This window comes from Dipodomys spectabilis, unplaced genomic scaffold, assembly GCF_019054845.1.
Source record: "Dipodomys spectabilis isolate Male_0828 unplaced genomic scaffold, ASM1905484v1 ptg000032l, whole genome shotgun sequence".
Taxonomy (NCBI): domain Eukaryota; kingdom Metazoa; phylum Chordata; class Mammalia; order Rodentia; family Heteromyidae; genus Dipodomys; species Dipodomys spectabilis.
In genome coordinates this window covers 18,772,172-18,844,260 of record NW_024870709.1, presented here as the reverse complement: position 1 = coordinate 18,844,260, position 72,089 = coordinate 18,772,172, and the positions used below count along the sequence as shown (strand labels likewise).

Genomic DNA, 72,089 nt, shown 5'->3' with positions numbered 1-72,089 from the left:
ACCTGACTTAATACAACTCTAGAACAGGAAGGTACTCAACACATACAAGGAAAAATGATTAGCTAACTAAATACATTAGCAAAAAAATGTTTTAAAATATGTGAAATTTGTGATGGTAAATATTTGAAAACAGTATGCTGCTGATGAGGAAATCAACTACAGGCCAAAAGGTAGCTTTGGTTCATCCTTGAATTTGTCTGTCCCAGATGTTCGAAAATACTCCACTCACAGAATATCTTGCATTTAACACTGTCGTATTTTCCCCACTATTGATATTATTAAATTTTTGAAATGCTAGTTTGTTATTATTTGTATCAGATATTTATGAGTATCAACCATGAAGTCCAAATTTAACAATCATTAAAATGAAAGAACATGATTATGAACATCCTGTTCATTTCATGTTGCCTAAGCATGTCAACAATACTATTAGACTTGATGAAATTCTTATGAAATTCTTCTACTTATAATTGAAAAAAATGAGAATTATATGCATCAATTTGTAAAATAATTCTGGGGGCCTTTTATCCACCTTTCTGAAACTGTTATTGTAAGGGATGATCAAAATAAACCTTTCCTTTAATAGCATTAATCCAGTCAGGTGTTTTTAACCTACAATTTCTGGTAAATATAGGAGTAAATTAATCAGATCACTTAAGAAATGCTTTGTAATAAGCTATTAAGAATTTTTTTTTTTTTTGCCAGTCCTGGGGCTTGAACTCAGAAGTTAACTTTGGGCAAGTTAAATAAGGTGAGAATAGTGTAAGAAAGTATAGAAACTGATACGTATAAAGCACATCATTTTAAAATGCCTAGCAATACTAAGTGTTCAATGATATTTACAAAATTGAAAGAATGTTTGAGACAACAGTAATGCCTTTGTTTGATTTTTTTGTCAGTCATGGGGCTTGAACTCTGGCTTGGGCACTGTCTCTGTGCTCTTCAGCTCAAGGCTAGCGCTCTACCATTTGAGCCACAGTGCCACTTCAGGTTTTCTAGTGGTTTATTGGAAATAAGAGTCTCACACACTTTCCTGCCCAGGCTAGCTTTGAATCGTGATCCTCAGATCTCAGCATCTTAAGGAGCTAGGATTACAGGTGTGAGCCACTGGTGCCCGGCAGTAATGCATTCTTTAAAAACAACTTTCATGTCTGAAACTCTTGTTACAGCATAAACTTGTTTTGGAAATTATGGTGTACTGTATAATTGTAGGAGTCTAATGATATCCAGACTTTCTAATTGCTCTACGTCTCTGACATACTTAGATTTTTCTAGTTATCTTATTACTGTACTAAAGGTTCTACCACAAATGGAATTATACCATTATCCAACCAATGCATTAAATAATGTGCAGTGATAGCCCATATTAGGTTTGCTATGTGAGCCTAGTCACTTAATAATATTTGCCAACTTCTGTGGCTTAGTCTCTGAAAGAATCATCTATATTTGACTATTACAAGTCTTAGTTTTCTTCAGTTTAGAACACAGGTTTATATCCTGATAAACTCGTAAGTTGAAAATATATTGTCAATAATACACGCATGTACCTGATGTATCAAACATCATAGTTTGACCTATCCCACTTTAAACATACTCAGAATTTTTAATTAGCCTACAAAAATCACTGAACACAAAGTCTATTCTATAATAAAATAGTGAATATATTATATATCATATTGAATACTGTTACCAAAACTAGAATGAGGTGAGTCTGAATCACTAGTCTGAGAAGGCCAAAATTCAAAAGTTGACCTACATTTTCTACTTTGTATTGCTGTCACACAATCAACGTCCAAAAAATCCTAAGTTGCTGGGCACTGGTGGCTCACAATCTGTATAACTACCTACTCAGGAGCCTGAGATCTGAGGATCATGATTCAAAGCCAACTCCAGGCAGGAAAGTCCATGAGACTCTTATCTTCAATTAACCACCAGAAAACTGGAAGTGGTGCTGTGGCTCAAGTGGTAGAGCACTCGCCTTGAGCTGAAGAGCTCAGAAACAGCATCCAGGCCCCAGAGTTCAGGACCCACAACCAAAAATAAATAAAACAAAATAAAACCTAAGTCAAACAATCAGAAGTCACGGAATATCTTAAATATAGTTTTTAATTTGATTGTCCACCAAACCATTGCACTTTTCTTAACAAAAACATGGATATACATTGTGAATATGTTATAAAGTAAAAAAAAAAAAAGCTTAAATAAAACTAGTTTCAAATAGCTTTAGAATTTTTAGCTACTGGAAAACAAAATATCTTACAGACTTCATACTTTTTTTATTCTAGCAAGATATGTACTATTTTCCTGTAATTTTCTTTTTCTACATGTGGAAATACATATTTTACCCACATATACTTCAAAATGTACACTTGTCCATTTGAAAAATGAATTGTATGCTGCTCAATGAACATTGTGAAGAGAAAAATCAATTTCTACAATAAATTATAAATTCCTATAAAATGGTATTCGAGAAGGTACACAAACTACCATGTAATTTCAAATCATAGCAGACCTGAGAAATTAGCTAGTTCATTTTCACATTTAACAAAACAGATCATTTAGTTCAAAATAAGGTAGCAGTTCTCAGACTGGAAGCAAAATATAAGAATAATATTAGTTTTGTAATTTGAAAACAAAACCAAAGAAGCACATCTGGCAACATTTCTACAACAAACGATAGCAAGTTAGGCATGCTATTTAACTTTTATAAACCTTAATTTATCAGGGTGTTGTTGACTGAGTCACTGCGGCACATACCTGTAATTCCAGCAATCAAGAGCTAAGAGGTAGGAGGATAGTGAGTTGAAGCCAGACTGAACAACAGGAGCAAAGCATTGCTGGTTCTATTAGAGCTCACATAGCACCATCCAGAAACATCACATTGGCATTATTTATTTTTTATTTATTTTTTTTAGGTCCGGTTGTGGGGCCTGAACTCTGGGCCTGGGTGCTGTCCCTCAGCTCTTCAGCTCAAGGCTAGCGCTCTACCACTTGAATCACAGCGTCACTTCTGGCTTTTTTTCTTTTTGCTTATGTGGTGCTGAGGAATCGAATCCAGGGCCTCAGGCATGCAAGGCAAGTGCTCTACCACTGAGCCACCTTCCCAGCCCCTGGCATTATTTATTAAACAAATACTGAGCATCTAATAATATGTGAAGACATCTAAGGTTCTCAGTAAAATATATCATTAACATGTCCTTATTTTCATCTTCAATAAATACTGAATACCTAGTTTCTGCAAATAATAGAAACACAATGTACACACAATATACAATGGTATTTATCCATGAATTCAGTGTAAAATCCACTAGGAAAGATAATTAGTAATTTCCTACTTGAAATGAGGAAATATTTAATTCAACATGTATAAAATCATACAAAAAGCTTGAAATTATTCTGGACAGTACACTCAAAACTGCTAAAGAGAAAAAAAAATACTTACAGAAGAAAGTTTTTAAGATACAATATTAAGGCCTTTTTTTTTTTGCTTTGGTATGATGACAGGCAGCCAGTAAATGACAAGCTTCACAATTGAGGTTCAGTAGTCCAAAAGAGCTAAGCAAACACCTCTTACATATAAAAGTACTATAGCTATAACATGGTCCCCGAGTTTGATGTAGGCCCTCACAGTAGCCATGACAGATTGGAAGTTAAAGAGGGATCTCTAAGGTATCTGTCTCAGAGAACTGTTGGCAAAACTGAACAACATACTACTTTTCAATGATAAACATTCCAAATTTAGCTCATCCTGGGAACCAGGGAAAGAAGGTAGCATAATAGGAATCACCCAGTCTAGGAATTTACAACTTACAGAGCCAAAAGTAGTTTATATAGAATAATGTGAGAATAATTACATGTAATAGTAGTTACTTATACAGAAAATATGAGAGCTGGGAGATTAGATAAACTTAAAACTAAGTAGAATTTTTACTTAGTAAATGCCAAATCAGACAAGTCAACAGTGGGTAATATTTCTTTAAATCCTTAAATTTAAAAATTCAAATGTTACTAATTTTATACTTTAGATTCAGCATATGTCCAACCAGAGGATGAAAATCACTGAATAACTCACTCACAAAAAATAATAAAATTTACCAGAACTGTGAATTTAGAAGGTACTACCAAAATTTAGGTAATTTCACTGACAATAAATGGTTCTAGAGTTTTTTATTTTATCGTTTGTAAACATAGGATAAATATATCAACTTTAATACTGGAATTTAACTGGAAGACTTCAGTCAGGTTAGAAAATTAAAGATAAATGCATTTAGGACATTATGGCAGTTTGCAAACTTTTCCTTCCAATTCTAAACTACATGTTCTATCAAAACATTCAAATATGCCAGGTGATGGTGACTTATACCTGTTATCCCAGCTATTCAGAAGACTGAGATAAGAAGAATGCAGTTCGAAGCCAACCTTAGCAGGAAAAATTCTTATCTCCAATTAACCAACAAAAAGCCAGAAGTGGAGCTGTAGCTCATCAGGTTTGTGCAAAAATGCTAAGGGACAAAGACCAGACCCTGAGTTCAAAACCCAGTACAAGCATATAGGTACACACACACATAACACATATATGTATACACACACAACAACAAAAAACTAAAATACATCTAGTATTCTCTATTGAGATCAATTTTTTATGACTCTTTAAAAAGTCCTTTCTTCCAGATCATATAAAATTATGTACCTGAATCTTCTATCAAATACATAAAGAAGTTCACATTCTAAGACAACATAAAATCAAATAATATTTGTATTCAATCTTAAATTAGGCAAATATATTTTTGTATTTTTATACTATCATGTACTTGACTAAGCAGCTTGCAAATAATAACTGTATAATAAACTAAGCCATATATTAATAAACATGTCAAATAAGCTTGAGAACCCAGATCTAGAACTATACAATCTGCATGTGATCTGGGAGATAAAAGGCTACATATATTGCTGTGGGAGACCGGAGGAGGAGGTAGTAAAGAGACTATATAGGAATATTATATAATATATAATTATAATTATATAATATAATCTATTTTATATAATATAGATTATAATATTCCACCATTGAAATTAGCAACATAAAATCATTATGTAATCTGTTAGAATAGTTTGTATAAAGACTTTTTTCATATTTTTAATCACTTTCTCCAAAGTGTGGCCATTATTTGCCATTAAATTGATCTCATCAAAAATGAAGTAAATTTTCAATACTTTTTTATTTTTTGGGGGGAGGTCCCGTCATGGGGCCTGAACTCTGGGCCTGGGTGCTGTCCCTCAGCTCTTCAGCCCAAGGCTAGCACTCTACCACTTGAGCCACAGCGCCACTTCCGGCTTTTTTCTTTTTGCTTATGTAGTGCTGAGGAATCGAACCCAGGGCCTCAGGCATGCAAGGCAAGCGCTCTACCACTGAGCCACCTTCCCAGCCCAATTTTTCAATACTTTTATGTTCCACTTGCTAGTATTTTCAGTAGGTTCTGCTGAAATTATTTTTTTTAAGATTTAATTTCCTACCTTAGACCCTGAATACAATCCCAAAAAATTTTGTTTCAGTGTTAAAGTAGCATATCCAGATAACCATAACATTATGGTAGATTTTCAAACATGGAACATTAAAGTCTACAGGACTCAGATTTTGTATGGAGAGGTTTATGGTCTCTGAAATATTCAAACATATTTCTCTCAGGGAGAAAGAACATGGTCAACTTATTTCTCAAAAGAAATGACATATAGTAATTATCACCCTCTCTAATCCAGCTCCAGCTGGGGCATATCAATTAGTGGGTGGTCTCAGCATGTGGGAAGCCCTGAGATGAATACTAGTACATACAGAGAAGGCATCAATAGTTGTGAAAATATACACGTTAATAAATGTAATAAACGTATTATGATTTGTGTTCATTTTTATGACTTCCTTAAGGAATGAGCCATTTTCTAAAACATTACTAATGATTACTTTTTCAGAACTTACATTCTTTTCTGGTAATTTGTAATTTCTTAAATTATTTATTGCTGGCCTCAAAGCACAATCATTAGATCTCCAGTCTCCTGAGTAGTTAGGATTACAGATTACAGTTTCTGGCTGAATTCTGTAAGCATTCTTTTAGTAGAAACACATGGCCTTTTCAAAAACCAAGAATTTATTTTCCTGATGTATTATTTTATTTGTCCTTTGAAAAGTGATTTAATATAGATTTTTCTAGTTTAGTGTTAACACATAAAATATGTAATCTGGCATTTACATACTAATAAAACATTAATGTAACTATTACTTAATTTTACTTAATTAAATTTACTTACTTAAATTTTACTTAATTTTAACAAAAAAAGGGGGTTATTAGACAAGATACCCTGACAGGATGGAAAATCAGCCTAAATAAAAGTCTAGAAGATCACACAATTTGACCACCCTATTATTACACATTATATATACAGTATTGTATTCTTCTTTGCTTCCTGACAAAGACTTTCCAAATACCAGTTTGGTACAAAAGTAGAGACCTAAAGCTATGATCCCTGACATTCCCTCAAGGTCTGTATCAAGCTCTAAGCCTCACGAACAGATTTCAGTTCTTCCAGGCATCTGCCTCTTACTAAACTTTCTTCATATATTTCCCTTAATATTTGTTTTTAGGTATACATAGGGCTATCAATAATATCCTATTGACCTTGAGTCTTTAAGTCATTACAAATGAGTTCTATGGGTGAGAAGTCTAAATTTCTGTGCATCTAATTAAAACAAAACAACAAAACCACAAACAAAATATTCTGGGCTGGGAAGATGGCTCAGTGGTAGAGTGCTTGCCTTGCATGCATGAGGCCCTGGGTTCGATTCCTCAGCACCACATAAGCAAAAAGAAAAAAGCCGGAAGTGGCACTGTGGCTCAAGTGGTAGAGCACTAGCCTTGAGCTGAAGAGCTGACGAACAGCGCCCAGGCCCAGAGTTCAGGCCCCACGACCGGACCCAAAAAAAAAAAAATATTCTTTTTAGTAAGCTGTTTTTGCTTATTTATTTAACATGAGGATGTGCGCTTCACCTGAAACAGAGTAGCCTCAAATCCATAGTCTATTGAGAAGACCTAATATGTTGATTAAAACTACCTGTAGAAACTTCAGAATTGTGCAGGTTGTACATAAATTCAAAAACTCAATAATGAAGATAGCTGAAGCAAATTCCTGTCAACTCTGAGCAGTGGTAGTACTAGCTCTGCAGTACTTTACATTAACAGCACAAAGAAAAGAACGGATTTTAACTTTATCTTTTACTTAGGGTATTTATTTTTCTATTTTGTTTTATAATTGTACTGAAACTCTAATAAAGATAAAACTCAAGTTTTCAAAAGCTATGCAAAGCTATATGATAAATTCATGTGACTCATCTACCCTATGAAAGTAATGGAATTATGAAAAATGCATGTTCCTCTTTTGCTTCTTTTAACTATATTGACAGTTGAACCCAAAGCTTCAATTTCTTGGAAGATACTACTTCAGCCAGAAACCCAGGACATTTTCTTGCTCTAGTTATTTAGTCCAGTGTCATGATTTTATCAAAAGACAACAGTTTCAGAGTGCAATCTTCCTACCTCTGACTCCTATACAGCTGGGATTACAGATAGGCATCAATATGACCAGTGTGCCAGATGCCAAATACGGCACAGAACCAAGATCCTCCTGTTACTACCAGGTTAACTGGGGTTATAGTTGTGAGCCACTATGACAAGTTAACTGCTCTCTTCTTATATCCATTTGTATTATATTGATAGTATAAATAGCAATAATAAATTTGCTTTGATTAAATACCTATAAATTTACTCCCAAACAAGAAAAAAAAATTTTTTTTTTTTGGCTGCAGTTGTGGGGCTTGAACTCTGGGCGCTGTCCTTGTGCTCTTCAGCTCAAGGTGAGCATTCTACCACTTGAGCTACAGTACCACTTCCTGTTTTCTAGTGGTTTATTGGAGATAGTCTCACGGACTTTCCTGCTCGGGTTGGCTTTGAACCGTCATTCTCAGATCTCAGCCTCCTGAGTAGCCAGGATTACAAGCATGAGCCACCAGCGCCCAGGCAAACAAGAAAACTCTTAATTAAATCTAAACCATGCAGTATTCTCACACACAAAAATGAATTTCCCTCCTTTATTAAGTTCTTATTTTAGGTTATACCCTCAAAACAAGGTATGTCATTGGAAAAAAAAAGTATGACTATTTTCTTCTGCTTCCAATATCTATCCTAGGTGATCAGAAGCAAAATTAAAAATAAAAACTTAATATGTACAATATATCATCACATTGAATTTTTGGTCAAAAGGTTCTTTTATAAACTAAAATTCCTAATTAAATCCAGGACAAGCAAACAGATGCTGGTGGCAGGAAATAAACTTCAAAGCAACTATGTCATTAATCTGGCAACTCAATTTTTTATCTAAAACCTAATAACACAAATAAAAGGTGAAAAAGTTCAAAAAAGATTTATGTTAGGATGTGGAGTATATGTACAGAGAAAATATGTGTATGTTAAATTTGGATTTGGGTTTTACGTTGTTTTTTGAATAGGAGAATAATCAATGCCAAATCTATCAAGGGAAAAATAAAACTAAAAATTGCGCACACCTTTAAATTATCAATAGTGTATTCCCTTTTTCTGGTGTTACAATAAATTCTCTTATAAAGCTATTAGCTAAAATGTAGGTAAGACTAAGTTCTGTCTTGGGAGCAGTATTTATTATTGCCAAAATGTTAAAGATTATAACAGACACTTTTTTGGACCAAAGCAGGTAACTGAAAAATGTTTTCCAAATATTTACAGAGGTAGTAAATTTTTCTCCCCTTGTGAAGTTTTGTACTTAACAATGTAAACAGAATTTTCTAAAATGAAAATACTGGGTTTACATCAAACATCTCTAAACTATTTTTAAGTTATTTTATCTTTTAAACAGTATCATGAGATGCATTTGTAAAATGACCTGTAAGATTTTAACACTGTCAATTGTTTGCTATATGGAAGTTATAGATAATATTCACTAAATAAAATGAAAATATTACCTGATTTGTAAGGCACACAGTTAGCTACAACATCTAAAGTGGGATTTATTAGGTAAACTGCAATTAAGTTCTCAAAACATTTGTGTAACTCAGTTAGAAATGGGCAAGTATTCATATAACATGGCAGTACAGAAAGGCATTTAACTGTCATTCCTTACATCTGAAATCACGAAATTACTGATGCAGCACTTGGAAGAGGTTCTGTAGAGATTTACTAAGCTGACATACAGTGCTCAGTGTTTTACAGGGTTAGGCAAACTCAATTCTCTTTTGCTCACTAATGACTCATTTCCACCACCCAAAGACTGGTCTCCAGTCCCACTTTCCAAAGGCTGCCTTATATTAACTCTTCCTTCATTGTTACCACACAAAGAAATAACATTATAAAAGGCCTCCAGATCACTCTGTTCAAATGTAACTGCTGGTTTCAGTACTGTTCCAGGAGCAATGGAACTTTCCCCAACAATTCTCAGGTTGATAAATTTGATTTTCCAAGTATTCTCCACAAAAGGGCACCGGATGAGTCCAAAAATTTGTTCAAAAATTCCCAGACAACTGTTTCCTCGGTGAACAGTCCCTGCAACTCCCACCATAACTAACCCATGGGGTGAAGAAGCACACTTCAGTCCATGGGAATCTAGGTTGGGATTGAGAAAAAGGAATTCTTCTTTTACTAGTGACAGCAAACGAAGGCTCACAAGTTCTGCTCCATGGTAGTCTATCACATTTTGTTCTGAGGTATTATAATGAAACCTAAGCTTTACATCATGCCAGAAGTGCTGTGGCCCCCATTCATCTTGAGGTGGTCCCAGAAAAGGATTCTGAGAATTAAGAAGTTCAAAAAACCATTGACAGAATTCTTCTCCAAGGCGGCGAAAATCGACTTTCTCAGCTTTTTTATCTTCTTTTCCCTGCTGATTAAAAACAAACAAAAAATAAAGCTAAGGCTTAACTAAAATCTACTTTTCTGTCTACCTGCTACATGTCAAGTTTCTAATGTACAGATTCCAGAAAAGGGAATCAGAATACCTGCGAACTCAAATCACTGAACAGGCATAGGAAAATGTTTTACAAAGTAAGGAAAATCATTTTAGTTTAGAATTTTTCAAGTTATGTAGCTTGAAGTTCAGCTATATAAGTTTAACTTGCTCCTGGGTGCAAGAAATGATTGGCAAGCTTTACTGGGGGACAGACCTGCGGGGCTGCTCCAGGCAGGAATGGAGGCAGCAGCCATGGACAGGTATGGGCTGAATTTAAACAAAATTTAAGGGGGCAGTCACGTGGGTCACATTACATGGACTGTAATTACATGGAATTTGCGGGTAGAGTCATATTCCGACAAGGAGTGTAATGAGACTGTTGGAACTGGGGCGGGAATTTGTATATCACACCAGGAAAGCAATACAGCATCAGGGAAATCGAAATTTAACAGATTCCTGTAAACAGGGACACAGGGCAGGAACTTAATTTGAAAGCTAACTCAGACCTGTTACTGGGTATGTGAAATGATGTCCTCAAGTTCCAGTTATTCAGGAGGCTAAAGTATCAAGTTCACTTAAGCCCAAAATAAACTAGTAGGTAAACTCTTTTTCTTTTTCTCCTATTGTCCAAACCCAGAGCTTTGCATGTGCTACTGCTATCATTGAGCAGTCTTGAGTCTCTTCAACATTTTTTCCCTGATATAGAATATCACTATTTAGCCCAGGCTGGCCTGAAAACTCCCAATTTTCCAGCCTAGCTTTCCAAGGTATATATTTCCAGATATATATTTCAACCAAAGTTGAAATATACTCTCTTAAAAAGCAATTATAAAACAGTAAGAAAGGATTCATTGGTGTAAGTTTCTCTTGTGATTTCAAAATCACACACATTCTACCTGTTAAAATTTTCAAACATTGTATTTCAAGCACACTGAGTTAAATTACATGCCAAAAAAGTTGATAGAATTTTTACCTTCCCTAAAATAGATTGAAATAAGCATCAATTCATTTTCTATGACTGGGATAGATTTTATGCTCTCATTTCTTTTTTTTCAAGGAGAATGTCTATATAAAACCATACCTAATAGCGATCTGAGTATTATGGAACACGTATCACATTTAGATAATAAGAGCTTATGTTTACTGAGGACTTCATATTGAATATATCAATGCATTGCACTTAAGCACACTTCCTATGTTCACAATGAGCCTATGACACAGAAGCTAAACCCACAGCCTGCATGCACACAAAAATCTACCTCTAAGCTATACCCCCTTAGCCCTATAACAGTCATTTTACAAAGGAAATAAGGCTCAGAAAGGTCAAATCATTATTTGCCAAAGTTCACCTAGTATAGACATTAACTTGAAATAACATCCTTATGGTTTCAAAGTCAATTCTCTTTTTAGCATAATAATTTTTTAAAAGCCTTAGAAGATCCTTTCTAATGTGAAAGCAAAGTAATTACCTAGAGTCCAAGCAATTTCAAGAGGTGGGGAGGAGTAAGTGTATGGGGGGAGGACTTTACAACAGCTTTCTGTTAAAAGTGAAGAAAACTGTTATATAACAATATGAAATGATCCAAACAATGTGCCAATGGCTAATACCTGTAATCCTACCTACTCAAGAAGCTAGTTCAAAGCTAGCCCAGGAAGAAATAGCCAAGAGTTTCCATCTCTAATTAATCACCAAAAGGTTGGATTGGGTGACTGGCTCAAGTGGTAAGAGTACCAACCAAAAAAGATGAGTAAGCATGAGGCCCTCAATTCAAAGCATAATACTGGCATAAATAAATGATTTTATAGTTTAATCTCTAAAAATCCAAGTCTTCATTTGATAATGGAAAAAAAATCTTTCTTGAATATTCTGGTGCCCTGGATCTTGTATATACATTTTCTGATTTGGGGAAGGGAAGGAAGGAAAATAACAAAATGCTGAAACAAGGATACAGGTTGACCCATCATAACAATGAGACGTACAAGATACTATGTTGAAAATGAACCTTACTCATGTAACTTATGTAACCCCTCTGTACAGTATCTTTACAATGAAAACATTAAAACAATTTTACACATCACTAAATGTCAGAAATCTTTTGTCTGTTATTGGTCTTTCTTTAGGATACAAAGGATGTAAAATAACAACTTGAAAATACGTATTTTTGAACCACATACACTCAGATCTATATTATTTGCAGTTTCAGACAGATCAAAGGTTCAGAATATAACTACAAAATCAAATTTACCTGTTGAAAGAGTTGAACATCCTCGGTCTTTGTAGCTAACTCTGGTGCTTCCTTCAGTTTCAGCTGTGACTGCCTTTTCCAGTAATCCTTTGCATGCTGAATAAGATTGTGTTTTTCAGTGGTTGGGGGTATAATAAGCCCCTGTGTTGCCAAGTACTTAAAAATGACTTCTCGATGGACTTTTCTACGCTTCAGAAGTTCTTCTACACTTTGGCTATATACTAATATTGCATGAATAGCATCTAAGAAGAAAATTACAATGATTAATTCAACATCATGAGGCACTTAAAAAATTTGTCAAGTATCAGCCCACGTTCTACTGAACAGCATTTAAGCTTGTCTTCGTTATTTAAAAGCAGGAAGTGGATTGTCAGATTTTCCATTATGCTCTTACTTGTTACTTGAAAAAAATTCTTTTTCTTGCACTTCTACTAAATAGTAAAATTCTAGCACATTCTTTTAAATGAATTATTTGAAAGTATGAACAAAAAATTATATTTTCTAAGACCAAAAGGTCTAAACTCATACATCCCTAAGAATCATAGAATTATAGCACTGCCATTCCAATCTCTTTATTTAACATATAAGAAAAATGAGGATACATGAGGTATGAACAATTAATTTCTAGGAAGCGACAAAAAATAAGATATTTTTCACTTTTAAAAGAATGAAAAAAAAAGCATTCAAGTATTATAGCAGTTGCCTGTTAAGCTAAAGTCCCGAATTCAAACTCTATCCTGGCACATAAAGCAAATGCAGATAAAACACAAATCAAACATTTCTGATGATGTCTACAAAAATGGCAGTGAAAGTACTGCTTTAAAAGTACTCCTAGAGATTTGAAGATAAGGTCATTACTAGTATCTTTGAGGCTCCCACTTCACCGAGTGCTCGTTTTTTCACCTATCTCACAGAGCAGCTACTATTCTAGACTTATATTTCTTATACTGTGTAGAATAAGTATGTATCCTTAAAAATATGTATGACACTTTGAAAATGTTTTATAGACAGGTGCTAGTGGCTCTTGCTTGTAATCCTAGCTACTCTGGAGGCTGACTTCTGAGTATCAGAGTTCAAAGCCAGCTCAGGCAGAAAAGCCTAGAGACTCTTATCTTCAATTAATTAATTATCTTCAATTAATTAAATGATGGTAGTAGAGCTGGGTTTCAGGTAGTAAGTAGCATGCTAGTCTTGAGCAAAAAAAAATGTTCAGGGATAGCAACCAGGCTGTGAGTTTGAGCCCCAGGACTGGCACCAAGAAAAACAAATGATATATAAATTCTACCCATTTATGTGTATACACAGTCTTCTGTAATTAGCTTTTGTTTGAGACTAAAGTATTGGATATATGTAGCTCTAGTTAATTCATTTTCAGTGATACTATAGTTATAGAACTATAGAATTCCAAGGTACCTACTTATTTAAAGACTTATTATTGCTAGTTAGAACAGTCTCATATGTATTTCCCAGTACACAAAGGAATCAGTAAGAGAAGCATCCCTTAAGAGCTTATGAGTAATGCAGAATTTTGTGCCTTCTCCAAAACTAGTCATTCAGAATATTTTTTTAAATAAAATCCCGTTGAGGTTTGCATATGCAAAGATTCCCACAGGTTCAGTTAGTTAGCTGTGGTCCTCCAACTGTAAATGCTACTAGAAACAGAAAGATGGTGACTAATGGGAGAAGTAGGTCATTGGAAACGTGTTCCTTCCAGCTTTAAAACTTATTCTTATGCTCCCACTGATTCCCATCATAAGGAGAAAACACCTTCTCCCTGAGCTTCTGCAGTCATGATAGTCTGCCCCAGCATCAAGACTGAACCCTCAGAAACCATAAGATAAAATCAGGCTTTCTTTTTCTAAGTTGTTCTCTTAGGCATTTCAGTCATAGCAAAGCAAAACTAACACAATTGTCTAGCCCTAGTCTACCATTATACGTAAGATCTGTCACTATAGGAGGTAATGTCAAGCTTGTTTTTCAGTTTGGTAGCTCTAATTTATATCCCATCCATTAGTTGTCAAAAAAGTTATGTGATGGTGTCAGGCGGGCGTCAGTGGCTCACGCCTTATAATCCTAGCTATTTAGAAGGCTGAGATCTGAGGACAGAGGTTCAAAGCCAGCCTGGTCAGGAAGCTCCATGAGACTTTGATCTCCCAAAAAACCCACTGGGAAAACCAGAAGTGGCATTGTGGCTCAAGTAGTAAAGTGCTAGCTTAGAGCTGAAGAGCTGAGGACAACACTCAGACCCAGAGTTCAAGCCCCCGAACCGACAAAAAAAAAAGAGCTATGTGATGGCCAACATGTGAACTTTTTCTTGGTACCAAGAAAAAGACACCTAGTATTTTGGTTTGTACTTCATTGCTTTTGAAAGAGGTTTTGTTTTTATATGCCTATTTTTTTTTTCTGAGAAATCGTCCCTTAAATTTTTTAAACAAATTGTTATTGGGAAATATTTTTCTCTTTATTTGCTTATTCACTTCTACTTAAATCCAGCATTTTAGCAGGGCACCAATGGCTCACACCTGTAATCCTAGCTACTCAGGACACAGAGATCTGAAGATCGAGGTTCAAAGCCAGCCCAGAAAGGACCGTCCCTGAGACTCTAATCTCCAATTAAGCACCAAAAAAACTGGAAGTGGCACTGTGGCTCTGAGTGCAGGCCTTGAGCTGAAGAGTGCAGGGACAGCACTCAAGCCCAGAGTTCAAGCCCCAGGACGGACCAAAAAAAAAAAAAAATCAAGTATTTTTATCTATCATAATTTTAAATTTACATTAGCCATGATCTTAAGAAGGGCAATTACTATGGAAAACACAGATATGCTTAAGAACTATATTAACCTAAAATGATTTTCAATCTGAGTTTCTTTTTAAATTATATTTTTGTAAGTAGGTGCACAAAAGTGTAGTTGCTATTCAACAAATTAGTTTATGAGTACAAAACATTTTGATAGAAACATTTTAACATTCTCCCCTATCCCTCCCAACCCAAAGTTTATAGGAATGGCTCCCATTAATGTTCATCATTAAATGTTCCAAATGACTTGAAATCTACTCACCTCACAATGTGTATTCCATTCTGAAATTAACCAATTTCTGGAACAACAAAATCATCTTGGAAAAACCTTGGCCTCCAAAAAAAATGTGCTTTTCTGTCGGTCGTGGGGCTTGCACTCAGGGCCTGGGCACTGTTCACTGAGCTCGTTTTTGCTCAAGGCTAGCACTCTACCATTTTGAGCCACAGCACCACTTCCGGTTTTCTGGTGGTTAATAGGAGAGTCTCAAGGACTTTCCTGCACCAGCTGGCTTCAAACAGTGGCATTCACCATCTCAGCCTCCAGAGTATCTAGGATTACAGGCCTGAGCCAATAGCGCCCAGCAGAAAAAGTGTGTGTGTGTGTGTGTGTGTGTGTGTGTGTGTGTGTGTGTGTGTGTGTGTGTGTGTGTGTGTGTGTGTGTGTGTGTGTGTGTGTGTGTGTGTGTGTGTGTGTGTGTGTGTGTGTGTGTGTGTGTGTTACAGTTTTTAGCTAGGAGACTGATCTAAAAGTGTCTGTGAATTCCCTCACCCACCCAAGCTTGAAAACAGCCGAGCCAGCAGCTTGCAAAAATGAAGGGTGACCTCAGTAGATGAATGGATCAAGAAATGCCACATATATATATACATACATACAATGGAATTCTAATCCTCCATCAGAAAGAATGACATCGTCCCATTTGTTAGGAAATGGAGAGACTTGGAAAAATGATATTATGTGAAGTAAGACAGGCCCAAAGAAACATAGGTCCCATGGTTTCCCTTATTTGCAATAACTAGTATACATCTAGGGCAAGCAGAAAAGGTCAAAAGCTATGTACATATGAACAGATGAGATGATGGTAAGCAAAATGAACCCCCAAGATAGGGATACAAATATTCTTTTTCTTTCATACTATTGTTTCTAACATATTTATAATGTACCACGCGATTTTTTGGTTTCTTTGTATGTTCCTCCCCCAGTTTTCACTGTATTTGATGTCGGTGCCCTGCATCTTGTATATACATTTCTCTAATTTGGGGAGGAGAAGGGAAAAAACAAAATGTTTAAGTAGGGATACAGGTGGACCCATTGTAACAATGAGATGCACAAGCCACTGTTGAAAAATGAACTTTACAATTTGGTCGTGGAGGTGGGAGGTAAGTAAGGGATGGTAGGGGAAAAACAAAAGAGGAGGCAACAATGATTGATAAGAAATGTACTCATTATTTTGCTCATGTAACTGTAACCCCTCTGTACAATATCTTTACAATAAAAACAAAAACAAAAACAAGAAAAAAAGAAATGAGGGGCGAGTAAGCGATCTGGGCTCAAGGCTGTGTTGGGCGACAGGCCTAGTGGGAATGGAGGCAGCAGCAGCGCACGAGCAGCGGAACTGAAACAAAATTTTGGGGCAGTCGCATGGGTCACATTAGATGGACCGTGAGAACTGGGGCTGAGAGTCAGTTCGGAGGTGTCACGTGAGCAGGAACTGGGGGAGTCTCCTTCTGAGCAGGTAAGTGGGGCGGAAATCAGTATCGGGAAATAGAAACTTAAGAGACATGTGTAAACCCGTAGGGCTACGGAGCGGGGACTTGAACCGCAAACTGACTCCGAGTCGTTAGCCTTCTTCCTCTTCACCCGATCCACACAGAGTATTAGGGGAAGAAAACGGGGTTGAATGGAAATCGCAAAAAAAAAAAAAAAAAAAAAAATGACTGACGCCCTCGGAATCTTCGAACCAGCGAACTTCCCCCCTGCCGCTTAATGAAGAAAACCTGGAACCCGCGCCCCGGCCGGCTCCCCCACCTCCTCCGGGCGCCCGGGCGGCCCGGGCCGGCGCCGGGATTCCAGAACCGCCCAGCGGCCGCGGTGACTGGCACGGCCCGGGATTCCGCCAAGCGGGGCAGGGGACCCAGTGGGAGCCCGCACTCCGGATACCCGATGCCACATCCGCCCCCCACCCTCCGCTTGGGGCTCGGGCAGGGCCGGGGGGGCGCCGCCCGCGGAGCGAAGTCAGTCAGCCCTTACCTTGGCGGTCCGCAGGCTGCACCAGGCGGTTGGTGACGGTGTCGCACAGGGCCTGGATCTCCTCGTTGTCCAGTAGGCCCAGCAGGCTGCGACAGCCCTCCATCTCTAAGCGGCTGAGCCCCGACATCTCGACCCCCGGGGCGGAGGGGGGGGGGGGCGAGAGGACGACACCAATTAGGTCGCCCGGAAGGCCCGCCGGGCCGGCGCCTAGGCAACAGACACCGGAAGTGCCCTTCCAGTCGTTCGCCCCCCGCCAAAGGAGCTCCTGAGTATTCCAGGCTCTTAGGCGGAAGGAGTCGTTAAAGGAGGTCCCGGAGGAAACCCGGTGATGCCGACTTATGGTTCCGGGGTCATCTTGACGCAAATATCTCAGCTAAAGTGTGTGCTGCATTTACACACAGCGCTTCGACGCTCCACCTGGGAGCTGTGTACACAAAGAACCTCCGAATTCAGCAGCAGCAGCAGCAGCAGCAGCAGCAGCAGTCCTTCGTTCCCAAGAGCTCCCTGCGAGTACTGCGCAAGTTCACGGAAGCCGGAAGTACGGGGCCGCGGAAGGACTCCCATGATGCCGCGGGGCGGGCCAATGGCTGCGACTCTTCCCCGCCCACCGGCCCGGCTCCCGGGAGCGCTTGAAAAGGTCCTTGGTGGCCACCTCCTGAGCTAGGTGAGCTGGTAGTTTGGTGTTCTTAAGTTACCTGCATTAAAATAACTTCTTGCTTAAGCTTATGCGGCGGAACGTTGACAAAGAGATCGTCACCCCCGTGCTTCGCTGCCGGCCTTGGATCGGACGCCTCCCGTCTCTGCCATTCTTTGCCATTCAGCCTTGGGCAAGGGCGGCACCGTTCACGGCTTGGGGTTGGGGAGTATTGGAAACCCAATTGCCAGGATATTAGAACGCCAGTCACTGGGCCTGTGGGCTTAACTCCTAAACCTTTTTTTTTTTTTTTAATCCCACTTTTCTGGGCTCTAGTAGAAATTCCCGCCTCATATATTAGTGGGGGATCCTGATCCAGGGTAGGAGTCATATTAACGTTGCTATTCCTGTGACAGCAATCCACATACACGTGAAAGAAATTCGTGCTCTGCTAAAATGAAAATCACATTTAAAATATAATACTTATGAGATCTTAGGGCTTCTGCCTGTAAGGAATGTGAAAAGATTTACCAGGAAACTGAGTACTGATAGCTCAGTACTTTTGGTGATTGGCTGATAACTAAGGTGCAGATGTATGTAAGTATGTAAAAGAAGGCTGTTGATCTTCAAGGAAAAAATACTGCTGGTTGGTGAATATGGAAGATAATGTTGATATAATCTCGGAGGAGGAGTCTTTAATTTTTTTTTCTGGGTGATAAAGCAAGTAGACCAAGCTTCTGACAGAGTTTCAAATGCTAACTGGCATTTGGAATCAAAGGTGTGGTTAGCCCCTTGTTCACAAATTAACAGTTGGCAATGAAGATTATAACCCCATGAATAAACTGGAGAAGATGAGGAGGACAGATTAAGAAATGACAGGAAGAAACAACCTCTGTATTTATGACAGGAATCGATTTCATTCACGTGGTTAGGTAGATATAAAAATTACGGTATTTTAATCAATGCTTGATAAGAAATGCACTCATGACCTTGCCCATGTAATTATAACTCCTCTGTACGGTATTTTCACAATAAAAAAAAAAAAAGACTTCCAGCAATTGAAGAGATGGAAGTCAGATTTGTAGCCTTATCCCATCTCACAGAAGGATTCAGGTAAAGAATTTGATTACAGTTTTCAGTAAAAGGTGATCCTATAATTGAAAGAGCTGAGTTATAAGATTGTAGAGAAAAGGAGGGTTGCAGTGGGATATGCCATGAAATAAGGTTAGCCTTTACTGAGATACAGTCCTGAGTTTGTAATTACACTTTCTGAAAAATAGGTCTCTGGATATGCAAGTAAAATTAAGGGAGTTAATCAGAAAGCTATTTATGTAACCAGCCCTCAGCCCAGGATTGTGGGCACAGGAAGGAAGCATGATAATTTCTTTTGTACTGTATGTGTGCAAGGCCAGTAATTCAACAAACAGCCTTGATAGCTTAAGGTAATGTTGTATTATCATTTATACTTAAGAAATAAGGAAATGAGAAATGAATAGTAATGATTCTTAATTACCAAGAGTAGTATGATTGTGGAGAAGGCAAGGAGGAATAGAGAGGCTTCTAGCATTCCAGTGTTATTTCCATATTTTAATAAACATAAACATTCCCAAGGGATGTGGCCACAGATGTGATACATAAGACTCAAAGGTAACAGCAGTATTGCCCCTTTGAGAGAGAACCAGAAGATGGAAAGGAAATTCTTTGCAAAGGAATATGAAGTTACAGAAAAGGAGGAGAATTGCTTAGTGAAGAAGGACCTTGTGTTCTGGAAAGATAGAGAAGTCCCTTGTAGAAAGAGTTCTAAGTTTCAGGTCTTGATTTTTTTTTTTTTTTTTGTGCCCATCCTTGGCTTGAGCTCAGGGCCTGGGCACTGTCCTTGAGCTTCTTTTTGCTCAAGGCTAGTACTCTATCACTTGAGCCACAGTGTCACTTCTGGCTTTTTCTGTGTATGTGGTACTGAGGAATCGAACCCAGGGCTCTGTGCATGTGAGCACTCTATCACTCTACCACTAAGCCACATTCCCAGACCTTGAATTTGTTTTGATAGGGTTTTAGGGAAGTAGAACATTCTTGAAGGATGAAAGAAATTACTGATAGTGAGTAATGGTCCACAAAGTTGTAGGTTGGAAAGGGTGTGACCTGGGGCACATCCGAAGAGCAGGTGAAGGTCTCCTGCATGTTCACATCTAGTAAATGAAATGTACCTGTAAATTCAGATGAACAAATTTAGCATTTTAAAATTTGCCAGCTAAATACCAGTTATAAAATATACTGTAGATAAAGTCTCTAAGGCCTCCAAAATATGATTAAATTATCAATGGATGTTATGTAGGATGCCATTTATACAACAGATTCTAATTAATTTATATTAAATATAATGAATACTTATTATGGTAGGTATTAAAGATTCTGATAAATGGTACTTACTGTCCCTCGAGAAGCTTTTAGGAATTTTGCAAGTAAAGAGATAATACTAAGTATGTATAGGTATGGGAATACATGTAAATAATGCCTAACTTTGTCTTCTTTCTTATTTTTTTTTTTTGGCAGGTGTGGGGTGTGAATTTAGGGTCTCACCTAAGCAGACACCCCTGAGCTACACCTTTTTCCTTTTTTTTTTGGTCCATTTTAAGACTTGAACTTAGGGCATGGTCACTGTCCCTGAGCTCTTTTGCTCAAGGCTAGGACTCTACCACTTTGGGATACAGCTCTACTTCCTGTTTTTGAGTGGCTTATTGGAGATGAGTCTCACAGACCTTTCTGCCCAAGATGTCTTCGCACTGTGAAACTCAGATCTCAGCCTCCTATAGCTAGAATACAGGCATGAACCATCGGTGCCCAGCTTTTGCTAATTAGTTTTGAGACAGGGTCTTGCTTTCTGCCTAGGTATGCTGTGTTAGGCTCCTGAGTAGCTGGCCATTACATCCAGCTTTTTGTTGAGAAATGGTCTTCTGAGCTTTTCTCTGCCCAGCTGAACTTGGACTACAATCCCCACAATCTTAAGTCTCCAAAGTAACTAAGATTATAGACATGAGGCACTGGCACCCATACATTGCTTCATTTTAGATTTATATATATGTATATATAATATTATTGTATATTATTATTGTTATATATTATAAATTATATTATATACCATATTTACATATTAATATATTACATATAAATGTATGATATATATATAAAATGAAGCAATGTGTGTGTATGTGTGTGTATTACACACATAGTTGTCATTGTTCTTTTTAGCAGGGACCAATCTAAGTCCATTAGCACATATTTTCATAGACATCTTAATGAACATATTGCAACAAAAGTCAAATCAAGAAAATGGGGCAAGAAAATTAAATCAAGAAAAGCAAGGGCTTTTCAAAGTGAATGAAAGGTCAGAAAAAAGTGAGAATGTGAACCAAGAAAGAATATAAATCAGGAAGAGTATTCTAGGAAGAAGCAAAAATAGGTTCTTGACACATAGGAAAGACACTAGGAAGCTGAAGCAGCTTGATCAGAGAAAATTTGCTTTGTGGTTAGAGCTGTAGGTAAGACTGATCTAAAACAGAATTTCCCAGCCATGGTACCTGTGATAATTTTTACACATATACACACATTTACACAAACGTGTTTATATACATACTGGTGTATATCCATCAGTTTTTGAATTGATGAATAATGATTTGCTGTCTGACTGGAATTACTCTTCAGTGGGGGTCTTAAAAATTAATTCCCTTGCCAGTGTGCATTACTCATCAATATGCAATAAGTCTTTTTAAAAAGTTGATGTAATAATATATTGATTTTAAAATCTTGATGATATGTGAACTTCTTTGTTATCCATTGCTTCTTGAAATTAGTGTAAATACCTTGGTATGTATATAGTTTATGTGCCCCCACCCCCATTCATGTGCTAGGAGTTTAGTATCCAATATGATGGCATAGTAGATCCATTAAGAAATTATCAAATCATCAGGCTGGGTTGTTTTTCAAAGGATTAGGTTGGCTGTTATAAAAGCCAGGCCACTCCCCTGCCTTTGATTCCTTGCTTGAACAGTGGGTCCTTTTCTACCATGTAGTAATGCAGCTAGAGGGTGGCAACATGCAGTTTGGACTTTGCAGCCACCAGAGAATTGTGAGCCAAATAAACCTTTCAAAATACTGATCCAGTGTCAAATACTGTTGTTACAGTAACATGAAAATCGTACTCATTAGCATCCCTACCAGAATTCAAGACAAGGAAAATGGCAAGTTACCTAAATTCCAGTAGCTTGCCTAAACAGTTTAATATTAACTTTTCTAAAAATGGATCACATCTTATCTATGACCAATAATCATTTTAGATCTTGCTTGAATGCTTCAGTAACTGTATTTCTAAAGCATGTTTGTAGTATGTTCAAATCACTTTTATCTCATTGTTTCACTTAGTAGTGCTACCTAAAGCTTCATTTTTTTTTCTTTTGGTTAAAGTTTTTCAGTTGCTAATAGTATAGAGGATTTTCCTTTGTCAGTAAATAAAGAGGAGTGTTATGTTCAAGCACATTACTTTCAGGAACAAACTGTTGATTGACTTAAAACATTCCCCTATTTGATTACTTGTATTAGAAATATTCATCATGATTTACTTTAAGTTTGGAATTTGCCACTAGGGTCTCAGGCATGGTACTGACTGCATCCTCTTTCCCTGTTTTTAAAAGTGAGGTCTACCTACAGGTTGCCCAGGCTAGCCTTGAACTCCTTTTCAAGCAGTCCTCCTGCTCAGCCTCAGAGTCGCTATGATTTAACACCTGGACATCCTAACCTACACATACCTAATATTTTTAAATGGCATCACTTCTTGTTTTTTCAAGTTCCACCAGAAGCACTTTTATCTTTGAGGTGTATCAAATACAGACAAGTCTATCCAATATTTCCTTTTGTAGTTCTGTGTACAAATGTTTATTGATGCTAGATTTTTCTAGTGTTAAAAAGGTCATTTGGTAATCTGAATATGGTAATGACATTAACTAAAATACCCATTCTTTTATGAGGTGGAACAAGAAATTTATTCAACATGTACCTAAGTAAGTCTAATTCCTTTGAAAACAGTGCACTACATAAAACTGAACACTTGCATTATCAACAAGGACAATGTTTTATTGAACAAATCTATGTACAGTACAAAATTTTCTTGAAATGAGACGCTATTGTTGATTTATTGCAGTTCAATGGCTCAGTTTTAATTTGTACTTTTATAAAATGCAAAGTAAATAATTTAATGTTCAACAAGGAAGCACAAATTTCCTTTCTTGCTGAATCTGTAATATCTTTCACATATTAACAATTCCAAAATGCATATGCAGCATTTACTCATTCTGAAAAGATGTTTTACAGTATAAAATAAATTAAAGAAAAAAAAAAAACCACTATCATCCCTTTTAAGTTTTCATTCATACAACAGTATTAATCCAAACATGAAAGGAGTATGGCCAAACCTTCAGTGTTATTTGAAAGCAATCACAAGTTCAATTATATAAATTATATATGCATTGTATAATTTTTTTAAAAAATGAATATGGCTAAAGCCCAAAGTACCAGTGTCTTTGTCCATGGAGATCCCCTTTTCAACATTGTCTACAATATTTAAGCAGCAAAAAGTCAGATTTGCTGTTTGCTTGACTTCACTGATACATAGCAGAATATTAATTTTTTAATGAAATTTTTATTTTAAAACAAAGATTTGAAACTTGGTCCATGTAAGAGATAAACATATCCTCACAACAGAAAGGAAGAAAAACAAAGAAAAAAATCTGAAGAGCATCCTTTTCTTCTGTATCCCAAATGAGGACTGCTGGAAGTTTTTGCACCCACAAAGGTTTATATTTTAGAAGATAGGCATAAGAAAACATTCACATTCTTTCAGTAGCCAGTATTTGAGAATTACTTAATAAAGAAGTAAAAATCATGATGCAAAAAGGAATTTTATATGACATTTCTTGACAATATGTAAACTAATTTAATGTGTCTTTCTGAAAATTTTCTCCCAGTCACACAAAATTAGAGATACAAACCTCAACTTCAAAACAAGTAAGTTTGTGGACAGAGATTCATGTAAATAGTAAGTTAAAATGTGACAAAATGTTAAGGTTTTAGACGGTGTACAAAGCAAAAATTACATTTCAAAAAACTTCATTGTCCAAATCAACCAATTTCCAGACTTTTTATTACAAGATGTACTTGTAGAGTCAACTGAAAAGTCATTAATTACATTTTTAGTACGAGGAAGTATGGAAAACACTTATTTTAGTTGATTTTGAAGAATAGATTTAAAAACTAGATTATGAATTGTATTTGTTAACTACACGTAGGTTTCACAGCCTAATGTAGGCTACATAAGAAAACAAACATAATTTGAATGGAATGGATTTATGATCCTCATTGCATAGTAGTGAATGCCCATGATAATAAAAATGAGAAACACTTTAAGCTGTCTGATACACAATGACATAGAAACTAATGAAATGTGGATGCCACCATGGAAGAAATGTCTGACTTCCCATTACTTCATTTATGAAGCTCTAATATTCCTAAAATTTATAATTGTAGGGTCTAGTGAGATTATCTGCTTTGAACAAAACTTTATCCATTGGAATAACTGAAATATTTGGTTAAGTTTATATATTAGAATGTCTATTTTAAGAAATTTGCCTTTACAATTTTCTCCTTTTTATCCCTGACTGAGATCAACATACTATTAGGTAAAAGGATGCCAGTAAACATCCTCCTTTTAACATGGACAAATAGAAAGAAACATCAAGAGGATGTTTAAAAAAATTATAAAACATTCATTGTTTTAATCTATTATGTTAAAATCATCCTTAGGAAAATTACTGGTTACCAAGGAAAACAATGCATTAATATATCTTAATGTGTTCCTGCTGTGCAAATTTTGGCGTAAATACTTCCTTATATATAAAAATTACTATTCAGACCAAATCCATCACTAATGAATAAAATACATTAGTATGGCCTACTTTGGAATCAACTTTCTTAGCTGAATAAAATGAATGAATTCTGAACCTGATTCTTATCTGACATATTTGAAGCCAATTATTTTCATAGGACTATAAATAGATAACTCACGCTAATGTCTAAAGGACTTTATTATGAATTATTAAATTATGTCCTATACCACATACAAATAGAAATATCCCAGTGTGCTTTCACCATTTTCATTTGCAATTCAGTGTTTGCCTTCAACAGTAGAGCTTAAATGGTCCTAAGATTCTTTCGTATCTCCCCAAATTTAATGGTAGTACTTTCCTAATCGACACTGTATAATTATTTTGTAATTGACAAAGTATAATTAATTTGCATCAAAAAGCTGAAGTTCTAAGTTTCTCTCAGGAACTTAAGCAAAGCACTGGTTTTTGTCTGCTTTTAAATTTTCAATGCTGGCATGCTATTCACTAATTTATCATTTAGAAACAAGTTACCATCTTTAACATAGAGAATATGGTGTTAAGTTTTGTTTCTGCATATCAGTTTCTAAATTATACCACAAACCAAACAGCAATGATTCCTTAAACCGTGTTTGACCAGCAGGGAGGATAATCTGATTGTTCATGATAAGAAAACAAATTCCATTTGCATAATACTTTACATTGTTTATTATTGTAAACCAGCTTTTCACTCCACCTCTTATTTCATGAGTTAACTTTTACTTTTCATAAGGCCATAGCTGGTTTTTCTATTTGCCAGAACATACTTTCACAGAAGCAAAACAACATGCTGGTATTAATCACCATAAACTTAAAAAACAAATGTGGTTATTCTGAATAACTGGTACTTTGGAAGTTTTATAATAACCCTTTTGGAGTCTAAGCCAGCACATCTCCTCTTCAAGTTCATTCTAGAAAATGTGCTTTATCTTTAGTAATCCAAGATCACTCTAAAATTAAGGCCATCAGGGAAACAGCAAACTGATGATGTAATTTCTTGTAGTACTTTCTTTACAAAAAACAAAACAAAAAAAACACTACTACTTGATCGACAGATCTTGTTGAGACATTTTTATCAGGCACCTGTAAAATAAAATACACATGTTAATGCAAATATTGTGTATGTTCAACTGGAATTCTAGTCTGATTCCAATTACACTTTCTCACAAAAATGTATTAGTAGAAAAGCTCTTCTTTAGCTTCTCATTTATTGAATTCTTTTCTAGTGCCTTTAGTTTTATCTTTGTAACAGAGACTCAGTTTCAGTTGGTTTATATTCTGACATAGTTTTAAAAAGCTCCATAAAAATTTCATTCTAGCAAGGCACTAATGTCTCACACCTGTAATGCTAGCTACTCAAGAGGCTGAGATCTGAGGGCTATGGTCCAAGCCAGCCCAGGCAGGAAAGTGCTAGGCTTGGGCAAAAGAAGCTCAAGGACAGAGCCTATGCCTAGAGTTCAAGCCCCAGGACTGACACTCACAAAACATTGACTCTAGAACTTTTATTAATGTGGCAAAGGCTCTGTAGAGTGGCAGAAAATATGAAAAACTTAAATGTGCTTAGGTTTTGGCTTCCACAAATTCATAGGCTATGTATATGCAAATTAATTATGAATTTCAGTGTTTATAAAAGCAGAAATAGGAATATTGCCTCCTAGTGAATAATATGAAGGTGTAAAGTAGTGCTATACAGATGCTAATTTTTTTAATCCCAGGAAAATCTATTTTCTGTTTTTACAGATATAAAACTCAGAACATATAAGACTTACTTTCATCATCTGAATCAAATCCAAAGAGTGTCTGACATTTCTCTTGTGCAAGGTGAGCCTCAAGCGCTTCTGCATTACAGTAGGTGGTCAGGCATTTGCCACATCTTAATCTTTTTGCTGATTTTTTATAAATACTATCTGAATCAGAACAGGCATCTACTCTATCATTCAGAAATTTTCTGCGTTTTGGCATACTAAGGTACCGTTCATCAAGGTAACTGGGAGGCAGTGGTCTGACATACGGCTTTGTTAAAATTAAGCCATACGAAGTATGTTCACTTGTAGGATTTGGTTTGGATGATGCCTGAGATACTGGCAGAGGATTGTGGTCTTGTGGTACAACATTGGGTAAAACAGAACCATTTTCTGTCCTGATTCTGCTTGTATCAGTTTTCAAAGCAGGATCTGCTTGCTCTATTTCACTATGTCCATTTATTAAGTCATTGTTTTCAGAATTTGGCTGTATGTCAGGCATCTTTTGGTCTGTCAAGCTTGTATTTGAAACAGTGTAATCAGAATGTTCATTTCCATTCTGAACTAAACTGTCTGTTTTCTTTTCCATGTTATCTATACATGTCTTTGGTTCTGTAGAATATTTCCTTGATTTGCTAGTAGAAACTGGTAGACTAATAGTTGGTTTATCTTTACTAGATGAGTCTTTTTCCTGATGAATAGAATTTGAGTCTGTACAAACATCCAAAGTAATTGCTTCACTTGGTTGTACAGATGATTCTGGTGTTTTACTTAAATAGTGCTGAGCTTCATGTTCATAGAGCAAAGGAAGATCTTCAAAAAGCTCATGGCATTCTGGAAAACTACACTGAGCTTGAAATATCCTGTGACTTTTTGTATGTTGGGCCAACTGGAATGGCAGCTTAAAGGACTCATTGCAATTAAAATGCAAACAAAAGTACACATTTGGATAGCTGTGTCTATTAAGGTGATCTATGAAATGTTGGGAATCTTCAAATTGCCTTTGGCAAAATTTGCATTTTCCTTTGCTCCACTTCATTACTGTTTGTCGTACATTTAAATCTGTTGGATGTGTAGTCCTTGCATGTGTATTTAGAAATCCAATTCTTTTAAAGATTCTGACACAGCCAAGAGCAGGACACTTAAAGTTTCCTTCTTGATCTGTAGCATACACATCTTTCGGATGGCACACAGTTCCATTGATTTTATGAAGTACTGAAGTTTCTGGGTTCAGGTCATAATCATCTTCTTCATAATCAATTTCATTTTCTTCATCCTCATAGTCATTCTCACATTGAGGTAAAGATTCTGAGAGGTTATTTAAAGAATTTGGACTACCATTTTCAATAATATTTTCAGTTACATCTTTTGGTACATCTGTGGGAATTTGAATTAACTCAGCCACGTGTTCAGAGATGACTGCTTTGTTTCCATCACTGGAAGTAGACAGAGTCTCTATTTCCATATCCTTATTCAAATTCCCATTCTCAAATGTAATGGAAGAACTGGAACCATTTATTTCTTCCAAAGCAGTAATTTCCTGATCATGAGCTGCAGTAATTTGCTGTCTCTGTATTTTCTTAACATGATTCTTTAAATGTTTTTGCATAAGTCCTCTGTTTCTAAATTTCCTACCACATATTACACATGAAAAACTGCCTTTTTTCTGATGAGCCTGGGCATGCCTTACAATGTGACCACCAAGAAATTCCTTGTTACATAACATACACCGATGCCTTGGGACATTATGATCTACTTTGGAAGTATTAAGAGCTGTAAGGTTTTTCTTTATATTAATATGATCTTTAGGCGGCACTCCAGATATATCATCAGGCTCAATTTCTCCAGTGCTCTGTTCTCTAAGAGAGTCAAGCCCTTCACCTAAACCTTGATGTTCCACTGTCCTTTTTAGAATACCTGTAGAATTTTCCAGTGTACTTTCATTTAGAAATTTGACTGCTGATTTATCATTCAGTAATGCCACACAGTTTTTCTTAATCATGACAAAGTTCCAAAATTCAGGATCAAAAAACAATCCCTTTTTCAAAATTGGAAGTAATTCAAAACGAACACGATTTTGCACACAACTTGTGCCTTCATTATATTCTTCATCTGGACGTTTATAGAGTTCTTCAACAGTATGGTAAGCTTCTAAGGAGCGCTCAAGGAAAAATATTGACAGTGCACAAATCCTGAGGATCTCTAAATCATTTGGCAAAAAATGTGCAATTGTTTTATAAATTAGACATTTAGTTTTAGGATCATCATGAAGGTCAAGTTGTAGAGCACACCCACATATTTCAACACAAATTTGCAAGCCTTCTTCTTCAACCTGTAAATGAAAAAATATTATTAATATCTCTATAAAAATAACTGAACTGCTTTATATTTTTTAGATGAAACCCTGAAAGGCAAGCTTTAAGTACATAGCATTCCAATGTACTATTTTCTAGGAGCTTTGCTTAACCCTTTTATTTATATGTCTTTCTTTTGAAAATAAGAATCATCTGGAATAGCTAGTATTTGAGCTTCTACTTATTTCCAAGTGTGACAAGACACAGCAACAATACAAAATGCTTCCTGAGCTTCATAAAACATAATTACCATTTCCTAAAAGTCCATGCTTACTTTATTATTTAAGACACTACTCCCATTGTTTGGCAGAAGGGTTAACAGGTCATTTTAAACAGACAAATCAATTTTCCATGTTAAGAAATAACGAAATTATTTTTTAAAGACTATGAAACTTACAATGATATACTGTTACTTTATTAAGTAATATTATTTTAATGCCAGGGATCAAACCTAGGCATATTAGGCCAATTACTCTTACTTTACCCCTATCCCCTACGAAGTAATATTATTTATTCAAATAAAAGGGAAAATATCGCACACACGAAGAGGTCAATCGTAATCTAAACATAAAATCTAATAAAGTACCAGAAAAATGACCTATTGGAAATTACCGAAAATTATACAAGCTTTTTTTTTATGGCACAAGCTTTCACTGATGTCAAAAAGATTATATATTTATATATTATGCTCTCTGTGCATGGTTACAAATTACAGAGAGGAATACTATATCATGCCCCTTAGCATTTTTCTATACTGTATAACCAACCCTGCTTAATTGCTTACAGTATTGCAGGCCTTAGCTTTGGATATGTTACTACCATTTTATCCAATTACTTTCTTACTGATCTATTATTTGTCAGACGTTTCTATTCTGCAGGTTCCTCTACTTGTGTTTTATGACCCCTGATCTGAGATACAGTTAAATTCTTTTATTCCCATCAAAGATAATACACATTTCTCTAAAAGACTCTTCCTTTTATAACTATCAGTGTATGCTCCCATTCCTTCACTTTGAATTCCTAAATATTTGGCTGCAATGTTTCATTTTTGTATTTCCTATAATTAGTGTAAAAGTTGGTACAAAATAAAAATAAACATTCCAAATAAATACTCACAGAATCAATCAGTTATCTGTCTTTATTTTGTCCCTATCAATCTATCATCTCTGCCTTAGAATCCTTTCTGAATTCAAATTGTGTCTATTACAGTCATTTTCTATGTATTACAAATTCCAAATCTACTGGTTCAAAAAGAATTCCTTCTTCATCTTTCTGCAAAGTTCCAGCTACATCCTTTATCTTGACTCTGAAAATTATAATATATTCATTCACATGCTTGGGTTTAAAATTCTAAGATCACTAAAAAAGGGAACAGACTACTTCCTTACCTCAAATTGTTTAAATATTTTCATGAATTAATGAACTGCAGCTGCAAAATGTGTTTTAAGTTTCTTTAGGATCTCTAGCAACCATGACCCATCCTTCCCAGTCTCACATTTGTTTATCACCCATCCAATTTACCTGACCATGCCACTAGACCGTTGTAGGAAAAAAAAGGCCTTGTAAACTGTAAACTCCTTATAAATTTCAGTATTATCTTCATATTATTATTTAAAACCTGGCTTAAAGCCTCTTCATCTATAAAGCCTCTCCAGATAATGCTATCTGTATTATCTCTTGAACTTACACAGTATTGTAACTACAGGTTTTTATAACAATAATGCATGTACATTATCAATACATCAGATAAAGGGCTATTTAGCTGACTGTAAACTATTAGCATTACATATTCAAATACTCATTTCATCTTTTTAGTTTTTCCTCATGTATTATGTTCGTAGGTTGACCAAATATATGAAAATAAGAAAGCTCTGTAATAATCAAAATGTTAAACATTGTATTAACTTTTTTCCCTCAAGTCTTGCTTCAAATGAGAATATCATATATTTGGGTATGTGAACATACATTTATTTTAAAAAATAAAGTTTGGTAGGTGATTCTGACATACATCAAAGGTTAAGAAATACTTTGTGCTCTTGTCTGGTTTTTCTGTCAGTACCATGGATTAAATTTAAGGCCTCATGCTTGTTCAGCTTGCTTGCTTGATTGGCTGGTGCTCTATCACTTGATCCACAGATCCATACCTCCAGCCTCGACTTTTTAGCTGGTTATTTTAGATATAAAGACTCATGTTTTTTTCTGCTTAAACTAGCTTCAAACCTCATTCCTCTGAATTTCGGCCTCCCTAAGTAACTATGGTAACAGGTATGAACCACTGATATCTGGTGGTTTTCCTTTTATTTGATGACTTCTATGAATACAGTTAGAAAATTAGAGAAAGGAAAAAAAAATCTTTAGGGGCTGGGAAGATGGCTCAGTGGTAGAGTGCTTGTCTTGTATGCGCGAGGCACTGGGTTTGATTCCTCAGTACCATATAAGCAGAAAAAACCATAAGTGGTGCTGTGGCTAAAGTAATAGAACACTAGCCTTGAGCTGAAGAGCTGAGGGACAGTGCCCAGGCCCAGAGTTCAAGCCCCACAACCGACCATAAAAATAAATAAATAAATAAAAATAAAATCTTTAATACAACACTGCTTCATATGATCACTATAAAATGATACATCAATGAGTGATGTGACAACTGCTGTGATAAATGCACAAATATTTAAGAAAAAGTACATGATTTAATAGTTTCCTCTTCACATGTTTAAAATAATCAGAAAATCATAACTTTCAATAAAATTATATTATTAATAACCAAAATCATAAAAATTCAATTAAATGGAGTTATAAAATTGTAGGGTGTTTTGTTTTGGGTTAGGTTTGTTTTGGGGTTTTTTTGGTGTTTTTGTTTTTTTGCCAGTCCTGGGGCTTGAGTTCAGGGCCTAAGCAATGTCCCTCAGCTTCTTTTGCTCAAGGCTAGTACTCTACCACTAGAGCCACAGCACCACTTCTGGCTTTTTCTGTTTATGTAGTACTGAGGAATCAAACCCAGGCCTTCATGCATGCTAGGCAAACTCTCTATCACTAGGCCACATTCCCAGCCCTGTAAGGTGGTTTTATCCTTCTCATTTTTCTTTTCTTGTTAGTTATGGGACTTAAACTCAGGGCATGGGCACTGTAGGCTACTGCTCTACCACTTTGAGCCACAGTTCCACTTCCAGTTTTCTGGTGGTTAATTGGAGATAGGAATCTCATGAACTTTCCTGCCTGGGCTGGATCTGAACTGCACTCTTTAGATCTCAGCCTCCTGAGTAGCTAGGATTACAGGTATGAGCCACTGGTGCCAAGCTTTGCTTTCTCATTTTTTTATTCAGTCTTTGTTAAAGTTTCTAGGGAAAAATCCTAAGAAAAAAATTGAAGTATACATAATTGATTTCTCATTTATTTAATTTAACCTGCTAAAAGAATATATTTGATGGTGCTACAAGTGTACAATGGCTTTATTTCTCTTCTTTAATCCTGCTAGTATTTGAAGAGGAATTTAAGGGATGGACTTTCTTATCCATGTGAATTTCATATGTAAGTTATACTTCTTTCCTAAGTAGACAAATAAAAACCAGGTCAAATTTCAAAAATAGCTAATGAGTTTTTATAATTACTTCAAATACAAAAGTTGTTCTCAAGTTTTAAAGCATCTCAGAAATCATTATTCCTTTTGACATGAACAACAGTTAAAATTATCAACTAACTTTTTCAGTAACAGTGAACAAGTATTTCCTATAGCTATATAACATTCATTTGCAAAATAATTAAGATTCTACAAACAGAATGTAGAATAATGTTAAAGGTATAAAATATTTAGTAAGTAGAAAAGAAATAATAGTTCTTCTGGTAGCAATCATTCCCTTACTAATTTTTAAGTTATATATTTTTTTCTGTAGTTCAGTTATTTTTCCTATATACCCTTGTCTTGTGTTGGGAGTTTGGAACTGGTAGAGAGGAGGATCTAATACATGAAGAAGATGGTCATAAAAAATCCTCCTTATCTTGAATTTTGTGATCAAATGAATTTTTTAAGATATTCAGGTTATAGTAAACTATCATTTAGTTTAATTTAAAACTCAAGGGATAAATATATCCTATTTACCTCATCTTTAATGATTTTCATGAATGGAAATATGACTCTCACATTAGTTGCTGTTCTTAAAAGCTGGTAGCATTGATCTACAAAAACTTGTTTTGAAGGATTAGATTTAAGCTGTAGTTTACTCCATATGAAAATCAACTCCCTGTAAATAGAAAAAAAAGAGAAATATCAAAAAATACAGTTTATTTAAATACAGTTTTTTTCCTGATTCTATACGAAGTGGAGATACACATATATATGTATGTAGGTATAAGTTTGTATTACCTTTTGCTACCTATATGAGGTTAATAGAAGTTGGGAAAAAAGAAATATCAGAAATTAAAATTTTAAAATAAATGAATCCCATGATATATCTAAAACATCTATGTAGTACTATATCAAATTCTAATATATTAATATAATAGTAGAACTTTGAAACCATCTTTCATTTTCTATGTTCAAATTTAGAAAATGTTATAGACTTTTCAATATAAATATCAAAACTAATACAAAGTCAAGTACATTCTAGTATTGATTCTAAAGTTGAATGCTTTAGTTGATGCTTCCTGTTAACCTATAGTACTTTTAAACAGGCAAGCTATATACTATTTAATATATTTTATAAGTAAATCAGTTCCTATTATATGGCAAAGGTTACTGGATGAACAAGGCTAATAACAGTGGATCTGGATGCAAAGAATAAATATGAAATATAACATATCTTGATATCATGGTTATGCAAATTAGTATTTATAACTGATTAAAGTTATATAGGGTTGAAGTTCAGGTTTCTTAGTTAATAGAGTCTATATCTCAAAGAAATGGGACTTTACCTAGCTTTATGTGGATGAATTTGAAGACATGGCTGAGAAGTAGTTCATCCAAAATGTCTGTGTTCCAAAAACATTCTCAGTCATGGTTGCTTAACAAATAGATCCCCTGGCCTGAACTTGTGAGTTTTCACTATTCTGCCCACTTTCTAATCACCTCCAGTAATAAATTTTACTTTGTGTCCAAAATCATTAAGAAATTTAAAACAAAAATTTAAACACAGACTACCATCATAAAAGTGTATACAATCTAAGAGATTATACATAAAACAAAAACAGCCAGTGTAAGCAAGCAAGCCTCCTTTCTAATGGCTCCATAAATAAATTATTTTATGTCCAAAACCATTAAGTTAAAAATGATTAAAAATTTAAGCACAGTTTGACTATTATCATGAAAGTGCACACAATGCAAGAGCTTATACAGAAAACAAAGTGAAAACAAGCAACAGAAGAAAAGTAAAACTAAACTCCATCTATGTCTATTTCATACTTGATCTGTATGTTTCAGTCTGTCACCATTTTTTTTGTACATACACTCCATTAGAACATACACCTTCCTTGCAAATTTCTGGGCTCTGAATTCTTTACAGATTTTTATACTTTGTCATTTCAATTTAGATTTCATCTTATTAATCCATTAGAACCAACCATACTGTGGAAAAACTGATGATGTTTTTCTAGCTCAACCAGCAACTCTAAACAGTCCTGTGTATTTTCCACAGTCCTGGTTTTAAAAACATAAAAACATGCTCTCAGCCATGTCATTCTTTCTCAGTGTCACCATAGGACCCTTAATTTCATTATACTTCTACAGTGGATGCTAACCTGATTTCTTTCTGGTTTCCTTCATCATTTCACTTATTCAATATTATAGGATGGGAAGAATCAGTATCTGAAACTTCTCTTTTAGGTTGGTGTCTTCACACCATCAGTGACAGTCCAACCAAGCTCTGGTGCCTCAAGTCTGTAGGAATTCTAGTACTCAGAAGGCTGAGTTATGGAGATATGAGGTTTGAAGCCAGCCCAGGCAGAAAACTATAACAGACTTTGTAGTTAATCAATAAAAAGCTAGACTAGCCAAGCACTGGTAGCTCACACTTGTAATCTCAGAAAATCAGGGTGCTGAGATCTGAGGATCATGATTTGAAGACTAGCCAAAAATGACTGTGAGACTTATTTCCAATTAACCACCAAAAAGCCAAAAGTGGGGGAGGTGGTAATAGTTCAAGTGGTAAACTGCCAACCTTGAGGAAAAAAGCCAAGTGAAAGTTTGAAGTACTGAGTTCAAGCCCTAATACCAGCACTACTAACAAAAACAAAACAAAACAAAAAGCCAGCCAGGCACTGACGGCTCATGCCTGTAATCCTAGCTACACAGAAGCCTAAGATCTAAGGATAGCAGTTCAAAGCCAGCCCAGGCAAGAACTTTTATGAGACCCTTATCTCCAATTAACCACCAGAAAACTGGAAGTGGAGCTGTGGCTCAAAATGGTAGAACACTAGTCTTGAGCAAAAAAACTCAGGAACAGGGCCCAGTTCCTGAGTTCAAGCTCCATGACCAAATAAAAATAAAAGTCAGACTGGAAGCATTGCTCAATTTCTAGAGCAGCCACCTTGAGCAAGCAAGAGTAAGGGATGATACACAGTTCAAGCCACAATACTGGTACATATGTGCTTACACACACAGACAGCCCCCACACAAAAAGAGTGTTTCCTTTTACTCTCACTTTTGTTTATGCTAATTGCTTTATGTGGACCATACTTTTTCATTTCTAAGGTAAGCCCTTTCTTCAAAAGATCTAGCAACGTAAATCTATAAGGAAGTTTTCAAAAATAGGGAAGTGTTCAGAATAGACCTCATCCCCATTACTGATTTCATACTCATCATATGCTTCCTTGTATACATTTTATAAGATCTATTTTTCAACTGTTAAATTTTATTGACCTATTATATAGTAGAAATAGTGGCATGATCAGGATTGAGAAGAGAGACTTTATTTATATACTCCTGTGTGTTTGGGAGAGAGTAGAGACAGTACTCTGGTTTGAACTCATAAAACTCATAGCTTTGGGTTAGAAAGACAAGTAAAGCTCTAGTATTTTAAGCCATGTGTCCAGCTGGAGACCTTAATTTCAATACAGCATACACTATCTGGAGTAGTAATATGCAGTTCATAGTGAGCCACCTTTTTCCAGGAATAAACCTAATACATCATGGTGGAACCTAGTAGCTGTGTCTTCTGGTTGCCCCTGACCCTTCCTTATCCTTTAGTATGTTAATTTAGATAGGAGGAACTGACCTTAGGCAGGCCAGTGTCCCTGAGGGTATTCAACTCTACAACATGAAGCTTGGGAACTGCTGTTGTACCTACTGGTGTGCAGCAGGAAAGACTGAAGCCAAATGATGACAAAAGCTAATTTTTGGAAAATAGCTGAAGATTGACTGTATATGATAACCTTTCAATACCAACTTCCCTACAGTAGTTAGATATAGATTATATTAGTTTAAAACTGTCTGTGTAACTTTCCATCCCATTTTGTACTAGCTATTTGACTTTTATCTTGTTAATCTAGTTTTTATAAATGAAAGTTGAGATTATTACTATTCGACATCTTTTTATAATTTTTTTCAGTTTTTAAACGTGTAGTGTATATGTGTGTATGTGTGGGCGTGGGGGGGAGGGGAATTGAACCCAGGCATGCACACATGCTAATCAACTGTTCTACTACAGAGCTATATCCTCCTCCTTATGATTTGATAACTCCTGTATTCCTAAATGCTATCCACTGGAATGAGATAAAGGATGCTGAGAAATATTTTTAATTAAATACCCTCATTTTCTAAAAGGGATACAAAGAAAAACAGATCAAATGTATTTCATAAGACATATCTCTGCAAAAGGTTTTAATACAATAATTAGAAATGATAGGACATATTTTGTAAATATTAGAAATGTCTAAAGAATACTTTCTAACTTGTCCAAAAAATAACTTGAGACTGTTCAGGTAACAATTTTTTAAAGACAAAGGCCTTTCTTCCCTTCTGCTTCTGTAAAGAACAAAAAACATTTCCCAAGATTCTAGGAAGTTTGTCAAGTGAGGACTATCATGTATTTCAGCTTTCTAGCAGGAAAAGCAGAAATCTCAGAATACCATTATAAAATTCCATTATGAATAAATTTACAAAATAGGATTTCAGATTTACTTGTATGTTGGATTTTGAAAGAATATAAGCAAGAAAAGCCACTCTAAAAACTTGATTTCAAAGTCCAAAAGTCCAATGAAGCTTACATTTTCTTTTGCTCAGATTTTTAGAAAGAACAGTACCCTACTATGTTAACTACCAATACATTCTCACACCTGTAATCCTAGATACTCAGGAGGCTGAGATCTAAAGATTGCGGTTCAAAGCCAGCTCAGGAAAAAAAAAGTCCATGAGACTCTTATCTCCAATTAACCAACAGAAATCCAGAAGTGGTGCTGTGACTCAAGTGGTAGAGCCCTTGCCTTGAGATGAAGAGCTCAGGGAGAGTACCCAGGCCCAGAGTTCAAGCCCCAGGACCCACCAAAAAAAAATACAGTCAAAATACACTTTGTAGCTGATTTCTGTTCTTCAATTAAAATTTAAAAAACTAACTTTTAGAAGAAAATGGTGCTAGCATTCAGGAAGCCATCAAAACTAAGACTTTTGTAGAACATCACAAGCTAGGATACCATAAAGACACTTGATGCTCTTTTCAAAAGAGCTAAGCTATTAAAGCAGCCCAGAAGCCCTACAATCGATGAGTGGATCAAAAAAAAAAAAAATGTGGTGCCTATACACAAAGGAATTTGACACAACCATTAGAAAGGTATGTCATTTGCAGAGAAATGGGTGGATCTAGAAAAAAAAATCCTGTTAAGTGAGATAAGCCAAACAGAGAGACAAACAGCACGTTTTCTCTCATATGCAGAAGCTAGACATAAAATACACAAGGCCAAGATAAATTATATAAGACTAGGCATTTTACACACAGTTAGAATGAAGGAGGATACTCTTAGGGGAAGAACAGAAAGACAATGCCTATATGCACATGATCAAATAAAATAATATTTATCAAAATGAACTCTAGGAAGTCAAGAGATTTTAACCTCTTTGTTGCTGTTTTTGTTTTCTTTTCTCTTTGTCTTGTTCATTTATCTGTCTTTAGGAGGGTAAGGGCAACACAGAAGTGGAGGGACAAAGGGTGAACAAATGCAGCAGTGATACTCATTAGACATTAGACACTATGTTGAAAATGAACTAGACAACTTGTGGGTGGTAGTGGGAGAGCACAAGGCAAGGGGTGATACTGTCCACAAAGAAATGTACTCTTTACCTGACTTACATAACCGTAACTCCTTTGGGCATCACGTTTATAATAACAATAAAAAATGAAATTAAAAAAGAAAAAGAAAATGCCAGGTGCCAGCGGCTCATACCTATAATCCCTAGCTGCTCAGGAGGCTGGGATCTGAAGATCGAGGTTCAAAGTCAGGGCTGGCAGGAAATACCATAAAACTTTTTTTGGGGGGGGGGTGGAGGGAGGGAGTCAGTTATATGTTTTAAACTCAGGGCCTGAGTGGTGTCCCTGAGCTTTTTCACTCAAGTGCTCTACTACTTTTAGTCATAGCTCTACTTCAGTTTTCAACTTTCAGCCACAGCTCCATTTCCAGTGATAATTGGAGATAAAAGTCTCATGGACTTTCCTGCCATAACTGGCTTTGAACTGCGATCCTTAAATGTCAGTCTCCTTAGTAGCAAGGATTATAGGCTTGAGCTACCAGCACTAGGATCCTAAGACTCTTATCTCCAATAAGCTAATCAGAAAAAGCTGGAAATAGTGCTGTGGCCCAAATGTTAGAGTGCTAGCCTTGAGCAAATGAAGGTCAGGGACAATACTTAGTTCAAGCCCCAGGACTGGTCAAAAAAAAAGAAACAGAAAACTAAGACAAAGAAGGAAATGCCAGAACAACAGCTCAAGAGCCACATACTTCTATACTTAGAGGCTATCTGTGTCCAACACTACTTTTAAGATCCCTTCTAAAAAGTACAAATTCTTGTATTTTTTTCCTTTGCTTTCATAAGATGAGAAAGTGGTCATTTTTTTGTTGGTTGTTTGTACATGTGTGTGTGTGTGTGTGTGTGTGTGTGTGTGTGTGCGCACACGCGTGTGTGTCCTGAAGGAAAGGAATCAGAATGATTACACTCTTGGATTTCACTTATAGTATTAAAAACCATTTACATTTTAAATAACATGATTGCAAGCTAAACTGCAATTTCAAATATCCTAGCTTGTAAATAGTTTAATTTTAAAAAAACTCACTAAGTTGAAAATGAACTTTACAACTTGGGGTGGGGGAGGAAGAGTTAGGGAAGTGGGGGGGGGAGGGATGGTAGGGGAAAAACAAAAGAGGAAGTAACAGTACTCAATAGGAAATGTACTCATTATCTTCCTCATGTAACTGTAACCCCTCTGTACAGTATTTTTACAATAAATATATGTATATATATATATAACCACATGCTCCAAGTGAAACTTAAATTCAAATTCAAACATAATTGTTTGATTATAACAAATACCTTAAAGATTTAATCTATCAATTGTGGCATAGGAGTTTTACAAATACCTAGTTCTTTTTACAATGCCCTATCAGTTTTTTAAAAACAGCCTAACATTTTTACATGCATTTTTTAAAAATACCTAAAGTCCAACCTCTATTAATCAAATATTCTTTCTGTTTCCCATTTTACCATTTCACTTCTGTATTGTGTAAACTTACCATATATAATACATATCCCCATTCTGGAGCTGTGGAATAAGAAAGGATTCACAGAGTTGCAAGGCTAACATAGTCTTGCCTTCTTTCTCAGTGTTACAGATGATATCAATTCCATTCTTGCAGTCAGTTTTCATTAAATGCTGTAAGAATAAAGTGAAAATAATTATAATTTAAAATAACTAAAAAGCTAGTTGCAAAAGTGTTTAAAAATTTCTTAGAGCACATTCATGAGTTTTTAGTTTTCTTCTACAATGATAATGATGTACTGTGCAGAATTATATTTGTGGTCTTACAGTTCCACTACATACTATCTATGTCTACGAACACTTTTTTACCCTGAGTATCTGTAATATCATTAATGGGCATGGGTATTAGGAAAAGATAATTCTTACATCTCAAAGAAACAAAATAAACAAAACCATTATACTTCTTAGTACTTTAATAGGCAAAATCTTTTTTTTTTTTTTGGGGGGGGGGGTCCGGTTGTGGGGCCTGAACACTGGGCCTGGATGCTGTCCCTCAGCTCTTCAGCTCAAGGCTAGCGCTCTACCTCTTGAGCCACAGCACCAGTTCCGGCTTTTTTCTTTTTTGCTTATGTGGTGCTGAGGAATCGAACCCAGGGCCTCAAGCATGCAAGGCAAGTGCTCTACCACTGAGCCACCTTCCCAGCCCTAATAGGCAAAATCTTATTTTGTATTTGACTTCTTTTGTCACAATACTAGACTAATACTCATATTTTCTAAATTTTATCTTTTGGTAAAATCAGATTCTGCCTTATTTCAGGATATTTAAAGAATGGTTCTAGGTAATATTAGATAACATGATACTGAAATCCTTACTATTACCACAAAAGGAATTGGACAATGTTTGTTTTAGATAGGGTTAAAATGATAATAGGCAAAAATAGTCTCACTACCTCCCGGAATAGTTGATCTTCTACAGGTGACATAAACAGACATGTGAAGAGGGCTTGATGGAAGTACAAGTCTTTATTCATTTCTGGGTGATTTATACATGATTTAATAAGAGCCATTGCTTCAGGTATGCGTTCACAAGCAATTAGGTATCTGGCACGTAGTTCAAAGAACAGTGGATTCTCAGAACTTAAATATTTGTTTACTGAAAAAGAAAACAGATTAGTACTTTTGAAAAAGATTCAAACCTTGTTGTTTGAAGCTTTACCACTGAAATAAGGTATTTTAAGGTGATTAACACATTATTGAATTCAATAACATTTTCCTTAGCATATTCAGTTGTGGGGCTGGGAAGATGACACCAAAACAGTGCTTAAGATATGTTAATAACTCCTCAGTTTAAAAAACTAAAAGTATTTAAAAAAATAAAAATAATAAAATTTTTTGCATGTGTATATATAATATTTTTTTATTGTGAAAATGCTGTACAGAGGGGTTACAATTACCTGGGAAAATAATAAAAATTTTTAAAAGAAAAAAATTCTTCTTTTAGTTTATTAATATATTAAAAGTATGTTTCAAATAGCACAGTCTGTTTTTCTTCTTTAAGATTATACAATTTATTTCTCACAGCCCAAAATTTTCATTAGTATATGATTAGAAGACTGAATCTTAAATTAGCACACTGAAACCACACTAATTCAGATTAATTATAAAGAAATATAAACCAATGACAAGCTAGACATGTTGTATTTCATTACTTTTTAAAGTAATCCAAATAATGCCAAATTGGATTGCTTATTAATATGTGTTCTTGTATTACCAAGTATAATTAGTAATTTATATATTCAGAGAATTTCAAAGCATAAAAATATCCTTAACACTCCAAGTTTATTTAAAACAACAATATATGACAGGAATTGTAGAGATCAAAAACTGAGCCTCCAAGATGTTAAATAACTCTTCTAAAGACAAAAATTTGCACGCGACAAAGCCAATTCTGGAGCCTATATTTTATGATTTTTAATTCAAATTTTAAAATTATATATGTTAAACAACCAAGTTGATTATAAGTAATGTATTATTCTGGCGTAAACAATTGCTTAAAGAAATGTATGATAATCACTTGAAGTTATTACAAAAATTAAACTTCATTCTCATCTTTACCCTAATGAGCACTAGTTAGAATCATTCATATTAATGAGACTGTAGAATAGCTTTTCCCAAAAAGAGGTAAGCTAGTGAAGTTAAGAAAGGAATATTCATTATTTTAATTTCAATGATTCTCAACTGAAAGGGCCATCAACCCTCAAACCAACCAGAAATTCGTTCTAGCACCTACTTAGAAAAGCTTAAAAACTACCCTAAAACCTTAAACATCCTTTTTCCCTCTATGCACATCTTTTGAAGCTTTGTCTTACTTCTACCCTCTATCTTCTCAAGCCATATTTTTCAGTTTTTTCCAGCTGTGCACTTTGACTTTCTTATATTTCTTATATTTGACTCCTCATAATTTCTCCTAGTAATCCAGCTTGTTCTCTTAGATTCTTGTTCTTTTTCTTTAATTTCTTTCCAAGATTCACACATCAGAGCTTTCTTTTGTATCCTTTCGGTTCTCCATACCACTATTACTTATATCCTGATCCTTTTCTTATAGTGTTGTCTCACTTTCCATGTTGTCTCCTCTTCTCAGCATCATAGCCCTATACCCACAGTAGGGCTTGTTTGCTCTTGTCTGAGAATCAACAACTTGTCCAATCAATCTCCACACTAACCCACTCCATCTATTAACCTAAGCCAAATGGTAATCTAGTTATTCTGGAATATGAATGTTTCACCAGATTAAGATCTGACTAAACTTCTTGCTAATTCACTTCTGCTGAGCTTACATTCTAAATTTTAGTGATCCAATATGATGATATCAAACATTATAGTTTGAAAAACAAAAGGGTTAACTATATAGAAACAACCACCAGCAGCTCCTAGTGATCCAATATGATGATATCAAACATTGTAGTTTGAAAAACAAAAGGGTTAACTATATAGAAACAACCACCAGCAGCTCCTATCTCAAAAAGAAATTTTTGGTGACATGGTCCACTATGTTCTGTGTTTTAAGAGTTATGTTGTAAAAAATAGGCAATAAGGACCTGAGACAAAAGTGATAAATACTACTCCATAAGATCTAGAATTGAAATAATTAGCTTACTCATCAGTCATCCTGTAGCCATTCAAGTGAAAAATAATAAATATATTCTTAATATATACTTAATAAATATAAGTACTCTTCACAGAAGCACTGAATTAACTACAGAATGAATATTTGGTAGTGTATATATCATAGGAGTGGTGACAAAAAAATTCAGTGTTAGCTCTCACAAAAACGCTTCTAAGAGCTTTGTTGCATAATGATAGCACATATGACCCCAGAAAGGTTTCTTCTATGTAAGTTAGATTCCATGTGCTTTTGTGAAAATTCATTTCTAATTTGTTTTTTTTTAAAAAGGCTTTCCTATTTAAAGCAACTGAAATAAAAGTCCCTGTAAACAGCATCCAATAAATATGTTAATACTTTAAATCCCATGATTATAAATGTATGTACCTGAGAAGGCATTAAAAATTACTTTGGGCCAACTTGGAAAAACTAATTAAACATTCTTTACTTGAAATACATTATTCATTATCATAAATATTAAAAATTATTATTCTACTTAGATAATAAAATTATGTTTGCTTCTCACAAACCCCGGTTTTGATATTTAGTCTTTGATATACCTATCTCCTGAGAAGCTGGCTGAGCTTTAAGAACAGCTTGCAACACTGGATCTTCCCATGGGCCACCATCTCTAATGATTCGAGTCACTAGTTCCAGATTCACATTTCCATATCTGCTGAGGTGATTCTGGCATTCCTAAGAGAGAAAAATCATTTTTGATTTGGAATTTAAAGGGATTAAAAACTAAACTTGATCATCATTGTCAATAAAATAACTGATAGTCAAATAAGACAGATAGGAAGATATAAAGGAGAAAGTATTATTACTATAACCTAAGGTGAGTGGGGAACAAAACTCTATTCATATGCAAATAGGTTTTAATGCCAAAGGTTATATAACATATAGATAACAGGATTCAGAAAATCCACTGAAGCAAGGATGAAGTATAACCTAAGGAAAAAGTTCCCATTGAAGCAGGGATGAAGTATTACCTAATGGAAAAACTATTTTTGGGAAAAGAACCGGGGTATGAAAAAAAAATTGTATGAGTAAATTTTAGTTTCTGCAGAGAGCAAGGGCACTAGCAAGTACATTCTAGTTAGCCAGTTTCACCTAGTGACCGAGTAACTAGGTCACCCAGTGACCTTGTCTCACAAAATAACTTTATAAGTTCCAAAGAAGAGTTTCTTTTTTGTGTGTGCACACAAACATGAGTGTATTTCTTGGGTGGATATTATGGAAACACTCCTATGGGACATAGCTCTGGATGAAAGTAGTAATATAAAATCTTTTCATTTCATTACAGGTTCACTTGTGTAATCCTAACTACTTTGGGTGGCTAAGATCTGAGGATCCAGGTCCAAAGCCAGCCTGGGCTGAAAAGTTTGTGAGAATCTTATCTCCAATTAACCACCAAAAAAGATGGAAGTGGAGGTATGGATCAGGTGGTAGACCACCAGCCTTGAGTAAAAAAGCCAAGTGAGATCTTGAGGTCCTGAATTCTAGTCTCAGTAAAAGACAAAGAATCAAACAAACAAAAACCTCTGTGGTCTATTTAAAAAATCATAATGAAAGAGGACAAAAAAACCCAGAAATATTTTCAATCTTTTTTTGAATACTCTGACAATATTCAATTCAATACCACTAAAGTGAATAAGCATTTAAATCACTATAAAAGTCACAACATAATCTAGAGCATATAGGCATACTATCTTTTAGACTCTTTATACCTTGCTTCTCTTTCAGAATAAATTGTGGAATAGGCTTACTGTTTTACTCCAGAAGGAAGATTTTGAATTTTTGCTTGTTTATTGACTGTTCTCTAGCTTGAATTCAGGGCCAATTAACCAGTTGAGCCAAACCCCAAGTCCTTGATGCCATTTTAAAGAAGTGATTATGTGTCTGTAAAGCTGTCTGACCCTATATATTAACGTGAACATTTCAGCAGTTACCAAAGCACAAAATTCTCATTTCTTAACCTCACATTTATTCATTTACCTATTACACATCAAAAAATCCTTATCTTCAGCTGGTCTCGGCCACATGTCCCAAATTCATCTTGCATTTTCTTGCCTATGACTTTTTCTCATGTCACTTTCTCCTACAAAAACATACCTAAATCCTGTATTTTTGTTTCCCTTAATGCTTCTTTTTTTTGGGGGAAGGGGAAATTAGCTAGAACAGAATGGCATCAAACTTCTATCCTTTTGCCTTAGGATCCCAAGTACTAAGATTATAGCCTTGTCAACAAACCACACCTGGCTAATTCCTATCTTTTCCACTGTCTCACTTGCCCAGATCATCCTCCACTGGTTATTTCAATCCATAATAATTTAATTACTGTTCTGTAGAAATAAAAATTATACTAGTCTACTCTAATGTTCATTGTTTGAGAGTCTACATTATGTTACATGTCTAGTAAAGACTTTACTATGTAGGTAAAAGCTTTGCAAACAGCTAGAAGTGTGTCAAAGCAAATACACTATTAATAACTTTTTGATCAAAATGGAGCATTATAGGAATCTGTTGAAGAAAAATAAGTTAACAAGAGAGTGCCAGGGTTGATCCCCCAAGTAAATGGTAAAAGATCTAATGTTCATTACATTCACACAATTTGTCCTTCTTACCTACTAGTTTTATTCTTTCTCTTACCCAGATACAAAATGAAAACTAGGCCTCTTAGCTTTAGAAGCTTAGTATGAGATGAGAAAATCTGGATATCACCACAGGAAAAAACTAACATGGTACACAGTCTACTTGTAGTCTATGCAAGAAAAATACTTTCTTACCTGGATAGTTCTAAATTACAGCAGCTACTGTATATGCCAGAATGTACTCAGGTATCTACAGGCCTGGTAGCAGCTCTGGTCTAGCACATGTGAAATTGGAATCTTGGCTATGAACTGCTTGGAAATACAGTTAAAAATTAACCTTAAGATATTTAACTATCTGCAGGGAAAAATAGGACCTTAAACACTGTAACCTTAGCAGCCATAAAAACTTATAAGCAAAACTTTTACATACCCAGTAAACTTTTTCAGGGGAGAGTTTTAGAAATAGAAAAAATGTGAAGTTCTAAACTATTTTACCTGGAATGATCCAAGAATATCCTTTAAAGGCTCTTCATAAAACTCGTCTCTTCCAAAGAACAGCAGCAACTCAAAGAAACTCCTACAATGAACAGATGAATAATAGAATGATTATGGAAGGATTGTCTAAACTAGTCAACAAAGTCTAGTTTAACCCAAGAATGTTAAAGGATGGATAAAATTTACACAAAACCAGAAGGAGGATCACTATGAAAGCACGTATCTAATAAAGGACAAAATTCCAAACTCCAAACTTACCCTGATTAGCCCTTTCATAGTAGTACCCATTTTCTGGTACCTCCTTTTTAAATAAATTACTTAGAAAATACTTTAAATACTTGTGCTTTTAATACTTTATACGTTGTCACCACACACACACCCCTCTTTTCTCTTCTTTTCCCTTTGGTAGTATTAGGACTTGAATACATGGCTTATGACTGGTCTTTTTAGATCCAGACTGGCACTCTACCACATAAGCCATGCCTCTACTCCCACCTTTGCTTTCTGTTTAATTCTCCAACTAAAAAAAAAAAAACAAGTCTCTTGATTTGTCTGTCTAGGCTGGCTTTAAACCACAATTCTCAAATCTCATCCTGCTGAGTAGCTAGGATTATAGACCTGAGCCACTGGTGCCTAGCTTAAATTGTGTTTATATAAATGGTTTACCTTCAAAATAAACTGTTAGGGCTGGGAAGGTGGCTCAGTGGTAGAGCGCTTGCCTTGCATGCATGAGGCCTGGGTTCAATTCCTCAGCACCACATAAGCAAAAAGAAAAAAGCCGGAAGTGGCACTGTGGCTCAAGTGGTAGAGCGCTAGCCTTGAGCTGAAGAGCTGAGGGACAGCGCCCAGGCCCAGAGTTCAGGCCCCACAACCGGACCCCCCCCCCCAAAATAAAATAAAATAAAATAAAAACTGTTAATTAAGACTAAAATTTTAAAAGGTACGCATTAACTATTAAGTCCAAAAAAGTCACTTCTATTAAAAATGATAATATACTGCACAGAAAAGTGAAGTGAATCTTTTTCAAGCATAGAAAACTGTTCTACCTCACACATACTTAAGTAAAAACCATAAAGATGAAAAGCCTTTTCTTTTTAAAACAATAGTTTATGTATTCTTTGATGTCTTTTTAGTGTACAAACCAAGCCATTATGACTTGTTGAAGGGACTGTAAATGGAACTACCTCTTTTAAGAGCAATACAATAATTTAAGATTGTACACATGTCATTTGACCTAGCAGTTCCAATTACAAGAATTCCATCCTCCAGCTAAACACATGTAAGTTCAAAGACTTGAATACAAGCCTTAATATCAGATTTTTAAAAGCAAAATCTAGAAATCCAAATGTTGGCCATCAAGGAAAAAGTATATTAATTTCAAGTACACCCATATAATGGAATATAATACAAATATAAATGAGAATATTAATGACAACCTTTGTATCTATATCAATAAAGAAAAAAAAGTGTTCAGCAAGGATGCAGGCATATTAATTAAACTACTCACCCATGACTGATTTTTTTCTTTGGTCAACTTACATAAAAAAATATTGCATGGGAAATTTTTGAACTAGACCGTTTGTAAGTTCGAAATCATGTGCTGTTCTATCTAAGTAATGTGGTTTAATCGTACACTGTCCAAAGGAGACATGTATCATCCTTTTATGCAGGGTATCCACAGTATATATGCTACCTGCCACATAGTCAGTAGTTGTCTCAGTTATCAGATCAGCTGTCAAGATATTGCAGTGTTTGTGTTCAAATAAGCCTTATTTTAATTAATAATATCCCTAGAGCACAAAATAATGATCTAAAAGTGATCCCAGAAAGTAAAACATAAAGATGTAACAGAATTCCAATATAACCTGGTTATAGAAAAACAAATTTGAACTATGATTCAAAATTAGGAGCAATAAAGGAAATTCATAAATATTAACTGCAGTTAAAAATCCTTGCCATGCACCAATGGCTCAAGCCTGTAATCCTAACTACTCAGGACGCTGAGATCTGAGGATCATGGTTCAAAGCCAGTCCAAGCAGGAAAGTCCGTGAGAATCTTATCTCCAATTAACCACCAGAAAATGGCACTGTGGCTGAAGTGGGTGAGCACTCACCTTGAGCTGAAGAGCTCAGGGATAGCGCCCAGGCCCAGAGTTCAAGCCCCACAACCAACCCCCTCAAAAAAATCCTTGATTTTCAGAAATGTATTGAAGGTATAACCACTATGGCCAAAGCAAAGATGGATGTAAAATATATACTGCAACTTATTTTATTTTGGGTCCAGTCGTGGCCTGAACTCTGAGTCTGGGCGCTGCCCCTCAGCTCTTCAGCTCAAGGCTAGCGCTCTACCACTTGAGCCATAGCACCACTTCTGGCTTGTTTTTTTACTTGTGGGTGCTGAGGAATCGAACCCAGGACCTCAAGCATGCAAGGCAATCGCTTTACCACTGAGCCACCTTCCCAGCCCTATACTGCAACTTACATCACAAAAGAGCTTAATATCACAAATATATAAAGAGCTCATGAAAATTAAGAAAAATTCCAATTAATATGCTTATAAAATGATTAAAATATAAGTAGGTAGCTCACAAAAGAATATAACCCCAAGTATCACTATAACACAGTTCCTGAGACTGGATAATTGGTACAATTTTGCTTGACTCACAAATAAATTCTGGAGGCTAAGCAAGACACCAGCAGGTCTGATGCCTGGAGAGGTTATTCTGTACTTCCAACATGGTGCCTTATACAGTGTACAAGGAAACTTGACCTCAGGGCCTGACAGCTCTTCTTAAGCTTTTTTGCTCAAGGCTAGTGCTCTACCACTTTGAGCCATAGCACCACTTTTGGTTTACTGGGGGTTAATTGAAGTGGTTAATTGAAAGTCTCATGGACTTTTCTGCCCAAACTGGCTTCGAGACACGATCCTTAGACCTCTGCCTCCTGAATAGCAAGGATTACATGAGTGAGCCATCAGCACCAGGCCAAGAAAGGTAATTTTAATTCAAATTCTCTACAAGTATTTTTTTTTAAAGAAATAGGCCTGTTTTAAGAGACCATGGTAGTTCTCTGCTAACCAGCATGACCTCAATCGTTCAATACTGGGATAGCATTAAGCTTGACAGGATATTCTACAGAATTAAAAAGCAAAGTGCAGGGCTGGGAAGGTGGCTCAGTGGCAGAGCGCTTGCCTTACAATGCATGAGGCCCTGGGTTCGATTCCCCAGCCCCACATAAGCAAAAAGAAAAAAGCCCGAAGTGGCGCTGTGGTTCAAGTGGTAGAGCGCTAGCCTTGAGCTGAAGAGCTGAGGGACAGCGCCCAGGCCCAGAGTTCAGGCCCCACAACTGGACCCAAAAAAAAAAAAAAAAAAAGCAAAGTGCTTGCAGAGATCTGAGCATCTGCTTGCTAAAATTCTATTTTAACTATAATTGTTATTAAACATTTAAAATTAAAACTAGAAACTCAGGTGAATAAATATGAAATTTTCATTTTAAGATTTTATGAATGATTTCTTCCACAGAATAAATGTCTTTTTTTTCTCTTTTGTGCCAGTAGAGTGCTCAAAGTTAGCACTCTACCACTTGAGCCACAGCTCACTTCTGGCTTTTTTGGTGGTTAATTAGAGATAGTCTCACAAACTTCCCTGACCAAACTGGCTTCAAATCACAATCTTCACATCTCAGCCTTCTGAGTAGCTAGGATTATAGATGTGAGCCACTAGCATCCTGGTTAAAAATCTATTCTTTTTTTTTTTATTGTGAAATACTGTACAGAGGAGTTATAATTACATGGGCAAGAAAATGAGTACATTTCTTATCAAGCAATATAGCCTCCTCCTTTGTTTCCCCTTCTCATCCCATCCTCCCCCTACCCTCCCAACCAAAGTTGTAAAGTTCGTTTTCGACATAACAACTTGTACATCTCATTGTTGCAATGGGTCCACCTGTATCCCTATTTAAATGATTTGTTTTTTCCCTTCCCCTCCACAAATTATAACAACATCAAATACAGTGAAAGCAGGGGTTATACCGTGGGGGAGGGACATACAAGGCAACAAAGAAATAATCTTATAAATGTGTTAGAAACAATTGCATGAAAGAAAAAAAACATCTGAATACGTATCTTAGGGTTCATTTCCCTAATATCAACTTAACTGACCTTTTCTGCTTGACTCATAAAAATCTATTCTTTTTTTTTTTTTTTGGGGGGGGGGGGTCCAGTTGTGGGGCCTGAACTCTGGGCCTGGGCGCTGTCTCTCAGCTCTTCAGCTCAAGGCTAGCACTCAACCACTTGAGCCACAGTGCCACTTCCAGCTTTTTTCTTTATTCTTCTGTGATGCTGAGGAATCGAACCCAGGGCCTCAGGCATGCAAGGCAAGCGCTCTACCACTGAGCCACCTTCCCAGCCCCTAAAAATCTATTCTTAAGATACATCAACAGATGTGTTTAGAAGTAAAGAGTACTTACACAGCAAGACTACTCAAGACATATTGTACGTGCTCACATTCATCTGGGAACGATGCACTGGCTGATGTGAAACAACAAAGTGCAGTCTGAAGAACTTGAAGCTGGGGCAAAGGGACCTGCCATCTTCCAGCATAATCTTCAACCACCTGTAGGGTAAAAATCAAGAAGTATTTAGAAATCTTTAGTATAGAAGTTGAGAACATTTTATAAAAAACATGTTCTATACTTAGTATACCTTAGCAAACACATCAAAATTTACTCATTTTACATCACCTTATAAATCTGAAAGGGAAATTTTTCAAGTTACCATCAAGTTGCAAACAAAAAATAATTCATACATACAGACATAATTGGACCAAGTTCAGAACCTTCAGTTATATATTAAGGACCATGAATCAATATTCTTTAGCATGTAGTCAATTACTAATATTAATTCTTTCCCACCTTTCCATATGTCCATAGAATGGCATGAGACAATTTGTAAGGGGGGAAAAGGATGAAATCTACATAGAGTGAGTCTGTTGCATCTCTCTTATCTATTAACAATAATCTTGAGTAGAATTAGTATTTAAAATAATCTGATTTAATGAATTCATAATTATGGTTAAAGATAAAGATACCTTTTTCACTACTGACAATCATTTATTTATATAAACTCCTTGGCTTTTCAACTCAAGGCTAGTGCTCTACCACTTGAGCCACAGGTAAGTCTCATGGATTTTGCTGTCTGGCATGGCTTTAAACTGAACCAAGATCTGCAGATCTGGGAACCAAGATGGTGGTTCCCAGCCACCATCACTTAGCTTGAACTTTTTCTTTTTCTTTTTTAATGAATTCAGAACTCACTGACTTTAATTCTAGTATTACAGGAGCTACTATAAGAGAACTGAAGGAAGAAAAAAGCAGAGAGAAAGGAAGAAAGGAGTGCCTAACTTAAGATTAATCTAAAGAGTCTAGAACAATTAAAAGTGGAGTAAATGATAGGTAAGGGTAAGAAACAAGGATCAAAGAGATACTGTTTTTACTAGATACTAAAGAATAAACATCAGAAATATCAAAAGCAACTTCAAGCTGGGCACTGATGGGTCACACATGTAATTTGAGAATCTGGAGATCTGAGAATCATAGTTCAAAGCCAGCCTGAACAGTAAAGTCAGTGAGATTCATCTCCAATAAACTACTCAAAAAAGGCAGAAGTGGTACTGTGGCTCAAGTGTAGAATGCTAGCCTTGGGAGAAATTGATAAGGGAGTTAAAGCCCTAAGACAGTATGCACATGCGCGTGCACACACGCGTGAGCGCACGCACGCACATATACACAGAAGGCAACTTCATCTCAGGTACCTGTGAATAAGTGACATAAATATGGGGCACAATAAAAGTACTTTTATCAATATTCCAATAAGCCTAAGAATTTCAGGGAGCCGGACAACAGCCTAGGTAACAAGATTAAATATTTCTTAGTATACAAAGTTGGAGAGAGAAAAACCACAAAAAACAAGGGTAGAACAGTAGAGGCTAAGGACATTGCCTGGAGTTTTAACACTCCAGGTGACACTTTACAAGAAGCAGAAGCAGCTATGATTACACATTTATTTTCAGCACAAGAGTACTAAGGTAACACAAAATAAAACTTAAAAAATCTTTAAATGATGAAACATAAAGTAGGGAATATCAAAGTATATAACAAGGGTAAGGATGGGATAGGGAAAGATGGGAGAAAATGATGTATGGGATGACATTAATCAAAATGCACTGTACTCATCACCTGACTTCTGGAATTGAACCGCCCCCCCCCTTTTTTTGGGTCGGTCGTGGGGCCTGAACTCTCGGCCTGGGCACTGTCCCTCAGCTCTTCAGCTCAAGGCTAGCACTCTACCACTTGAGTGTCAGCTCCACTTCCAGCTTTTTTATGTGGTGCCGAGGAATTGAACCCAGGGCCTCATGCATGCAAGGCAAGCACTCTACCACTGAGCCACCTTCCCAGGCCCAAACCCCTTTATTCAACTAGCTAACAAAAATAAACATAAATAAGTAGAGCCCCAGCTGAGTCAGCAAATCAGACCAGAATCCGAGTTCAAACCCCATTATCACAATTAGAAGGGGGGGGGGGGGGAGAGACAGAGGGAGGAAGGGAGAGAGGAGGAGAGAGGTGGGGAGGGAAGGAGGGATGGGAGGGAGGGAGGGAAGGAGGGATGGAGGGAAGGCCAGAAAGGAAGTTTGCTTTGAAGAGATAAAACTTTTGCCCTGGTTTCAATACTGTATAATTTATAAATGTAGCCAAACATCACTCTATAGTATGTACAAGTTTTATACTATTATGTTAAAAAATATAGTCGCTTGATTCATTATTTAAAATGTCTTGATCTTGGGCCATCATGAATCAATATCCTTGAATTGGAAAATAAAATTGTTAATTTTTTAAATGTCAAAAAATAAAATGAAATAGGGAACATCAATTAAGACCTGGTGCCTTGCGCTGCTCTCCATGGAAATTTGTAAATTCATATACTACCAAAAAGGAAGAAACACTAATTCTCCCCAAAAATCAGACAACACAGTGGCACAACTGACCACTTGATGAGGTTGTCCACCCAAATTTAGTAACTAGTTACGGATCCTAGCAGTTGGCACAACTGACTGACATCTTGGCTGGTGTAAATAAAATTGTCTGGGCCCAGTCTTTTCTGTATGCTAAAGTTTACAAGAAGTATTTTGAAAGCTTGGTTCCTACTTGTCTAAGTTTCTGGATCTGATCAAACTAATGTATTAGTCAATGGATAGATTCATAATTTGATGACATTACTGGGAAGTGATAGAAATTTTCAGGGGTGAGACTTAGTAAGATGAAGAAGACCACTAGAAGATATCACTCCTAGTGATGTCTAAGTCCACTCCTTTCCTACTGTACTGTATATGTACATTCCCTTAAACACTATAATGCTCTGCCTCATCTCAGACCCAAAGCAATAGAGCCAGGCAATCACGGACTACAATCTCTGTTATCCTGAGCCAAGTGTTGTCTTTATTCCCTTTATGTTGTTTTCTGGGGTATTTGTTATCACAATGAATAAGTAAGTAAAACAAGCACCTGTGGCTCATGTCTCTAATTCTTACTACTCAGAGACTAACATCTGACACTTGAGGTTCTGAGACAGGACAGACACATTTTTGAGACCCTTATCACCAGTTAACTCTATAATAGAGGTATGGCTCAAGTGGTAGGGCACAAACCATGAGAAAGAAAGGTGAGAGAGCACCAGGCCCAGAGTTCAAACCCATACTGGCAAGAAAGGAAGAAGGGCTTACTACTAGACAGAATTAGTTATATATTCTCCATCTGATACCACAAAATTTTACTGCAAAAGTAGTAAGTCAACACTAGTCCCTATCCCACCTGTCATTAATTTCAGGGAAATACAAAATTTATTGAGTACTGGGCAGGGTTTAGTAATGTTTCTCCTACTAACCTGAACTTTAGAAAAGTAAAAAAATAAAAATGTGAAGGAACCAACCCAGATGCCCCTCAGTAGATGAATGGATCAAGAAAATGTGGTATATATACACAATGGAATTCTATGCCTCCATCAGAAAGACTGACATTGCCCCATTTGTTAGGAAATGGAAAGACTTGGAAAAAAATTATATTAACTGAAGTAAGCCAAGCCCAAAGAAACATAGGTCCCATGGTTTCCCTTATTTGCTATATCTAGTATATGTATGAGTCAAGCAGAAAAGGTCAGATAAGGTGATGTTAGGAAAATGAACCCTAAGATATGTATTTAAATGTTTTTTTTCTTTCATGCATTTGTTTCTAATGCATTTATAAAATTATTTCTTTGTTGCTTTGTATGTCCCTCCCCCACAGTATAACCCCTGCTTTCACTGTATTTGATGTCAGTATAATTTGTGGAGGGGAAGGGGAAAAAACGGGTCGTTTAAATGGGGATACAGGTGGACCCGTTGCAGCAATGAGAAGTACAAGTTGTCAAGTCGAAAACGAACTTTACAACTTTGGTGGGGGGGAGGGGGTAGGATTGGGTGGGGGGGTGGGAGGAGGCTGGGAAGGGATAGGAAGGGTGAACAAAGGAGGAGGCTACAATGCTTGATGGGAAATGTATTCATTATCTTGCCCATCTAATTGTAACCCCTCTGTACAGTATGTTCACAATAAAAAAATAAAATTAAAAAAAATGTGAAGGATAAAAAATTTTCCTTAATAGTGGTGAAAGAGGACCTTTATAGTCAGAAAGATGACCCAAGCTGTCAGAGGAATATCAGAGAGGCCCTTTGGCTCTGATGGAAGGGTTATTCTAAGAAGGAAGTTATTTGGGATCTTTAAACTCTGGTTTGTAGACTTTAATCTCTTTATAAACTTAAAAATGAGAGATGATTCAAAAGTGGAAATATTTTTCTGTCTGTGCTAGTTCTTTTTTTTAAATAAGTTTTTTTATTGTGAAAATACCATACAGAAGGGTTACAATTACATGAGCAAGGTAATGAGTACATTTCTTATCAAGTATTGTTGCCTCCTCCTTTGTTTTTCCCCAACCATCCCTTCTCTCCAATCTCTACAACTACACTCCCCAAACCCAAACCCCCGCCAAAGTTGTAAAGTTCATTTTTTCGACATAATGACTTCTACATCTCATTGTTGCAATGGGTTCACCTGTATTCCTATTAAAGCAATTTGTGTTTTTCCCTTCCCCTCCACAAATTATACGAACATCAAATACAGTGAAAATAGGGATTATACCATGGGGGAGGGACATACAAAGCAACAACAACAACAAAAAACCTTATAAATACATTAGAAACAATAGCAAAAAAGAAAAAACCTCTTGTATCCTTATCCTGGGATTCATTTCACCTAACATCATCTTATCTGACCTTTTCTGCTTGTCTCAGACATAGTCTAGTTATTGCAAATAACGGAAACCATGGGACCTATGTTTCTTTGGGTCTGGCTTACTTCACTTAATACAATTTTTTCCAAGTCTTTCCATTTCCTAACAGATGGGGAATGTCATTCTTTCTGATGGAGGCATAGAATTCCATTGTGTACACATACCACATATTCTTGAACCATTCATCTACTGAGGGGCATCTGGGTTGGTTCCCTATCTTAGCTATGGTAAATAATGCTGCAATAAACATAGTTGTGCTGCTAGCTTTAGTATGTTCTTGTTTGTGATCATTCGGGTAAACGCCCAAAAGTGGTATTGCTTGTCATAGGGGAGCTCTATGTGGTTCTGAAGGGGCTTGAACTAAGGCACTCACCTTAGCTTTCATTCTCAGGTGATCTCAGCAATTATAGAGTATCACTCAGCTCAATTGATCAAATTAGACTGATTAAATGTGATACATTTATTCCCCTGTACCTTAACTGCTGACATACCAAATTAAAACCTGTTAGTTTAAACTTAAAAACTATCATGATGGGTATGGTGGGCTAAAAACTGTAATCCCAATACTTGGGAGGTATATTATTGGAAAGATCTCAGGTCAAAAACAGCTTGGACCAAGTTAGTGAAATCCATATGCCTGACAGTGGTGGTACACATGTCTGATCTCAGCTACATGTGAGTCTTAGGGTAGGAAGATCATGGCACCCAGCCCAAAACAGAGACCCTCCCCAGAAAAAAAAAAAGAAAGAGCAAGGCTGAAGTGGAGGGCACTTATGTGCACTTGTCTAGTAAGTACAAGACCAAGTTCAACCACAGTACAGTTAAAAAAAGTAAAAATAAAAAAACTCATTGGGGCAGGGGAGGATGTAGCTCAGTAATAGAGTGTAAGCTGAAAGAGCCTGAATTTAACACAGCACCACAAAAACAACCAACACTACCACTTATTCCAGATATGCAGATTAGAACCGGATGTGATATTATAACATTCTTTGGGGTCTTGTCTCCACATTCAAAAAAATGCTAAGTATTTTAATCATACAACAGCATTGAATGTTAACAATGGCACAGTTCTATGTTGAGTTACAAATTTCAAACTCCTAAGCCAAGATCTAGAAGAATACATTTTTCAGATCTCAATACTTATCAATAATTTCCAAGTCGCTGGTTAGTCTAATGTTTTCCACAGTCTAGTAAACATCAGAAGGCTTTTGAAAAACCTAGTTTGCTGGACCTATCCCAACTGTTTCAGATTAGATGTCAGTATAAAAAGCAATAATTTACTTTTCTAGTCAAGTTTATAAACATAGGTTAACACACAGGAAATCAAAGCAGTAAATTTAAGAAAAGATAAATGAGCTCTAACCTCACAGTTCTGTTCTACCTAATTTGTATATGTTATAATTATAAACTATTCATACTCCTGTAGTATAATCTATAATATTTGAGAAAAAATTCATATCATGAATTGCCCACATATAACCATTAACATCTTGATATATTTCCATTCTCTTATTATGTGTCTTGGAAGTGCTTAACCTCTCTGCATCTCAGTTGCATCATTTAGAAAATGAAGGTAAAAATAGTGCTTATAAGGTTATTGCAAATAAATGAAAATCTAGGACAGGTACTGACATATTTTTTTCTTAAAGTGCAAGGAAATACCTCATGGACTATGTTTCTTCCATCTCAACTACTCAGTGCTGCTGTATTATGAAAAGAGTTACAGAAAATATAGAAATAAATGGGCAAACTATGATTATTAGCAAAATAAGGTACTGCTGTTTATACCACAATGGCTTATATGAAAGGTTCATTAGTTTAGTGTGTTTGAGTTATTACTGAGTTGTATTTGTTGTTACATCAAGGTTTTTGAAATTCTTAGGAGAATCTTACTGTGGACTTGCTCACAAAGAAAATGCAAATATAACTTCTACCAAGTACTAAAAGACTTGAAATGCAAAGTTCTTATGGATCATCAAAAAAATCCTCTTTATTGATATAGCTCATATGATCATCCTTTAAAGCACTTCCTCCTTCTAAACCTCAAATGTCACTACAGTGAGAATGAACTTTCCTATAGTCAAATTGCATGATTTTTTTCACTTGATGTTGAATTTTAGCTTACTAGGTTATTACATAGTCACTGAAAATATCATTTTTGTGACTAAAATATTTTAGTTTATTAAGGTTAAAAATACCCCACTATTTTAAAAGGTCTGGTTACTATTGAATTTTTTTATTTCTGCTATTAATTATAACTAGTGCTGTCATGAACACTTTTACGTCCGAATTTACATTTCCCAAGAAATAAATTCTGTAAGAATAATGATTAAGTCAAACGGTACACATTATTTTTACGTATCTAAAAACTGATGAATTGTGGTCAAAATGCTGTTAGTTTTTACACCTCTATACACTCTAATGAGAATGAATACACATATCTGAAGTGTCACTAAGATTCTTCTATCTGGGAGACCTCTGCAAAGGACCTTACCATCAAAGAATGATAAGTAGACAGATAATAAAATCCAAATGTGCATCCATTTAGTTTCCCAAGACTAAATATAAATAATATGGTATCTGAAAACTTGCTTTATCATGTATAAGTTTTTAAAACAAATACCCATACCATCTTATTTTAAAAACATAATAAACATATTCACTACTGTTTGTAAGCTTATTTTAAAAACATAATAAACATATTCACTACTGTTTGTAAGTTGAGAATGTTAAAAATAACTATAATGTATCCTATACCTTTTCTTCCCTGCAATTATCAAAGTTGTAACTGTACACAAAAACATGGAAAATGTGCTGTGAGCCAGTGGGTTCATACCTGTATAATTCTAGTTGCTCAGGAGGCTGAGATCTGAGAAATCAAGGTTCAAAGCCAGCCCAGGCAGACAAATCCAAGAAATTTGTATCTCCAGTAAATCAGCAAAAGTCCCTAAGTGGAAGTGGGCAGGAAAGCCCATTACACTCTTATCTTTCTTTCTTTTTTTTTTTTTTGGTCAGTTGTGGGGCCTGAACTTTGGGCCTGAGCGCTGTCCCTCAGTTCTTTCAGCTCACGGCTAGTGCTCTACCACTTGAGCCATAGCACCACTTCCAGCTTTTTCTGCTTATCAGGTACTAAGGAATCGAACCCAGGGCCTCATGCATGCATAGGGGGATAAAGGAGAAAGGGGGTAAAGAAGAGCATGTGCCTACACAACTGTATGTATTCTTGTACAGGTGCTGGGACTTGAGCTACTTTGCTAATTGCTAGTGCTCTATTGCTTGAGACAAAGCTCCACTTCTGGATTTTTGGTGATTAGAGATAAGAGTAGGGGCTGGGAAGGTGGCTCAGTGGTACAGTGCTTGCCTTGAATGCATGAGGCCCTAGGTTTGTTCCTCAGCACCACATAAGCAGAAAAACCTGGAAGTGGCGCTGTGACTCAAGTGGTAGAGTGCTAGCCTTGAGCTGAAGAGCTGAGGGACAGCGCTCAGGCCCAAAGTTCAGGCTCCACAACCGACCAAAAAAAAAAAAAAAAGAGAGAGAGAGAGATTAAGAGTGTAATGGGGGCTGCGAAGGTGGCTCAGTGGTAGAGTGCTTGCCTTGCATTCCTGAGGCCCTGGGTTCGATTCCTCAGCACTACATAAGCAAAAAAGAAAAAAGGCAGAAGTGGCGCTGTGGCTCAAGTGGTAGAGCGCTAGCCTTGAGCTGAAGAGCTGAAGGACAGCACCCAGGCCCAGAGTTCAAGCCCCATGACCGGACCCCCTGCCCCCCCCCAAAAAAAGAGTGTAATGGGCTTTCCTGCCAACATTGTCTTCAAACCTCCATTCTCAGATCTTAGCGTCCTGAGCAGCTAGGATTACAAGCATGCACCACAGGAACCCAGCTTCAAGAATTGTTTTTAATACACTATGTAGAAAATGAACTGTGCAACTTGTGGACAGAGAAGGGGTCTAGGGGTGTACGTGTGGCGAGGGGGTTGGGGGGTAGGACTGGGGGAAAGTGAAGGAAAGGGTGACATTGTCCAAAAAAGAAATGCACTCATTACCTGACTTCCTAAATGGTAACCCTTATATCAAGGTAGTAACAATAAAATTATATTTAAAAAAGAAAAGCAAATGGGGGGCTGGAGTATAGCCCAGGCAGTAGAGCATGAGCCTACCAAGCCTGGGACCTAGAGTTCAAACCCTAGTACTGCCCCCACAGAAAACCATAAAAATGTATTACATAGTGTCAGAAACTATTTACAAAGCTTGATGTATTATGTTATATGTCAAGACCAAGGATTGTTTATTTATTTTATTTTTTTGGTTAGTTGTGAGACTTGAACTCTGGGAGTGGGCGCTGTCCCTGCGCTCTTCAGCTCAAGGTGAGCGCTTTACCACTCTGCCACAGCGCCACTTCAGGTTTTCTAGTGGTCTCAAGGTAAGAGTCTCAAGAACTTTCCTGCCCAGGCTGGCTTTGAACCACAATCCTCAGATCTCAGCCTCCTGAGTAGCTAGGATTACAGGCATGAGCCACCGGTACCTGGCTAAGGATTGTTTCTTCTTAAACGATTAAGTTAGAATTTCTCTAAAAGACACATGGACCATATACCTTATAAAAAAAACAGTGAAGCAAATCTTTCTTTTAATAATAGTTGCTTAAAAATTACTTGAGAATCATTAAAACCTTTTTTTGGCCACAAATGCCATTACACATATAAAATCCCAAAGTAAAGTGTACAGCAAGGTTTCTCAACCTAGGTACTATTTTTATTGTAGCTCAGGCAATCCTTAGTTATTAGACCTATCAGTGCCCTATAGGAGATTCAACAATATTTCAGGCCTCTTCCTTAGTGGCTTCTGATCTTAACAATTAAAAATATTTTAATATTGCCAAGTGTCCACTGCAGGAAAACCTGGGACTGCCTGATATTGTTATAGAGAAAATGTTTTCCAAATCATTGTTTCATCATGACTATTTGATTATAAACAATATGTTTACAAACAATTTAAGAATGGTTACATTTCTAAACTTTTTTTTTTTTTGGTTGGTTGTGGGGCCTGAACTCTGGGCCTGGGCGCTGTCTTTCAGCTCTTCAGCTCAAGGCTAGCACTCTACCACTTGAGACACAGGGTCACTTCCAACTTTTTCTGCTTATGTGGTACTGAGGAATCAAACCCAGGGCCTCATGCATGCAAGGCACGCACTCTACCACTGAGCCACTTTCCCAGCTCCTCTAAACTTTCTTTTAAGTTACTGTGGGAAACAAAGTATAAGCTATCAACAGATCATATTATCTTTAATGCCCCTCTTAAACCCTCAAGAGGATTGAGCAGGACAGAGTATTAATAGCTTCTATTTAAGCCTATCTATGGGCTAGGTACAATTCAAAGAACTTTATGTTCACTCTCCCATTTTATATCCATGACATCTTCATGGAAATGATGTTAAGTCTACTGTGGTTCAAAATAATTTTAAAGTCAGCCGGGCGCTGGTGGCTCACGCCTGTAATCCTAGCTACTCAGGAGGCTGAGATCTGAGGATCGTGGTTCAAAGCCAGCCCGGGCAGGAAAGACCTTGAGACTCCTATCTCAAATAAACCACCAGAAAACCGGAAGTGGCGCTATAGCTCAAGTGGTAGAGCACTCGCCTTGAGCTGAAGAGCTGAGGGACAGCGCCCAGGCCCAGAGTTCAAGCCCCACGACCGACCAAAAAAAAAATAATAATAATAATTTTAAAGTCTACTTTCATTAATCCATCACAGTATTTCTAGATGTATTTATTACTCATGATGTTCTCTCTGGCACTAAAGAATAGAGAGTACCTTAAGTTGTTTAGCTTTCAATTTATTATAACTCCAGGAATTAGGGAAATGTGCACAGCACCTAACAAGTCAGAAAGACAGTAATGATCTGTTTCCTACTTTTCACCACTACAACATAATGAAAGAGTACTTTTTAAATGCTTTATCCCTGATTCCTAGCATGTATTAGGAGCTTTTTCTTTGCACCCACTTGCCTCCCTCCTCCAAAATTTATAATTATTAGAGGTCAGTAGATACTGAAGACTAAATTCAAATCCCAGCTTATCTACCTCAAATATAAATTCATGGCCTGTTTTCAACTTTGTAACTTCATCCTTCAGATTAGGAGTTAATAGGTTCTCAGTAAAAGCTACTTTTACACTGCTTACCTTAGTAAAGCAAATACAGTGTACATCAAGGGCCAATTATACTTGAGCAATTTTTGAGTCTAATAGCAGGGAACAAGGAAAGGCCCATCTTCATACTGTCTTCAGTTTTATTTTTCCTTAATAATAAAGACACAAAAACTTTTCCTCAAAAGAAGTGTTCCTCTTTTCATTCACTTATACAAGAAATATTCTTACTTCCCTCCAATGAAGGCAATAAATTGGAGTTCTCCTCAATACCACTAGGCTAGATATGTAATTTGTTTACTTACCTATCCAAGTATAAATTATACATTTTATTTACTCATGATTAAGCAATTTACTAATGGATGAGAATCACATAATATAAACCTTCATAAATATTAAGAAATCAAATCTTTAAAAAGGGAACAAATATTTGGAATTAGGTTATATAATTCACTGTTTCCCTTACTCAAAAGAGAATTACTGTATTAGTATTCTAACAAGTAGAAAACAAAATCCAACTAATAAAAACATTTCTTTGAACCCATCTAAAAGTTTAAATGTTTAAAAAAAATCACAAAGCTTACCTGGAAGGATGAAGTAGAATAGGAACCCAAAGACCAGATCAACTGATGATAATAGAGTATTGCAAAATAGGTATTGAGGTAAAAGCTGGCTCTATAAAAGTATGCTGTATAATTCAACTCACTCATAACTTTTTTTGGTGGAGGGGAGGGGTAAGGAGAGGTTGGGACCAGGATTTGAAGTCTAAGCTCTGAATTCTCAACTTTTTCCATTCACAACTGGCATTCTACCACTTCAGCCACACCTCTAATCCAATTTACAATTTTTGTTTTTTTGGTTGTGCTTTTTTTGTGCTTTTTTGCAGTACCTAAGTTTAAACTCTGGTTTAAACTTTACAGTCTGAGCCCCTCACTCATAATTTATAGTACAAAAGTCTATAGGTCTTCTTGTTCAGTTTTATTTCCTTAGATATTCTGCAGATATAATTTTATAAAATAGTCAAGTTCATTTGTTCATAAAATATTTTACTACCAATAATCACACATTGGTTTTGGTTTTTTGTTGACTGACCATCCTTGTGCTTAGGCCTCACAGAGTGCAAACATAGGTTTTCACAGGCTAAATTTGTTCTTAAAATTGATTTTAAGAAGCAAAATAATAGCTAAAAGTTCTCAGAAATGGTCTAGTATGCAAATAAATTTCAAATTCAGTAATGAAGGGATAGTACATCAGGTAAATTTTTAAATCTTATAAAAAATGGGCTGGAGGTGTAAGCTTGTGACAGAATCTAGATCCTAGGTTCAACTCCAATTTTTGCGTCTGAATATGTTCAAAATACTAATTGTATACTAATGTTCAGAAGCTTAAAATTCCTGTAGATACAAGTCTATACCAATAAAACGGTTTCTAAATCTACAACTTAAGTTCTGATAACACAGAGCTTCAATAAATGTCAATTATCAAATTAAAAACTAATATAAGAAAGTAAATGAAGAGCATTAAGAGAACCTGATCCACTCTTTATACCAAGGCAGTTTCAGCCTTGAAAATATCAACTTCATCATTTTTCCTTCCATGTTTGAAAGGCTTAAAACGAACTGTCAGCAAACACGGTGCCCATTTGTTGTTAGCTTTGCTTCATACTTGTGACCAGAATGAAATTAATAGCTAAGTTACATAAACTCTTTATATATTTATCCAAGTGAGGAAAAAAAGCTATCCTAGTTGACAGAAGAGAAAACTCACAGAGATGAGCTAAGTAACGTTGCAAAGTAAGCTGCTAAAAAGAGGTGAAGCCAGGATTTAAACCCTATATATCCAAGATATTAATTTTAAGAGGGGTGGGATGAAAAAGTTTCTTTTTGTTCAAAAAGGTTTTCAAAACAAGTGTGGTGAATGAAGAAACGGAAATTGTAAATGTGTGTAGAGCTTTACACAACCTTGACTCCTGAACAGGTAGATCGGTATTCCATTTGGCTACGCTAGAAGGACACCTAAAAGTAAAGGCGGTACAGGAAGTAATTCACCGTCACTCAACACTGAAATTTCCCAGAGAAGACGACAGGGTACTTTAAAGAATGGGCGGGGTGATGTAACCGGGGCGAGAGTTTAAGGAAAAGGACTTTCCGAGGTGCAGTTCGGAAACACTGCGAGCCAGGGGGCTGGAAAGACGACTATCAAACTCGCTGCTACCACCCCACCTCCGATTTAAAAATAACTAACTAACTGCGGTTCAGCGCCAAAGCCAAAGGAGGGACCGGCACCTCGGAATTCGGCGAGGGGATGACAGGAGCCCCTGGCCGCGGGGGAGGGGTGCGGATGACAGGAGAGGAGGCGGCAGCCACAGGGCACACCTCCCACCCCGAAAAAGAGGGGGGGCGGGGGGGCGGGAAGGAGTGGCGGAAAATGCTGCCGGCGCTTCCCAATGAAGTGAGGAGGACGGGTGCGGAGCCTGAGAAAGGCGGGACCCCCGGGCAGGACGGGGGGTGTCTGCCGGGGCAGGGGAGGCACCTCCGGACACAGCTGGCCGGCCGGCTGACTCCCCTCCCCAGCTCCCCAACCTCCACAAACTCACTTTTTCTCAGCAGCCCCAAGTCCACAAGTCACCGGGTCCTGCTCCGCGCCTCCCTCCCCACCGCAGATCGGTGCAGCCCGAGGGGGCAGGGGGCTCCCCCGCACTCCCCGCGCCCCGCCGGAGCGTCGAGCGCCGGACGCAGCCCGGACCCGTGAACCGCCAGGCCGGCAGACGCCGAGAGGCCCAGGACCCAGTGACAAGTCGGGGCGGCCGACGGGCGCCTCACCTGACAGAAGCGTCGGCAGTAATCCCGACTGCTGATCCCGACGCCGCCGCCGCAGCTGCCGCGGCCGGAGCAGCCCCTGCCGTCGCCCACAGCGCGGAGCCCGACCGGGCCCGGCGGGGACTCCACAATGGCCACGAGCTCTTCTCCGAGGCGCTCGGCCTCTTGGTCGCTCTCTTCCTCCGCCATGAGGCTCTCGCCGCCCAGCGCGTACCAGCCCCTGCGCCGCCGCCGCCGCCGTCGCTGCCTCGGCTAACCTCCTCCTCCTCCTCCTTCAGTTCCCTCCCCCTTCCCCCGCCCCAGCCGGACAGGGGCCGCTCGGCTGGGCGCTACTTCCGGCTCCGCCCACCCACGCCCCCCGTTCTTGTTGGAGGAGTTTGGCTGCCAATCACAGTCACGCCCGCCCTCCTCACGCTATTGGCCAAATCGGACGTCTGCTTGTGAGACCCCGCGTCTGTTGGTCGCTGTAGCTCGGCGGTTGCTGAGGACCGCCTACGAGCTCTGCCATAGGCGGTGCGGGAGGACGGGGCGCGGCGGGGGACACGGCAGCCGCCGTGGGGCTCGTTCGGGCGACGGCGGCGGCGGCGGCGGCGGCGGCGTCTGGTCCTCCTCCCTCAACCCCTTGCTCCTCCTTTCCTTCCCCTCCCTTTCCTTTCCAGCCAGGCCTCGTCTAGTCTCCCTCACAGCGGCCCCGATCCTACGGTACCGAGGAGCTAGGGTAGCCGTGGGTGGGCCTGGCCGTTGGTGTGGGTTGTGGGCCCCGGGCCTTCAGTCCCGGAGCGGGAGCCGGGGGCGGGGCCGGGACGCCGTTGTCGGCGGGAGGAAGAGGGAGGGGACGGGACGGGGCGCCTGACAGTGGCCGCCTCCGCCTGGCGCCTGCCGCCGACTCCCCGGAGACCGCCGCCAACTCGGCGAGTTCTCGGGCCCAGAGCCGGAGACCCAGACGCGGCCCTGCCCAGCCGCCGGGGTCGGAGCGGTGGGGCGCCACCTTGCCGATCCCGGCGCGGGAGGAAGGCGGCGAGACGCCACGGGCGCCCTGCGCCCCGCCTCTCCCCCACCCGCCCCCTCCCCCGGGCCTGGGGCCCGCGCGAGGGCACCTCGGCGCGCCGACCGTAGGGGAGAAACGGGATGGGAAAGGGGCGGGGGGGGCAGGAGGAAGGCGCCGACGGGGTTTGGGGTGTGGACACCTGTGTGGAGGCTGTTGGTATTTTCAACCACCCTCTCCCTCCCCTCCCCCATTTTCCTCTCCGTTTGTTTTTTCCTATTTTACAGTAAAGGCATGATTTCCCGGCACCGCAGGGAAAACAGGGTGCAAGCCCAGAAACTACTTTCCCACCACCACTTGTTGAAAAATTGATTGGAAGGCATCTGTGGCTTTGAACTAGCGTCGAAGTGCTCTGATTTGGTGCGTCTCGTTTTTAAACTGAAGAATCTTGACTACTTAAGTTATCAAGAAGAAACAAAAACAAAACGTAAACTGGAAACTAATCCGGTAAACATGTAAGCTTCAAAACTTCTGATAAATTTCATTTGCTGTAGTAAATTACTGCTTCTCTTTTGTTGGCAAGTTCCGGGTCTTAACTTTTGAACTTCCTCATTTGTTTAAAATATCTTTGTGAAAACACCTTTGTTCTTTGGGTATGTGGCTCTGTAAACTGGAGCATCCTTAACCGGATAGCTACTTGCCCTTCCCAGTTACACGAACAGACTTTTTTAAAAAAGTTTTTCAGGGGCTGGGAAGGTGGCTCAATGGTAAAGTGCTTGCCTTGCAAGTATGAGGCCCTGGGTTCGATTCCTCAGCACCACATAAGCAGAAAAAAATCGGAAGTGGCGCTGTGGCTCAAGTGGTAGAGTGCTTGCCTTGAGCTGAAGAGCAGAAGGACAGCGCCCAGGCCCAGAGTTCAGGCCCATGACTGACAAAAAAAAAAAAAAATTTTTGCAAATTACAATGCTTTCCCATTAGCAGAAGTGTTTGAGTTTCAAAGAAATATACTTGGTTCAAGATTTGAAATCCAAATATTTGAGCACAGAATGCTTTCAAATAGAAAGTGAAATTTAAGTATTACCAACATACTATTAACTTACAGACAGACATGTAATGATAGTTTACTAAGTATTAGGCAAGGATCATAACTTTTCTGCCATTACAAATCTGACAAGATGAGAGCTGTGCACCAAAAGAAAAAGTGATAAGAACAATTTAAACATATTAAAACTTAGACTTCTGTGCTTTACAGAATAATTTTGTGAATTGTTAAAGCGTCCTGGTTTGAGTCCACATGTATTCAACACATTGACAATTTAAAGCTCATTTGACAGAAATTTAATGTTACACAGATACCCTCTACCATTGATTAATGCAATGAAATAGAATATTCACATTGCTTGTAATTGCACTTATTTACTTCATAATATACTTAAGAATCATTTGCTAACATATTAGACTCTCTACTTTGAATTAGCGTAAATTTTGGTTTAGTTTAGCTCAAAGACATCACCCCAAGAAAAAGTTAACACTTAACTAATCATTTGTCACTAACAAAGAAGATTGGTTTTTAGTGCATGTAATATTACAAAATTGACTTAGTCTATAACTTGTCTCTGAAAGAAGCTCTTTTAAACAAGAACACATATCTAAATTGGATAATGTTAATGTAATTAATACTCAACCTGTGGTAATATTTTTCTGAAAGATTGTTTTAATTTATTTGAATGTCATGAAAGTCAAAGAATGGACCGAGTTATTAATAATTTACTCTAGGTTTGTCTTCCCTTAAATGTTTTAGATAAGATGCAGGGCACTGGTGGCTCACGCCTGTAATCCTAGCTACTCAGGAGGCTGAGATCTGAGCATCGCGGTTCAAAGCTAGCCCGGGCAGGAGAGACCGTGAGACTCCTATCTCCAATAAACCACCAGAAAACCGGAAGTGGCACTGTAGCTCAAGTGGTAGAGCGCTTGCCTTGAGCTGAAGAGCTGAGGGACAGCACCCAGGCCCAGAGTTCAATTCCCACGACCGACAAAAAAAAAAAAAAATGTTTTAGATAAGATTTGATAGACAAATGTCTTACCAATTTGAATTAAAGGGTTTTTTGTGTTTTTTTTTCTTTTTGTGGTACAGAGAATTGAGTGCATTTATTTAAAATATTTAGTCCTCTTTTTTTTTTTTTTCTTTTTTGCCAAGGTGGGGACTTGAACTGAGAGCACAGGCACTGTCCCTAGCTTCTTTTTGATCAAAGCTAGCACTCTACCACTTGAGTGACAGCCCCACTTTTGGCTTTTTTGGTAGTTAATTGGAAATAAGAATATCAGGGACTCTCCTGCTTTGTCTGGCTTCTAACCCTGAGTCTGAGACCTCAGCTTCCTGAGTAGTTTAGGATTATAGGCATGAGTTACAGGCTTCTGGCTGAAGTCTTTAATCTTTAATATTATTTTAACTAGTTCTAGAATGAAATATAAATATATATGTATGTATCTTTTTTTTTTTTAAAGAACTTTACTAAGAGTCAGAAATGGAACGGTTTGTAGTAACAGCACCACCAGCTCGAAATAGATCTAAGACTGCTTTGTATGTGACACCCCTGGATCGAGTCACTGAGTTTGGAGGTGAGCTTCATGAAGATGGAGGAAAACTCTTCTGCACTTCTTGCAATGTGGTTCTGAATCATGTTCGCAAGTCTGCCATTAGTGACCACCTCAAGTCAAAGACTCACACCAAGAGAAAGGCAGAATTTGAAGAGCAGAATGTGAGAAAGAAGCAGAGGCCCCTAACTGCATCTCTTCAGTGCAACAGTACTGCACAAACAGAGAAAGTCAGTGTTATCCAGGACTTTGTGAAAATGTGCCTGGAAGCCAACATCCCCCTTGAGAAAGCTGATCATCCAGCAGTTCGTGCTTTCCTGTCTCGCCATGTGAAGAATGGAGGCTCCATACCTAAGTCAGACCAGCTGAGGAGAGCATATCTGCCTGATGGATATGAGAATGAAAATCAGCTTCTCAACTCACAAGATTGTTGACAAGGAGGTTATCACCTTTGTGATCAAGATAAATAATGTTGAGTATTAAAGTTATGTGTTGATTGTGTGGTTCATTTTTATATTTATTTCATTTAAAATCATGTGATGCAGAATAGTTTTGCATTGTGTATATAGTTGCAGGAAAACGAAAAGATCTCATTGCAAAACTTACTGTTAATTTTAGTCACCAATGGTATAAAGCAAAACTTAGGTATAGAGTGTACTAGGACACGTGAAACCTGACAGTTATCTTTAAAATTGATGGTTTTTCTCCTGAAATGTTTATGCATGGAAGAACTGCCCATTTTTAACTCTATTGCCATGTATGATTATTTCTTGTGAGATTACTTATCTGTATTGAAGACTAGCCTATAAAACTGAAGCTGCTGCCAGGCAACACCATTCACAGTAGCCTAATGGCATTATTTCTAATCAGATGATCTTTTAAATGGAAAAAGGTGAGAAAACTGTTCTACTCTCTCAAAACCCTAGCAGAAATGACTGTTTATTCCAAACTCTGGTATGTGCATATAAATATTCTTCAGTTCCTCACTTGTCTCTTCCATCTCCCATCCCCCTTTTAAAGACTTACTGTATTTACTAGCAGCTTCTAGTGACCAAAAGACTAAAATCATAATGTCAGTGCCAAAAGCCATGGGGAATTAACAGTGATGAAATTTTAGTTTCTTATTTTGAACACAAATTTTTGAGCCATCACTTTCATTTTAAGCATCATCTTGAATATGCAAACTTTTTTGTCTTGGTATTGAAAAAGGTCTGTAGGATTACTATTTAGAAACAGGTATTTTTTGGTTGAGTTTCCTCATAGTTACTTTTTGGCTGACAGATCAAATAAGAAAAACATCCTATACATTTTTTTTCCATGAGTTTATTTAGATAAATAGAAACAAGTTATGCTTTCACTTTTCTCTGCTTTGCCTCTGATGGTACAAGGTTTTGAACATAAATGGTAAATAGGTGTCTTGAAAAATCTGGCAAGATTTTTGTATTGAAAATGTAGCAGTGTCTAGAACCACCTGTTTGAGTGAACAAATAATCAGTTCTGTTAACAGTCAACCATGTTCAGCAAGTGATCTCTGAGCCTCACTGCTCACTAAGGTTACTATGGTCGTAGTTTCGCCCAGTTATGTCCTCTCCATTAGAGATCCAAGCTATATTGTTCAGAATTGTGACATCTGAAAATTTAAAACTAGAATATTAGCTGAAAAACAGTATTTGACAACATCCAAGTTTAAAATACTTGTATATTTCTTTGATAAAGCAACAATAGTGATGTGTCCTATATGACTTGGGGTTATTTTTGAGGTTATTTTGTCACAATCTTTTTTTAAAAAACCAAAGTGGATAAATTCTTTGAAAGCAATTTTCCTGTCTTAAGTGTCTTTATAGACATAAGTTCCTAACAAGTTGTTAATGAGGCCATCTGATTTTAGATGTTGCTTTTAAGAAGCCTGCTACCAAAAAAAAATCACTTGTCAAAATTTGAAGTTTCACATTTTTTCTTGTACTTTTGTTAAAGTAGCACAGTATATGCCTAGAGTTGTGCTGTTATTTTTAAGCATATGCATGAGGAGCCCAGCAGCAAAACAACCAAAATTATTGTGCAGGCAACCATGTTTAAATTATCTAAGATAATAGAATATCTAAGAAGTAAGAAAATAATTGAGTTTATAGCACTATTTTCAGAATAAAAAATATGATAATCATTCTAGTTTTTCAAAATTCCCTAAGATTTAGACTGATCGTTACTGTATTTTTTTAATTTGCACTACCAGTATGTATGTGTAGTGGAAGAATGTTCAGTAGCCCATTAAGTTGGTTGATATTGCACTAGGAAACCTTCAGTAATTCACATTTGACTTTCTAGTAGTTCTTACTGTTCTGATGATCATTTAATCTCTATATATCTTGCATATTTTTCCAGACTTTCAACTATTCCCACATTGGCCATATCCAGGGGCATAGTCTTGTTAGGGTTTATATCATGTCCTTAGGATGAGCTTTCCATCTTGTGGTGGGGTTAATGTTTCTTTGCTGATTATGAAACTCATTTCCTGGAAAGGATTAACTTTGCCTTATAGGCTAAGTAAGAAAGTGATTGGTTTAGCCTGCTCAAACTGATAGAAATACATAGAACCTTGATTGGCAATGTTAGGTAACAAATGAGAATGACCAAGAAAGAGGTATAGTGAATATGTGTACAGACACTCTCAATCTTAACTATATAGTGTTAGTGTGATGCTATACTATTGGAAAAATAGCAACTTCTTTTTCTGATTTATAAGTTGTATACATAAACATAAGATTTGTACTGTTTCATTTATAAACTGCCTTTGACACAAGCTTACCTGTTAATAGTGTTTTCTCAAGATACAGTAGTATGTCTTCCAGAATTTCAATATGTGCTTACAGTAAATAGTTCATAGCTTGTTGAAATGTTGAATTTTGTTGACTTTTTTAATTTCTTTTTTTTTTTTTTTTTGTACTATACTGGGCATATAGCAAGGCTGAAGGACATTGTAATCATTTTTTACAGGGTGAAAATTTAGGAAGATTGTGTATGAGAACCAATATAGTTACTTTATCCATTATCTTTGATTAAGACTTTTTTTTTTCTTTTTCTAAACAAATGCTATTTCCAGTTAATGCCTTTGGCCCTCCAGAATTTTCAGGGACCATAAAATTTTGTAGAAAAAGTTTTGCATTTACTATTGTAACCAGTTCAGCTTGGGATTGCTCTGAAGTGTTAGCTGCTTATAAAGTAAGTATAGGTGGCAGTATTTCCAGGCTGAGTTCCATGTTCAAACCTTTGCCTGAAATAATTTGTATGTGAATGTTAATGGAAATACATATACGCAAAATAAAAGTTAAGGTGACCTCAAAAGGCACAATTACTTGGTTCTTAGTCTTTGTAAGGGCTCTGTGTTTGACTTGCCCCAACTCCCATTAAATGACAACAGATCACCTGAAGGTATGTTAATTTGATTTATTCACAAGAAGATAAGTTCTATAACTTACTGAAAAATCTTAGGCTAAAATAAATTGCTTCAGCTTCTGGTTGGCATTGATTAGAATGTGAATAGTGAAGTGGCTATCCTAAACCTTGGTTTATCTCAACCCATACTATCATAGATTTCTGAGGCAAATATGGTTCTTATCTAGTGGTATTCGACTTGTATCCAGAATACTGTATTAATTAAAACATTATTATGTTCATTTTTGTATTCCTGTGCTTTTTTTTGTTCACGCATGTATCTTTAGTACAAATGTGTTGCTATTAAGAGTTTGTCTCTGACTTTTACAAATAAATTTTGAAGTTTTAGAACTTTTTGAAGGCACATTTTACTCTTTTGTGAGCCAATGATAAGTACATTTCATAAAAAATTAACAGATGTAAAGTTGAATTTATATCTTCTTAATCCTTATGTCTAATATGCTATGAATAGCCTGCCCCTCAAAAAATATAGGAAATACTTTAGTTATTTATATATAGGTCATATAAACTATTAGTTATATTTAGATAATATTTAGTCTACCTATAATTGGAAACATTTTAAATATCCACTTTTATAAATATGAAAGAACGGTTTAGTTTGGATCACACTTTGCCACTGGAAAATCTATTTATACTGACCACTTAGAACAAAAAAATGAATAATGAAAAGTTTATGGCATACGGTTTTGAGGGAAAATATGCAATACTTCTGTTTTGCAAGATAGTGTATTTAGTAATGTTTACTTTTCCTGTAATCAAAATTGCAGAAAAGAAAGAGGAAGAAAGGAAAGAAATATGTATACATAGGA

The 72,089-nt window shown here is 36.9% G+C and overlaps 3 protein-coding genes across 5 annotated transcripts; 1 reads left to right on the top strand and 2 right to left on the bottom strand.

The window, feature by feature from the left end:
• Nucleotides 1-8,155: 8,155 nt before the first annotated feature.
• CUNH3orf38 (chromosome unknown C3orf38 homolog) lies at nucleotides 8,156-17,872 on the bottom strand. The gene is made up of 4 exons (XM_042676740.1): nucleotides 17,726-17,872; nucleotides 17,309-17,681; nucleotides 12,267-12,508; nucleotides 8,156-9,954 (listed from the first exon to the last, which is right to left on the bottom strand). The coding sequence occupies exons 1-4, from the start codon at nucleotides 17,870-17,872 to the stop codon at nucleotides 9,274-9,276; spliced, it is 1,443 nt and encodes a 480-aa protein (XP_042532674.1). The 3' UTR covers nucleotides 8,156-9,273.
• A 7,802-nt stretch (nucleotides 17,873-25,674) lies between these two features.
• On the bottom strand, nucleotides 25,675-64,498 carry Znf654 (zinc finger protein 654). Its single transcript, XM_042676671.1, has 9 exons — nucleotides 64,254-64,498; nucleotides 50,393-50,538; nucleotides 45,926-46,007; nucleotides 43,397-43,532; nucleotides 40,624-40,826; nucleotides 39,708-39,847; nucleotides 33,097-33,238; nucleotides 26,680-28,984; nucleotides 25,675-25,993 (listed from the first exon to the last, which is right to left on the bottom strand). Exons 1-9 carry the CDS (start codon nucleotides 64,437-64,439, stop codon nucleotides 25,986-25,988), a joined length of 3,348 nt encoding a protein of 1,115 aa, XP_042532605.1. The 5' UTR covers nucleotides 64,440-64,498; the 3' UTR covers nucleotides 25,675-25,985.
• A 282-nt stretch (nucleotides 64,499-64,780) lies between these two features.
• Nucleotides 64,781-71,610, top strand: Cggbp1 (CGG triplet repeat binding protein 1). Of its 3 annotated transcripts, none has more exons than XM_042676708.1 (3): nucleotides 64,781-64,952; nucleotides 65,523-65,742; nucleotides 67,741-71,610. In XM_042676708.1, exon 3 carries the CDS (start codon nucleotides 67,761-67,763, stop codon nucleotides 68,262-68,264), a length of 504 nt encoding a protein of 167 aa, XP_042532642.1. In that variant the 5' UTR covers nucleotides 64,781-64,952; nucleotides 65,523-65,742; nucleotides 67,741-67,760; the 3' UTR covers nucleotides 68,265-71,610. The 3 variants fall into 3 exon arrangements, with proteins under 3 accessions (XP_042532642.1, XP_042532640.1, XP_042532641.1); XM_042676706.1 differs by having other exon boundaries at nucleotides 64,783-64,952; nucleotides 65,523-65,750; XM_042676707.1 differs by lacking the exon at nucleotides 64,781-64,952 and having other exon boundaries at nucleotides 65,473-65,750.
• Nucleotides 71,611-72,089: the final 479 nt, after the last annotated feature.

Coding starts and splice junctions, on each gene's coding strand:
- CUNH3orf38 (XM_042676740.1), bottom strand. CDS start 17,872: ATGGGAGTCCTTCCGCGGCCCCGTACTTCCGGCTTCCGTGAACTTGCG. Junction 17,682..17,725: donor TTTGTGTACACAGCTCCCAG/GTGGAGCGTCGA, acceptor CACACACTTTAG/CTGAGATATTTGCGTCAAGA. Junction 9,955..12,266: donor ATGTTCAACTCTTTCAACAG/GTAAATTTGATT, acceptor GTTTTTAATCAG/CAGGGAAAAGAAGATAAAAA.
- Znf654 (XM_042676671.1), bottom strand. CDS start 64,439: ATGGCGGAGGAAGAGAGCGACCAAGAGGCCGAGCGCCTCGGAGAAGAG. Junction 50,539..64,253: donor ACTGCCGACGCTTCTGTCAG/GTGAGGCGCCCG, acceptor TTTACCCTACAG/GTGGTTGAAGATTATGCTGG. Junction 40,827..43,396: donor GCCAGCTTCTCAGGAGATAG/GTATATCAAAGA, acceptor TTTCTTTTTCAG/TAAACAAATATTTAAGTTCT.
- Cggbp1 (XM_042676708.1), top strand. CDS start 67,761: ATGGAACGGTTTGTAGTAACAGCACCACCAGCTCGAAATAGATCTAAG.